Genomic DNA, 53,013 nt, shown 5'->3' with positions numbered 1-53,013 from the left:
AGAAAAAACCCCAGAGGTGTGTGATGTTGAAGTGTCTCTATCACCCTGATCTGTACGGGATGCATAACTAGTTGCCCATGATAGAGCAGTAGTCAGCATCACATTCCCCACTAACTCACTCAAAACACCAAACATCAAAAGACCTTTTAATCCATTAATCTTATCCAGTATATTAGATCACGCACCTTCCTCCCCTTTTAAACTCTCTCGAAACTCAATGTATTTCAGTTACAGCAAAACCTTTCAGTTACATAATAAATTCAGGTGTCTACAACCACCTGCATATACCTTTACTTCATTAGACTCAGTAAAAAATCTATTCCTCTCTCCCAGGATGAATACTTTCAAAACAGCTGGGTATCTCAAAACAAAGGCATAACCTTTTTTCCATAATACATCTTTAACCGGATTAAACTCCTTTCTCTTTTTCAACAAATTAAAACTTGTGTCTGGATAAAAGAAAATTTTATTTTCATTATAAATCAAAGGTGATTGTCTTTCTTTAGCTTGTTTCGCTGCGACCTCTAATATCTTCTCTCTTTCTTCAAATCAAAGGAATCTGACAAATATTGGATGGGACCTTTGGTCAGGCTGAGGTTTAGGTCTCAATGCCCTATGGGCTCGTTCTATCTCCAAATCCCCTTGAAATGCAGCCTGATCCAAAGATTCTGGTATCCACCATTGCAGATTTTGAAAAAAAAATCTCATCCCCTTTAAGTCCAACAATCTTGATATTATTCCATCTACTGAAATTTTCCAAATTGTCTATTTTTTGCATGAACTGATCATGCTTTACAGCTGCTTCTGCTTGTATTTTCTTCATTTGATCTTTCAGATTTTGAATCTCCAGTTCATTCCCTTTAATTTTTCCATCCACTATTTCAAATCTAGTGTCCACCTGTTGCATTAATCTTTCCATCTTATCGCCATTCTTCCTTACTTCATCAGTTAACACTTCCATGGATTGTCAAAAAAAAATCTAACATTTGCTTTAATTCACCAGATAAAGAAGCTTCTGCACCTTTTTTCTTGATTGTAAGTCATTCTTGTTCTTTGCTTTTCTAGGCCTTCTTGATCACTGGAGCTGTGAATGTCTGGAATTTTTTAAAAATTTCCTCCATTTTTTTGTGTTCTGCGCATGTGCAGAGTTACTTCTTCACCCGCTATTGGAGACGATTGTCAGGGGAGACCTCGTGCAGCAGTATCCAAGGTCTCCTCAGCTTCTGGCCTCTCTCCTTTGGATACTATCTTACAGACAGCTCCAGGATCCTTTCTTAACTTAGGCCACTCTTCCTTTTGGTAACTCAGTTTCTTGTACAACAGAAAGGCCTTTATCCTTTGGTGGCATTGTTGATGTCTTCTATGTATCTTTCTTATTTTTCCTGTAACTCTTATAACCTTTGTCACTTTTTCGAGGAGAGCAGGGATTATCAGTCCAACCCCACATATTAGTTATGCATCATAAGTCTCAAACAACTGGGAAAACTCGCTTATCCGTCATCTACCCATCCCCATGGGTGCCGGACACCAGGGGTTTGACTGTATCGTTGTTCGGATGGTGGGCTGCAATGTTTTCTTCTAATAATGGACTTGAATTGTTCTAGTGATTTGAAAGCAACTATAAAAAGGTTGATTTGTTGTGAATTTTTAAGTATTACTTTATAATGCACTCCCTTTTTAAATATGTTTGGTACAAAGAGACTTTATTCCTTTATTTGCCCCTGTGATCACAGTTTTCAATTTGTAATCAAACAATTCACATGTAATTAAAGTGCACATTCCAGATTTTATTCTAGGTTATTTGTATACAAAACAAGCAGGATCTGAAGAGAGGCCTGGCAGAGCATCAACAGAGAAAATACTCAGCACCTGGTTTATGAATCACAGACTTCAAGCAGTCTTTGCAACAAAGTACTAAACATGACGAATTGCTATGGACTCAAATATTATGATGCCCTGAACTAAGGGGATTATGTATAAAGAGTGCTGCATTTCTGCACTCTGCTTCCTCCATGATTTATTTTTTTGATGGTCCTAAAATTAAAAAAAAGGTAAAGCTATTACAATGATTGAGGATGTCGTGAAATCAGCACAGGAACAAATGCAAACAGGATGACTGAAGACTTCAGGAGGATATCAAAAGCCAACTAGCTGATAAGTGCTCAAGCCCGAAATGTTGGATTTGGAGCTCTATCTTTGCTGCATAAAGGACACTGTTTGACCTGCTGAGTGTCTCCAGCGTTGTATTTTTACAGCAATCGACCGTTGCCTTTTGGGAATGAGGAATGCCCAGAGGCTGATCCTGAATCTGATCATATTAGTGACCCCAAATCTTCCTCGGGGTGGCAGCATGTGAATCTACCCCCATCTCTGCTGACGCCAATCACGTCGGGACCGGGCCCCGCCTCTATCCGACCTGAACTCTGCCCGGCCCGGTCTGGGTCCCGCCTTGGTGACCGGGCAACGACCACTGCCCCGCCCCTGGTCCCAACTTCCGCTGCGGCCCCGGGGTAGCCGGACTCTTGGACCCCAGCAGCTACCAATCGCAGGCCAGCGGAGGTTCCACCCCGGCCCGCCGGAAGTGACGACGCCTCTCCGTCTGGTCAGAAAGACTCATTCTGCTGTCGGTAGAGCGGTGATTCGGATTGAGGTAAATGTCATGGGAGCGGGCTGTGTACCAGGCATGGTGTGGGAGGGGGGGCAGGCAGAGAGTCGAGCAGTGGTAGGGGAGGGGGCGGAGGGGGGAGTGGAGTGGAGGGAGGGGGGCAACGGCGACCGTTACTGGGGAGGGGGTATTCTCGTAGGCCCGGGTCCGTGCGCGCGGCCGCCCCTCCGACTCCCCCTCCCACGCCCGGGAGTGCGCGGCCGCCCCCCCTCCCCCCCACCGGTTCCTCTTTCCCCCACCCCCCGTGCCCGGGAGCGCGCGGAGTTCCTTCATATTCCGAGTCAGGAAAGGAGCATTGAATTTCCCTGTAGTTCACGTAGATGGGAATTTGGATTTGTCTGGCGCCTGGAGGATTGGCAGATGGATAATGAACCTTTATAATTGGGTTGATTTAATCTGGATTCTACTGATTCACTTTCTGCTTTGCAATTTTGGGGAAAAAAAATCTAATGTGTAATCACCGCGGCAAGGTGAGGCTCCGTTAATCACTCGGAGCTGCACAAATCCTCCGAGGATCGTCGCCTGAGCTTTGATTAAACATGATTCAGTTAGCGATGACAAATTAGGAACACGCGTGCATTTAATTAATGGGTTTTTTTTGTCACCTAAACGTGCAAGTGGCTTGATGGCCCCATTTCCTGTGCCCGTTTCTGGTTCTTTCTTTGGGTGGGGCGGTGTCTTGGCGCCCGTTCCTCAACACTGCAGCCTTTGCAGCCACCAGGAAGTGCGATTTTCATTTGATAATGCTGCACTCCCCGTTTAGATCTTTGCAAAAAATCGCGACTGGGGTTTCCTTTGCATAAGCTTCATGATCAATATGCCAAGAACAAAAAGAGATAAATGATCTTCTACGGATGGATATGCAAGCTTCACTCCACGTAAAAATTACGTTGGGTATCAGGGTCCCATTGCTTATTATTTTCTTTTGGCTGCTAAAAAAGCAACAAGAATAAAAATAGCAGATTGCGGCATATTAAGTAGACGGCCATGTTGATCGGGCATATATTTTAAAGTAATTACTCGTAAAGTTAAAAATGTCACATTTTAATAGTTCACTTTTTTTAAAACTTCTCCCCCCCCCCCATCTTGGTGACAATGATGGTTTTTGATGGGGGATTCTAGCAAGCAATCTAATCCTAATTTGTCTCAGTGTATTAACAAAACAAAAACAGGATATAGGATGTTATAGTAATTTGAACAAGAAGCCATTCAGCTCATTTGCCCTCCTTGGTGTTTGTTTTCAAATCAATACCGTTACTCATGGGCTAAGGTAATCCATGTTAAATGTTGCCCTGAAGCAACCATTAATATTTGTCATACGCTCTTTCCCTCTTTGGAAGGCGTCTGATACAGATGCAGTTACAAAGGTTGTGTGCTGCATTAACGCAATAAAGGAGGAGGAGGAAGTAATAAATAGGAAGTAAGTGGAGTATGTAAAATAGTACGCTTCTGGCTTGCAAATGGACCATGAAAAACATTGGTCTTCATGAATATGGTGCCAAGTGTGCCAGTCATTTTTAACTGGCAAAATGTGAACTTTTTCTTTCTGCTGATTTTAAATTGTGTAACAGTAATCAAGAAATGATCCAAGTAATTTTTAAAATTCTCCAGTAATTAAAAGTTGAGGGAATAATAGTTTTTTTGGATTAACATTTGACTTAATAAAGAATGTATTTGAACAGAGACAGTAAATCTAGTTGAAATAGCTTGGCAAATTTTAAAACTTTTGGAAATTTTTACTATGAAATCTGAATACATTCTGATTTTGCCTTTAATATGAGTTACTTTTATTACATCAAATGTTTCCCTTGTTAAAATTAAGGTTGTGTTCAAGGCAAATAATGTAATCAATGGTGAAAATGCAGTGGCACCAGTGGAAGAGATGCTGTCCCACTGCCTCAGTACTTTGGTTTAATTATATCCTCTCCTCCCTGTGGGTTTCTTCTGGGTGTCACAGTTTTCTCACCCATGCTGAAGGTGTGTGGGTGATGGGTTAATATGCTATTGTAAATCACCCCTATTGTGTGGGTGGTGGTGTGGATGAATGCTGAAATCTGGTGCGAGACGAGAGTATGGGTAGAATTAAATGAAATTGGTGTGAATTAATATTTAATGGGGGCAGAGACTTGGCTGTCTCTGCCTTCAGCATAGAAAATGTGATGTTAAATTAGTCCTTCAAGGATTCTTGTTTTATTAAAATGTTAGTTGGCATGGTTTGTCACTGCCCTACCAAGAAAAAGGAAGTAGGTTGTCTGTCTTGTATTTAATTTTAAAGAGTAATCAGTTAATAATATTTCTTTTTAATTTATCTGTGATCTGCATTGTTACCAATGATTTCATTTTATTTTAATGGAGAATAAGCAGGTAACCTGCTTCTAGCCTTGATCTGAGAACAAGAGTGCTTTCCATTCTGCCATATGATTGACCTTAAAAATTATAGCAGTCAATTGAAATGTCTTGGAAGTTAAGCAGTCAATGAAGACTAAATCTAGTTTGTAATTAAATCCTCATTAAATCGCTGAAATCAAATTGCACCCAATGTATACTTGTCTACAGTATTTGAGACCCATTCATAGCCTGTACATATCTTTCGAATTTTTGTTTTACACTTGTCAATGTTACAAAAATTAGAGTTTCAAACAGATCTCAATATAATATGAATCTTCACTTTTTGTTCGTAATGCTTGTTTTGTTGTCCTCTTCAAAAGGCAAGGTTCTAATTTTAAATTTGTTTTCAATAAAGTGGCAGGTTAATGAACAGGTGGAGTGATAATGAAACAGTGCATGAAATGTGCTTTAGGTGCGGTGTGGAGGTATGAACCTTTGTCCACTTCACCTGGCTGTGTACAGGGTGAGATCCTTGTGGGAAGACCTGGAGGACACTGAAAAAAATTACAAAGATGGATTTTCCATAAGATCCAGATTTGTACCTTCTAACATTGGGGAAGTTCAGTTGAGACCAGTGGTACTCAACCTTTTTCTTCCCATTCACATACCACTTTAAGTTATCCCTATGCCATCGGTGGTATGTATGTGAGTGGGAAGGGACTGTTGAGAATCACTGATGTAGATCCAATTGTTACTGAAAATATTTTACGAGAAAAATTCTCATTGGCCTATTTCCTTTGACGTTATGAAACTGTGCACATAACAAGTCAATTGGGTACAATTAAAACAGTGGTTTTCTAACTTTTTCTTTCCACCCACATACCACTTTAAGCAATCCCTTACTAATCACAGAGCATCTATGGCATGGGGAATACTTAAAAGTGGTATGTGAGTGGAAAGGAAAAGGTTGAGAATCACTGATTTAGACTATCCAAACACCAAATTCACTTTGTGGAGGTCGTCTTGTCAGTAGCCAGGACATTTATAGCAGTTACTTGGCAATCCTTCTTCCAGCTAAATATCGCACGATGGAATATGGAAATACAGAGTTGCATTCCCTGGACAAAATCACCTATAGTTTGCAGAAGAGATATGACACATTTGTTGAAGTGTGGCAACTGTATCTGAGGCACATAGGTGCACAGATATAATTCACACCCCCCCCCCGAATATGAGATGAGAAATGATCTTACCCAGCGGGTAAAGGATTAAGAGTATGAAATGGGGAATATGGCACAAGCTACATGTGTTCTTGCCCCTACCTGTTTTTATTTAACATCCAAGGTCCTGTAACCTCAAGGAGGATCGTTGTCTTTCTCAGTATTTAGGTGGTTTTATATTTCTGTGTTTTTATATTTTGGTATTTGCATAATTTAAGGTATAGCTAGGGGAGGGTGTAAGGAGGGGGAATAAGGACTCTAAATCACATTACATGGAAAGAGAATGTCATATTTTGTTTATTGGATTTTCATGAGTCTTTGGAAAATCAAAAATTAAATATTCATAAAAAACAATGCAGGTTCTCGGATGTGACAAGCTGGGTGCCACTTTAAGTTGGTATGAACTTCAAGCACAATTTTGGAAATGTCAAGATGTCTGTGGTACTCTGTTACTACTTAGCACAGTGGGAGTTACTTGACATTGTGCTTTTACGGTGACAATTTGTTATCCTGAAAACATACCAGCAGTATTAATTGGAGCACTATTAAAATGGCAGACAAAAGAATATTGTTTTGAACTGGAGCAAAAAGATCTGCTGGGAAGTAAAGCAATGCTGGAGAAACTTTATACTTTATATAGCAAAGTTAAAGATACAAAACAAACGTTTCAGGCTTGAGCCCTTCATCAAGGTATGAACAAAATGTAGGTAAGTGCCCAATGTTCCGATACCCTCTTCATTCTTCATGCCCATTGTGCTTTCAGCAATGTATGTTAATCTTTTTCTCAGTGTGGAAGAAAGGTATTCAAAATTTAATTAATAAAAAATGGTAGGTGCAATATTCTTTTTTTACTTGCGTTGGGTTTGCTGGAACGTAACCCCATCGTAAGTTGAGGAGTACCTGTTCAAGCCCGAAATGTTGGCATTGTTTTTCTTTCAACCACATTGTCTGCAGACATCCATGTTTGCATGGATATTGGAAAAATGAAATCCTTTTTTCATGAAGAGAATAGAGAGAGAAACTGAGGTGTTTCAGTTTTAGGAACCTTTGAAAGGAAAAATTGCAGAGTGCAAGAAAATGTTATATGGTGTAGAGTAAAATTTATAACATTTGCCATAAAGACAGGCATTTGGAGGTCAAAAGGAGCAAATTGAAACATAATATATTGGTGGAGGGAGTGTTTATTATCTGACTCTACGTGTACAACCAGAAAATGCAGCATGGACCACAGTCCACACACACAACATATTTCTTACACAGCAATGCATCCATACATATACATATTTATTTTACATTTCTAATGGTTATGGAATAATTTACTCAATTTTGCTAATAAGAGACACGAGGTTACAAAAATGACCTGCAATCTTCAAGATGACAGAAATTTTCATTGGTGATCAAGAGTGGGGTGTGGGAGTTTAAGATGGGTCAGAGTGGGAATGCAGCAAAGAATTAGAGTAACAGGAAGTATGTGATTGCCTATCTGAACTCGATTGGAGGTGTTCTGCAAAGCTATCAACCTTTCTGCACTTGGATTCTTCAATCTGAGGAAGGCTACATTGTGAACAATAAAAACAGTATCTAACTTGTCAGAAGTGTAAATGAATTGTTTTATCTGGTAATTTCACACTCCAGTTTGGGTCACTGGATGGTGGAAAGGGAAGAGATAAAAAGGACTGGTGTTCAAGCTGTGGATGCTTTAAGGAAATTCTGAGCAGAAGAGTGATTGAATGAGTGAACAGGAAGCTCTGGAGGGAACTGTTTGCCTGTAATGCTGAAAAAAGAAAGGTAATTCCATTGAAAGTGGTAGAAATTGTGAAGCATGATCCATGAATGTAAGGGATTCTGGCATGGAGCTGGAGTGAGATCAGATTGCTGGGCATGAAAGAGACATTGTTATATGGTAGAGGGGAAGATATTGTTAAGAGAAAGGAAAACATCTTAAAGGCACTGGCCTACTAAGGTTCTGATGGAGCAGATATTTAATGTTAATATTGATAGCTGCTTCATCAATATCTGGGCCTGAAACAATTTAGCAAGACTCACTATCCATTTTTAATCTGTTCTTTTTTGATCTTGGGGAGTGATAAATGCCCTTGCCGGTGTGTTATCTGTTTATGAAAAGCATATATCAAAAGGATGATCAAAATGTTTCTTGTAGCACTTCTGTTGTCTATGCCTTTTGCTGCTAAGGTCCATGAATCAGAAATTTCCTTGCTAAATCTTTGCATCTTTATTTTCTCTTTAAAATCTCTGTCCTTGCGGATCCTCTTGCGATTCAGTAGTGGATTTGTTTGACTGTTTTCTTAAATTGTAGATGCAATATAATGTTTTTTTTTATTGAAAGCTGCTTTATCTCTCTGGCAAATAAATCTTAGGGGAAAAAAAACCTGGGTAGTTTATCAGTGGAAGAAATTATGAAACATAGTATCTTGTAGAGGTATAATTCACCATTAAGTATTGCCATTTGTTGATACATTTGGATGAACCCCCAGAGAATTGGAATATATCTCTATCTGTAGATACAAAGACCATATTTGAACTGGAGCCAGGTGTAATTACATCAATGTTTTAAATTGTGTACATTGTCAAAGTTGATGACTACAGAGTCCATATTGAAGTGAAGGGTTAGGGTTATTGTAGCAAATCTAACCTGGGACTGTTACAGGAAGATAGTTCGATCAAAATGTTTTGAAAATTAAGATTGATGTACCCTATTCCATAATTATGACAAAGCCCACAAAGCTAGCAGTAAATGCAAGGAACATTTGGTCCAGTGGAACAAGGCTAGTAATTTTTGAATAAAGTGCAAGCTCCTTGTGTTTTATGAGCTCTTTTCAAAAATGTTTAAATATCTCCATGGTATGCAGTGCTTGCTTAGATCCATCTGTCATCTCACACTTGTGTCAGCATTTTAAAACTTGAAAAATGTTGACACTTGTGTGACAATTTTTGTAACTGTCTCATTATTCAGTTTAGTCTTTTGAAAGAAGTTGAGAATGGAGTGGTGGGTGTTTTGCAGTCTTAAATGGAAAAAAAATTGTAGCTGTATCGAGAATCCAAGGTGTTCCTTCAAGTCTATACTTGTAACTAACTGAGGTGCTGAATAAAATTAACGCTGCCTGATTCTCAGTGATTGTCAAAACCCATTGAATACAATAATACAAATCTTGGTAGAGTAGTGAATAAGGTCAGTCAAGAATTGAAGTTTTTTTATTTTAATGAGTTATTTAAGCTCACATTTGTACATTTTTTGTAATATTTTGTGATGCGCAGAATTGCATTAGAAATGCTTAAATTGGCTTTATTGTAGTTGCGAGCCACCGTTATCATTCAAAGTTGAAGTCATCAACAGAAGTTCTATTCATGTTTAGTAGTTGAAACAATTTGAAGCTATTTGCATCAATTACATCAACTCTTCCCCCCCCCCCCCCCCCCCCCCATTGGTCAAATGGTATACTCTACTTTTATATAGCAAAGATAAATGTACATAACCAATGTTTTGGGCTTGAGCCCTTTATCAAGGTATGAACAAATGTCGGTAGGCACCCGAACAAAAATTGGCTGAGGTTTTTATTGTGATAGACTGCCAATCTTTTTCTTCTCCCAGCTTCTTCCAGGGTAAGAGCTCTTCAAATTTTTCACCCAGATTGAGAGGTAACTAATTGTAGCTATGGGGGGGGGGGGGAAAAACTAGATTTGTGTAACACCTTTAACATATCAAAACATTTTGAGGTGCTTTGAGTATCAGTGAAGAAAATTTGACACCAGACCACAAAGATGTTGGGCTGATGAGCCAAGGCGGGTTAATGAGGAAGAGCTTGGAATTTAATGATGGAAAAGTGTTGAAGGGTTTAGAAAGAGAATCCAGAACTTGAGCCTAAGTAGCTAGAGATGCATTCACCAATAAAAATATGATTAAATTTAGAGACTTGTGTGTGAGCCCAGAATTCATGCTTAAATATCTAGGTGGTTTAAATTTGGAAGAGAAAGACTTAAAAGAAAAAGTCATAGGAGGAATCCATTCAGCCCTTTGGGCCTGTTCTACCATTCAACCAGATCATGTCTGGAGTGTGGCAGATTTACAGTATATATCAACTTTGTGGAAGCATTGGCTTTTCCATGGATTCTGTTGTGGATATGATCATTAATACCTCATTAATTACAACTAATTTTGGATAACAAAGTTCATTTTCATATTATAGATGTCCTTCTAAATTCTAAAATAAATTGAAATAGTCATTTTCCTAAACTGGAAATTGGTAAACTGTTGATTTGTTACCTGTAGCTTGTTGCATGAACAGTTGCTCAAATTGGAATTAAATATAGCTAAATTAATTCTCTAGTGATTAGACATGCTGAGCAAGATCTTGATGCCCTTTGGAAATGGGGAAATCAAACCCTTATGGGAAAGTAATCAACAGTTATCTCCACTTCTCTGCAAAAAAAAAACGCATTAATTTTAAGAACAGTTATTTTGAGCATCCACTAGTTGCCTTGCAGACTTAAAATAGAAAAAAAAAATCATATTAGCTGGTTTGCTATGCTGTAAAACATATTTAAACTTTTTTCATTTATAGGGATTCATTACTCAAGTTTTATGCATTTGGAAATGTGAAAATCTGCAGTCGATGTGATTGTAGTAAAAACACAATGCTGAATAACCTGAAGATCAAACAGCATTCTTCATATAGTAAATCAGCGAGGGGAGGAGAAGTGGGAAGAAAAGAGGAGCTCAAAGGAGTAGATGGGTGGTGAGCAGGGAGAGGGGTGAGGGTCTTGGAGGAGGGTGGGTGATGGGTCTGTGGGATCAAGCAGCTGAAGTATCCAAGGTATCAGCCTTGCAGAGATTGTGATTGGCGTGGAAAATGGTGAATGAGTCGCGTGGATGCCAGAATGGGGGTGGTCGGGACTGGGCCTGGCATCTGCGTTAACGGAGACAAAAGGAGCAACAGCCTGTGGGCGGCCTGAGCTTGGATGGAAATCCACATCTGCGATGTCAGGGCCAACAGTATCTTTCTACATTTTGATCATACCTTGAAGGGCTCAGGCCAGAAACATTTTTTTTTACATCAGGCCTGGAATTTGAGTAAATCTGCAGAGACTAACTTTCCCATGAGCCTTGGAGTACTGAAAGTTGTGCCACGTATGCTTAGCTTACATTCTTTGTTGCATTGCAGATTCTAACTTTTGGTCAATGGAAAATTGTTTTTGTAATTAAGAAGTGCTAGGAAAGTTCAGAACATCCAGAATTCTGTTCTCTTTTGAAGTCTACATGAAAAGCAATAACCTGGTCCTGAGTGGGGATGCTTCTGTGTTAAGAAATAGCTATTCAAATGTTTCATTTTAATGGGTTGCACAATGATTAGCATTGTAAAATTACTTGCAGTTTACAAACCTGAAGGATTGGTACTGGAAGTGTTTCTACGTTTCCCTTTGATAGAATACTTTGAGCTGATTAGGAAATTTGGGACATTTCATAGTGGTGAGTGGTAAAATGTTTTGACACCATTTTCAATTCCATTTCTTTTAGAATTGTATTAGCAGTTTTTTTTCCTGAGGCAAACATTCTTGATTACTTATTGATTTACAGTTTTCCCATAAAGGTTCAATATCTATTATTTATAATAATTTTCTGTATTTAGGAATAGCCTTGCTAGGATGGATTTGGCCATAACAATTGATGAATGTTGATGGGAAGATTTGTGTTTGAATAGCCTGATGGGAATTGTTAATGCCAGACACATGCTGATACAATATAATTTCTTGCATCAGTTCCCCTCATACCGTTAAAATTACACAAGTCAAAGCCAGAAATTTCAGAAATGTGCTTCAGGTGCGGTGTGGAGGTAGGAACCTTTGTCCACTCCACCTGGCTATATACAAGACCTGAAAAAAATTACAAAGGTGGATTTTCCATAGGATCTGGATTTTTACCTTCTAAGCGACATTGGGGAAGTACAGTTTAAACTGTACAAACACCATATTCAGTTTGTGAAAGTCGTCAGTAGCCAGTAAGTTTATAGCGGTTACATGGAAATCTGACTCCCAGCTAAATATTGCATGATGGAATATGAAAATACAGAGTTGCATTCCCTTGGAGAAAGTCACCTGCAGTTTACAGAACAGATATGACACATTTGTTGAAGTGTGGCAACCGTATCTGAGGCACATAGGTGCCCAGATATAATTCACACTCCCTCCCTAAATAAGAGAAAAGAAACAATCTTTCCCAGTAGGTAAAGGATTAAGAGTATAAAATGGGGAATGTAGCACAGACGACATATGTTCTTGCCCCTACCTGTTTTTATTTAATGTCGGAGGTCCTCTAGCCTAAAGGAGGATCGTTGTCTGTCAGTATTTAGGTGTTTTTTTGTATGTTTTTATTTTTATATTTGTATAATTTAAAGGGATTGGGAGGAGAGGTGTAAGGAGGGGGAAATAAGGACTCTTAAGCCGTTATGTGGAAAGAGAATGTAATATTTTGCTTATTGGATTTGCATGAGTCTTTGGAAAAATCAAAAATAAAATATTCAAAAAAAAAGAATAGCCTCACTAGTTAAATTCAAATCCTGTTCGCAATCATTCTTGATCTTATAATTTTTGGATGTTGTTTTGGACTCTATATATAATTTGATTAATACTACCTCCTTTTGTGCACAACCCTGTTGCAATTTAAACCACATCTTCTGTGCTTAAACACAGAAGTATCTGTGCTTAAGATGCTTCATCTTAATATCCTAAAGATGGAGGATTACTTCTGTTCTCCCCAGTTTCTGCTTAATCCCATCATAGTTAGCCATCCCCCATTAAAAACTTCATCATTTTGTCAACTTCTATCCTTGTCCATATCTATGGTAAAGGTCAAGGAATTGTAGTCACTTTCCAAATAAAAATATTAGTGCAAATCTAGTAGTTGAAAGAGACATTCCACAGGAAGCAGTGGTACCTGTTTGTGTTTGATACCAGCTTTGCTTTTTGTACTACTATCCATTCTGTAAGATGCTGCTTTTGAAGGGATGAGTTGCTACTGGTGGACAAGTGCATTGTTAATCCCATTTAGCCTTTCAACAGGTCAGAGAAGTAGCATCCTTGCCTGTTACTAAGGATCACACACTTCTCCCACAGAGTAATTGGCTTTCTAATCTTTACCTAGTCAATCACTTATTAGGTAGAAGTTGATGGTCACCCGTTATTATCAAAATGCTTTACTTTCACAGTCCTTCATCTTGTCGAATAAAATTAATGATTATAACTGAGCATATTGGGCAGCGTGGTTTGTAGCATGACACTGTGACAACACCAGTAACCTGGGTTCAAACCAGCACTCAGAGGTCTGTATGTTCTTCCCATGTCTGCATCTGTTTTCCCCGGGACCTCTGGTTTCCTCCCACCCTCCAATATGTATGGGGTTGTAGCTTAATTTGGGTGTAATTAGGCAGAACAGGTTTATGTGGCAGGAATCAGGTTCTACCAGGTAAATAAAATAAATTTTAAAAAGAGGATGTGCAGAATTGGGGTTATCTTTTTGGTCAGTTCATCTATTAGATAAGAAACTTCACTACATTGCTTTGTAAGAAATCACAGCTTTCATTTGATGTTTCTCCTTAAATGTCAAATGGAGGCTTCGTAGATTTGTATACTAGAGTATGCTAATTAAAATCTCTCTTCCACCCTCACATCTCAAAGCATCTCTCCATTTCTACACCAAGCTAAGAGCATTAGCCAGTTGGAGCTGTTTAATCCATTAAATCCAATTACCAGTTGTCATTTTTAATAGTTTGAAAAATCCAGTGGCTCAGGGCCAGGCAAAGCCTTTTTGAGCAACTTTTCATTGCATTGTTGTATTGTGGAAAATGTAGTTTCCTCACCAATCTCCTTGTTCAAAATGCTTTAACTGGAATTTGCATGTTTTTAGTCATCAGATGAAATAATGACACGATCCTTTATCCCAACATCTAAAATCCAGAAAGCTCCAAAATCCGGTAAGTGGGAGAGAGGTGGCTGGCGCTTGGGGGAGACAGCCAGACTAGCGCTTGGGGGAGACGGCCGGGCGACTGGAAGGGGGTGGATACAGCAGCACAATTCGGGTGGGCTTTCAAAAATCCAAAAATCAACACACTGTCCCCAAGGGTTCCGGATAAAGGATCATGTACCTGTACTTTAGAATCTGAGCATTAATTGGACTTGCATGCTACACTAGGATTCAGTTATAACTACATTTAAATGAGTTACCAATGTGGATTGAGAACTAACATTTTGACATCCGGGATAAAATTTTACATCATCTGATTTTGTCATATTTCATTTTATCATTAATGTGACTGCTAAATATTGCAGTGGTTTAAGGCAGGTAAAATTGTTTATTATTTGGATATTTTTACAGGCATGGAAAACTTCCTTATGGCACAAGCCTAAAATTTTGGAGGAAAAAATCAAATGAAATACTAAAAATCTGTTGAAATGAACATGATCAAAATCTGCTACAGTATTTTAATTTTTTTTAATTAAACGGTGGGAGGAAATTGGAGCCCCCTGGAAAAACCCACTCAGACATAGGGAGAGTGTACAAACTCCTTACATACATCGTGGGATCACTCAGACACAGGGAGAGTGTACAAACTCCTTACATACATCGTGGGATCACTCAGACACAGGGAGAGTGTACAAACTCCTTACATACATCGTGGGATCACTCAGACACGGAGAGTGTACAAACTCCTTACATACATCGTGGGATCACTCGTGACACAGGGAGAGTGTATAAACTCCTTACGTACATCGTGGGATCACTCAGACACAGGAGGAGTGTACAAACTCCTTACATACATCATGGGATCACTCAGACACAGGGAGAGTGTACAAACTCCTTACATACATTGTGGGATCACTCAGACACAGGGAGAGTGTACAAACTCCTTACATACATCGTGGGATCACTCAGACACAGGGAGAGTGTACAAACTCCTTACATACATCGTGGGATCACTCAGACACAGGGAGAGTGTACAAACTCCTTACATACATCGTGGGATCACTCAGACACGGAGAGTGTACAAACTCCTTACATACATCGTGGGATCACTCGTGACACAGGGAGAGTGTATAAACTCCTTACGTACATCGTGGGATCACTCAGACACAGGAGGAGTGTACAAACTCCTTACATACATCATGGGATCACTCAGACACAGGGAGAGTGTACAAACTCCTTACATACATCGTGGGATCACTCAGACATAGGGAGAGTGTACAAACTCCTTACATACATCGTGGGATCACTCAGACACAGGGAGAGTGTACAAACTCCTTACATACATTGTGGGATCACTCAGACACAGGGAGAGTGTACAAACTCCTTACATACATTGTGGGATCACTCAGACACAGGGAGAGTGTACAAACTCCTTACATACATCGTGGGATCACTCAGACACAGGGAGAGTGTACAAACTCCTTACATACATCGTGGGATCACTGCTATTGACACTATGTAGCTACAAGATGGTCACCGGTCTAAATGGATAAATAACAAGTTTTACCTCTGTGTTTTGTACCTTAAAAAATCTTGGGTTATCTGCTCCTTTAAAAAAAATATGGTCAAATAATTGATATGGAAATATGATAGCATGTGGTAGTTATGAGTTTCATTTAGGAGACTGATAGTCGAGGGGAAGAAACTAGCTTTAAGCCTGCTGGTGAGTGCTTTCACATTCTTCAGTCTTCTCCCTGAAGGGGAATCGGTATCTGAGGATCTTTCAGTACGTTGGCTGGAGGAGATGTGGAGCGGGACATTTGTATTTATTAACCATCGGAGTTATTTTTGTTGATCTTTGAAATCAAATTATTTTCATTTACGAAATAAAACTTGCACCCCTGTTGTGCCTAGCTGCAGTAATAAGTCTGTTAGCAATTAATGGGTAATGGAGTAGACTAATCTACCTGGCTAGTTTACATTAAGCTTCCTTAAATTTATTTTGGACTCCACTAAAGTTTGCAAAACAATTGTTTTAGTAAATTAAAATCCTTTTCTAATGGAGATAGCTATCTATTTGTACAGCAATTTGCAGCTATTGTCGTTTTCTCTCTCTCTCTCTCTCTCTCTCTGCTCTCTCTCTCTCTCTCTCTCTCTCTCTCTCTCTCTCTCTCTCTCTCTCTCTCTCTCTCTCTCTCTCTCTCTCTCTCTCTCTCTCTCTCTCTCTCTCCCCTGAAATGTTCTGGAGAACTTCAGTGTGGATTGATTGTTAGTGCATCTTACATGAGTGAATGGAAATGTTTTAATTTGAACCAACCAGGAATTTGCTTATTTCATCTACCAGTTATGTAATAGTGAGCCTGTCCACTATTAAAGAGAAGGGAGGGGTGGGGGGGTGAATAACAAGCTGGTGTTGCTGAATGCACTTTTATTATTAATTGCTGCTTTTTATTTTCCTATTTGCTGTGCTGTTTCCAAATTCCTACATTGTTATCTACTGAGGGGAACAAGCTGCAAGCATGAAGTATGACTACAATGACTTGTAAGAATAGAGAAAAATGTTTTTAATGTTGAGAATTGTGTAATTATTAATGCTTCTGTGCTATTTCATGAGGCACAAAATGGATGTATACCAAGCAGTTTGGAAGACCAATAGCAGATTTGCTTTTTTTCGCAAGAGGGTTGTCGTAGTCTTGCTATGTGTGTATAGAGCTTTGGGACCTATTTCTACTTTGTGATTCTTTTAACAATATAGTGCAGTATGCATTCATTAGATCTTTTCCTAGTAAGAGGATAGTTATCCTTTGAAGAAAAAATAGGCAGCGTTGACGATCATTCACTGAAGTTTTAAAAGTGAGTGGAATGTTCACTGCAATGTTCTAAAAAGATCGTCGCTGGAGAGTCCTAGACTTGGGGCAAGGGACATTTAGGAGTGCCACGGAGGGGTCAGAATGATTGGAATTCTCTCCCTCAGCAAAACTGCTAGTAAAAGTTAATGCTTTGGGTGGCTGTATCTTGTCTTGTTGACCATTTCCAGCTTTGTTTTGCAGCCATGATGTAGGTTCAGAATCTTGTGACCTACTTCTGCTTCTGTTTTTCAGTGCCTTCCCTGACAAAGTTAAAAATGCATTGCAGCGAATTGTAGGTCAATAAAAAGTTTCCCCTTTGGAATGCCTGATAAACAGAAAAGGTCTAAAAAGTTTTATTATCACATATCTGGCTTCCCTTCCATCGCATAATTCCCTTGACTATTTCACATTGGAGAACCAAGAGGCAAATAAGCAAAATTAGTTTGACTAAATTTAAACCACTTCCACAGATTTTGCTAATCACAAAAAATTGTGCTGGAAGTAGTTTGATTTTTTTTTGTTACTGACAGAGAGTTCTGTGATTGTTTTCATTATGCCTGAGTATTGTCCACTGATCACAAGTCAGGAGAATCTGAGTTGTGGTCAGTGATCTGCAAACTAGAATCATGCTTATTAAACTTGTGCTATCCTGACTTTTTTTGCCATTGTTCCCCAATCAATAAAATAATCTTGTTGCATAGATAATTCCTGCTTTGTTCTGGCAGCCCTTTTTCTCCATAATAATTACTATGCACAAAGAAACTCTTGGGGTTTAAGAAAATAAAACAAGTTGACAATTAAGTAACAGATTTTTGATTATGAACAAATAATTTTTTGTCCCTCTGCCAAGAAAGATTTTGTGCCCAATTTTTAGCTTGGTGTCAAGGATTGTGGTGTAATTACAATTTACCCTTTTTAAAAAAAGTTTAGATATACAGCACAGTGACAGGTCATTTCAGCCCATGAGCCATGCTGTCCAATTTACATCCAATTGACCTACACCCCTGGTATGCTTTGAATGGTGGAAGGAAACCAGAGCCCCTGGGGAAAAGGTACAGACTCCTTGCAGACCCCAGTCTGATTGCTGGTGCTGTAAAGGCTTTGCGCTAACCTCTATGCCAACCCTGTTTGATTGTTCATTGGCTTCTGGATCTGTTGGTGGATAGGATCATGAAAACCTACAGCACTGGATGGAAGTTATTCACTCCATTGTGTCTACACTGGCTGTGAGAGCTGTTGAGATCAATTCCATTTTCACAGTTCTGTGGGCTATTGCACTTCAAAAATGTATCCAATGCCATTTTAAAGCAATAAGAATTCTACCTCACTCTTTTGGTGAGAAAGCAGTTGACAAATTCTTCAATTGATAGCAAAAGAAAGCACTTCTATCCAGGGCTGTTTTGATCAATTGAAATCAATATCCTCTCAGTTTCTTGGATCGAGAGAAAACTTCCTATTTTTAGTAAATCATTGCTAAAATTTTTGAGTCCTGGTCCGTTTCCTCTGCATCATCTCTAGTGGTATCACATCCTTCCTTTGATGTAATGGTACTGCTGTATAACTACTATTAGACTAGTCTTTCTGGACTGAAGGCTCTGTGCTTTCAACCAACTTTCCTGCCAGTCTTGCTGCCTTTTATGAATTTGTGGACATGAACTTCAGAATTTATTCGTTCCTCATGTTTCACATTCCTAGATGTTTACCAACACTATCTTCTGCTAAGTAACCTCATCTGGAGCTTTATTTTTCAATAAATGTTGTTGATATTTTTGCAGAATGATGTGATGCAGAGGAGCATCCAAGTGCTGAACTATTTATTACATTAATAAAAGTCCTAATAAACTATGAAATGCAAGTTACTGTTTGATATGAGCACCATACTTAAAAAAGGAAGGCATTTAATATTTGTTTTGATTTTGAAAGCAGTTGTTGGAGGTTTCAGATCAACTGCAAGAATCTTTAAGCATGAATGGCTGTTTTGAGCTTATATTTTAATAGTTGTAAATATTTGAATTGTAAGCTTTACTGTCAATCACTGGGTCTGTGATATACCATAATGACTTGATATTCAAAGTATTAGATTTTTAGATTGTGAAAATCTTTTGGTGCTTCTTGCACACTGTCAATATTAACTCATTGTTGATTTGCTTGTGATGAGTTCTGGAGGTTGAGGTGATGGTGTAATCTGGGAAACCAACAAAAATGATGTCCACCTAAGAAGAGCTTAACGTTCATGACTTGAGAAATATTCCTTCTGTTCATTACATTTTGCCACTGGTATCTTGTTGGATGTAGGAGCTGAGCAGGGGCTATTCAGTTCAACAAGTCTCAATTGTTTGTCTGTGAATCATCTGATGAAATTCTATTTACCAGTTTACTCTCTGTATCCTTTGATTTCTTTTTCTGATAGCAAGTTCCATTGGAAATTTTCCTTTTAATATTGTTTCAATCGGTGCTTTCCATGAAGATTGAAAGCTACTAAATAATAAGGATTCAATGAGTCTTAGAGAATTAAAAGAAGCTATAGAGAAGGATTTTTTTTCTGCAGACTAGAGTGGTGTAATTGGGCGGCACGGGCCAGAAGGGCCTGTTATCACCCTGTTCCTCCCCCATTTAGGAAAGGAGGATGAGAGAAAATGAGGAAATGGCTGATGGCTTAACATCAGTAGTAGGGGAAAGTAAAGTAAATTTACTAATTTGATTTAGAAACAAGCTATGCTGCGTGTGCAGCACAGATTTCTGAAGGAGAACTAATGGTTGACTAATCCTTCGCCGTTCTGAGGATGTAATTAGTTGAATGGATAAAGGGGAACTAATGGATGTTATTGAAAGCCACAAAATCTAAACAAACAAGGTTCCATAAAATTGATAACATCTGGGCTTATAGATTTTGAGGGGTTTGAGGTGAGTGCAGCAAAGTGGAGCTGAGGTTAGATATAAAAAATCTTGATTTGTAGCAGGCTTAAAGGTAATGTAGTATTTTCCTGCCCTGAATTTCTGTTTCACCACTCCCATTATTGGAAACTTGTTTCTTTTACTCTATGGTAAAATTTTTGAGACTGTTGGATTAATCAACGTCTCAGTTCTTGCCAAAATTCTTGTTTTTAAAGAAATACAGTGTCAGTGCTGGGCTGCATTGCCGTCCCCTGGTTGAATGTATCACCTGCTATTGTTGACTTAATCTAGAGTTGTTGAAGGATTTGGGTGAAATAATATTGGAATATCATTGTCTTCATTGTGATTAGTTTCTGTGCTTGTCAACAATTGGTGATTAATGGAAGCTTGTGAATGTTAAATTGATTCCCTTAAAATAAGATTGAAACCCTTCAATTTAACCTTGTCTCAATTATGTGGTTGTTTATTGAGCTTTCATTTGCTTTTCATTGTATGCATATTACAGTTCCATTATCCGTGTGACTTGGATTGATTTACAATGAGCAAGTTTAAAAGTATCTGTAATTTGAATTGGATTTGTTGGGCACCTGCCGATTATGTATTTTTTTTTGTGTCTGAGACTATAGTTTGAACCCAGGATGGAAATTTGCTTTAAGTTTCAAAGACTCGGGTGGGGGGGGGGGGGGGTGTCACGTGATGGAGTACTGGCCAGTCGGGAAAACCAGCCCTCTCCAGGAAAATAGGAAAAAAAGTTAGGAAAAAGAAAAGCAGAATAAAAATAAAATGAAAGAAATAGAAGATAAAGATACAGAGAAGAGAAAGAAGATGGCTTCCAAGAAGGAGAAAGTAAAAACAACTGGAAAAAAAAGTAGAAAAGTCGCCGGAGAAGAAAGAAGAAGGCCTTACCTGCACAAAGGAACAGGACGCTGTGGTGGTGAGGAGCACCCGACCCACGAGGTCAGTGCCTGCCCTGCGGATCTACCAGCCGGTGCACTACAAAAATGGCTCTCGGAGCCAAACAAAAGTGCACAATCAAAGGAGAAAGAGGACACCGGCAGGAGGTGGGGCTCAGCAGAGGAGCAGGCTGTTACAGAGTGAACAGCTGAGGGACGCCCGACACCAGGGCGCTTAGCTGGAGGACGAGGAAGGCATCAGAAGAGGGAGCGATGAAGCAGATGTGGGAGATAGACGGAGGGATGACCCACAAGAAGACCAATGTCAGGAAGCACCACAGACGAGCAGCCCAGGAGGGGAGGACCAGCAACAAGAGGCCCGACCAAGAGATACAAGCAGCTCATCAGGAAAAACAGAAGAGACACAGACACAAAGAAGAGAAGAAGAAGACAACACAAACACAGATACAGACACAGAAGAAGAGGAAGAAGACCAAGATCTTCACAGAGAAATAGAAGGTAAAACTGATGGACAAAGAGAAGTAGAAGTAAAACTGATGGACAAAGAGAAATAGAAGGTAAGACTGATGGACAAAGAGAAATAGAAGGTAAGACTGATGGACAAAGAGAAATAGAAGGTAAGACTGATGGACAAAGAGAAATAGAAGGTAAGACTGGTGGACAAAGAGAAATAGAAGGTAAGACTGATGGACAGAGAAATAGAAGGTAAGACTGATGGACAGAGAAATAGAAGGTAAGATTGATGGACAGAGAAATAGAAGGTAAGACTGATGGACAAAGAGAAATAGAAGGTAAGATTGATGGACAGAGAAATAGAAGGTAAGACTGATGGACAAAGAGAAATAGAAGGTAAGACTGATGAACAGAATATAGATCAAGTTTTTTTTGAAGAACAAATGAGATCACTAAAAGAATGGTTATCGTTAGAGTTTAATGCAATTAAAAGGAAAATGAACAGAACAGAAGATAAAATGCAAAGGTTAGAACTGGTAATAACAGAAATAGGGAAAAGAGTAGAAAATGTGGAAGAGTGGGAAACGGCTGTAGAAATGGAAGTAAATTACTTAAGATAAAAATTGGAAGAAAGTGACAAAAAAATTAAAGAGACACAAGAGTTGTTATCTCAAAAAATTGATATGGTGGAAAATTATAGTAGACGAAACTATAGTGGGCCTGAAGGAGGGTGAAGAAGGCACAAATGTGAAGGAATTTATAAAAGGAACGACAAATGCAGGAAGAAATGGAATTAGAAAGGGCACACAGAGCATTAGCTCCGAAACCACAGGCACATCATAAACCAAGATCCATCTTAGTAAAATTTTTGAGATACACGACAAGAGAAAATATACTGGAACGGGCAAGGAATAAAGTTAGAGAAGATAATAAACCATTGGAATACAAGGGTCAAGAAATATTTTTTTACCCAGACATAAGTTTTGAACTCTTAAAGAGGAGGAAGGAATTTAATACAGCAAAATCGATTTTATGGAAAAAGTTATAAATTCATGTTAAGACATCCAGCCGTGCTTAAAATATTTATACCTGGGGAGCAAAACAGACTGTTCTCAGATCCAGAGAAAGCGCAAGAATTTGCAGAATGTTTGCAGGACAGGAGAAGAGATGTAACAAGAATGAAGAACGGGGATAAAGTAGAGATAAAGATGTAAAAACAATGTATATGTAAAGAACTAAAGAGGGAAAAGAGAAGGGAAGAAAGGGAGTTGAGGGGAAAAAAAGAAGAGAAAGAGCTTTGTTATATGTGATTTTTTTTTAAGTGTTTTCTGGAGAGGCCTGGGTAGAGGGGGAATAACCGTCACTGCAAAATCAGTTGATGCTGCAAACAAGATCGCAATCCAAATGAAAAGGGGAGTTGTGGTTGCCCAGTTCAGGGGGGGGGGGGAATTTTGGGGTTAAGGTATTAGTGGATGTGGGAACTGCAGGGGTACTTTGTCTTAAATGTGTTGTCGTACATTAAGTGTAATAAGAGAAAACTTAAGAGATGAAAATGGGGAAAAGGGGGATGGAGGTGGAAAAGAGGTGTATGCAAGATATAAGATGGCCATGTTGAACTATATTACTATAAACATTAATGGAATACATAACCAAATTAAAAGGAAGAGGCTACTAAATTTATTGAAGAAGGAAAAAATAGATATAGCATTTGTGCAGGAAATGCATCTAACTGAAGCGGAACAAAACAAACTAAAGAGAGACTTGGTAGGACACATAACGGCAGCATCCTATAATTCAAAAGCTAGAGGTATAGCCATACTAGTTAACAAAAATGTACCAATCAAAATAGAGGAGGAAATAATAGATCCGGCAGGGAGGTATGCAATGATAAAGTGTCAGATATACTCAGAATTTTGGAATTTGCACAATATATATGCGCCTAACGAGGAGGATCAAAAGTTTATGCAGGATATTTTTTTTGAAGATTGCAGACACATAAGGAAATCAATTGATAGGAGGGGATTTTAACCTTAATTTCGACCCAATGTTGGATAAAACTGGACAAAAGACAAGTAAAAAGAATAAAGTAGCCAAATTTATGGTTAAATCAATGCAGGAAATGAAACTTATGGATATATGGAGGAGGCAACACCCAAGAGAGAAGGAATATTCATATTATTCGAATAGGAACAAAACTTACTCAAGGATTGATATGTTTTTGTAGTCAGCCCATATACAAGGGAGAGTTATGAAAACTGAGTATAAAGCTAGACTACTATCAGATCATTCACCCCTATTATTAGCAATAGAACTGGAGAACATCCCACCAAGAATATATAGATGGAGGTTAAACTCCATGCTATTTAAAAGACAGGAACTTGGGGAGTTTATTGAACTCCAAATTAAAACATATTTTGAAATAAACATAGGATCAGTGAAAGACAAATTTATATTATGGGACACAATGAAAGCCTTCATTAGAGGGCAGATAGTAAGTTATGTGACTAAGGTGAAAAAGGATTACAATCGGGAAATAGAGCAGTTGGAAAGGGAGATGGTAAGTACAGAAAAGGAATTAGTAAAAAGGGATGATATAATGAAAAGGAGAAAATTGGCGGACAAAAAAAATTAAATACTAAACGTTACAAACGTACAAGTTGGAGAAGAACATAATGAAAACAAAGCAAAAGTATTACGAACTGGGAGAAAAAACACATAAAATATTAGCCTGGCAACTTAAATAAAACAGGACAAGCTAAAAGAATGGTACTGGCATCAAGGAAAAGGGATAAACAAATTACATATAATCCAACAGAGATTAATGAAAATTTTAAGGAATTTTATGAACAATTGTATCAAACTGAGAATGAGGGGAAGATGATAAAATAGAAGGAACTTTTAGCTAAAATTGAACTGCCGAAATTGCAAGAAGAGTAACAAAACAAACTAATAAAACCATTTGAAATAGAGGAAGTACAGGATATATTAAAAAAGCTGCCGAACAATAAAACACTAGGAGAGGATGGATTTCCAATAGAATTTTATAAAACATTTAAAGAGTTATTAATTCCTCCTCTCCTGGAAGTAATGAACCTGATATTAGAAACACAAAACTTGCCAGATTCATGTAAGACAGCAATAATTACAGTAATACCAAAGATGGGGAAGGATCCATTATCACCACCATCATATAGACCAATATCTCTACTTAACTCAGACAATAAGATGATAGCGAAATTATTAGCAAACAGATTGGCCGATTGTATACCTAAAATAGTAAAACAAGATCAAACTGGATTTATTAAGAAAAGACGAACAGCGGACAATGTCTGCAAACTTATTAATCTAATCCACGCAGTTCAAGGAAATAAGAAACCAACAGTGGCTGTTGCTCTCGACGCAGAACAAGCCTTTGACAGAGTAGAGTGGAATTACTTATTTAAAGTATTACAGAAGTTCAATCAACCAGAAAAATATATAAATTGGATTAAAGCATTGTATAATGGACCATTGGCGAAGGTAAATTAAGTAGGTCAACTAGACAGGGATGTCCACTATTCCCCTCATTGTTCACCTTAGCAATAGAACCTTTGGCAGAACTGATAAGAATAGAAATTAAAATAAAAGGGATAAAAATAAAGGAGAAGGAGTATAAAATCAGCTTATTTGCAGATGACATCATAGTATACCTAAAAGAGCCAGAGGTATCAGTAAAAGAATTACATAAGAAATTGAAGGAATATGGAGAAATATCGGGGTACAAGATCAACACAAATAAAAGTGAAGTGATGCCAATGAGTTACGCAGACTATACAGAATTTAAAAAAGAATCACCATTTAAATGGCAAGCACGAGGAATCCGATACTTTGGGATCAGGTTAGATAATAACTTAAGCCACTTGTACAAACTAAATTATCAGCCACTAATAAAGAAATAGCAGGAATACTTAGAACATTGGAAAGAATTACCACTAACCTTGATAGGGAGGGTAAACTGCATTAAAATGAACGTGTTCCCAAGGATACAATACTTATTTCAAACGTTACTAATTCCTTTAACAGAAAATTTTTTAAGGAACTAAAGAGAATAATAAGGAAATTCTTGTAGAAAGGGAGGAATCCAAGGGTAGCATTAGATAAATTAACAGAGGTATAATCAAGGTGGTTTACAGTTACCAAATTTTAAAAATTATTATAGAGCTGCACAATTAAGGTTATTTATCAGATTTTTACCAGACAAGGGAAAAACCAGACTGGAGTAAGAAAGAACTAGATAAAATAGGGGAAAAGGTACCGGAACATATACTTTATAAGTGGGATGAAAAGTTGGTGCAATATAAAAACTCACCAGTACTGTATCATTTACTTAATACATGGAAGAAGATCCACTTAGAAATGAAAAAAATGAATTGTCAAATACCAAAATTACTATTGACGCAAAATCCGCTAATCCCTTTTACAATAGACAACCTTTCCTTTAGAGAATGGGAGAGAAAAGGAATCAAAAGAATAGAAAATTGTTTTTTGGGAAATAATTTATAAACATTTGAACAGATGAAGTACAAATATGGAATAACTCGTGGTACAATGTTTGCATATCATCAATTGAAAGGTTATTTAAAGGATAAATTTGGAAACAGCTTGAGATTACCTGAAGGAAGCAGCTTTGAATACGTGATTACAGACACAATGATAATTAAAAGATTTATAACTAACATGTACATTAAGCTGCAAGATAAGGAAAATGAAATGAACTATAAACCTAAGCAGAAGTGGGAAAACATGAAGTATGGGAAAAGTTATGTTCTGGAACTATGAAGAATACAATAAACACAAGGTTACACATGATACAATATAATTGGTTACACAGGGTATATATCACTCCTCAAAAATTAAAAAAATGGGATTCAACATTATCGGATAGATGTTTTCACTGTAAGAAGGAAATAGGAACAACATTACATGCAACTTGGGCATGTACGAAAGTAAATACGTTTTGGGAAGAATTAAATCAGATACTAAATAAAATTACAAAAAAATAACATACCAAAAAAAACAGAGATATTTCTTTTAAGTAACATAAAAAGTAGAGAATTTGTCCTTAAATTGGGTAAATGCAAAAAAAATTCATTATGATAGCCTTAGCGATAGCAAAAAAATGTATAATGTCAACTTGGAAAATGGAAGAGAGCATGAGTATACAGCAATGGTACATGGAAATGAATAAATGTATTCCATTGGAAAAAAAATAACATATAATTTAAAAAATAAAGTCACAATGTTTGAACAAATTTGGAACCATACATGGAGCATATCAGAGAGAGTTTGCCTACGACCTCCATCCCCTAAAATGAGAATGAAAATGATAAGACAAAATGACTAGATTCAGTGTGTAATAAATAGATGATGCATTTTTCTTGTTTATTTTCTTTTGTGTGAAGATATGGTTTTATGGTATTGTATATGTTGAATATTTATGGGTTTTGGAGGGGGGAAAGGGGGGAGAAAAGACCACTGTGTAAATTTAATGAGAAACATTTGTACATATTTTGGTTGATATGGTTCATAGTGTGAAAAATAAAAAAAATATTTTTAAAAAAGTTTCAAAGTCTCAGATTGGATAGTTTGTCCAAGGATAGAATCTGTCTGGCTTGGTCATTTTCTTGCCTCTGATCAGTATGATTACATTTAAGTGTGGTTATACATTTCCCACTAATTATGGGACTCCGTGCTCCCTCTGTAAGTAAAAACACAGTATTACATAGTTTAGCAGCCCTGGAAAATGGACCATTTAGTGTTTGTTCCACATGAGCTTCTTCCCTTTATCAAATTTCATCAGGGTCCCACTCCATGGGGACATGATAATCTATAAATAAACCCTCCCCTGAACAGACCCCAGCCTCTTTCCCACTCCTGGGGAATTGCATATTCTATAAATAAACCCCCCCCCCCAGCTGGATGAGATCCCAGCCCATGTCCCAATCCCGGAATTGTTCTATATATTAACTCCTCTGCCCCGGATCAGATCCCAGCCTGTGTCCAATTCCTGGGGACCTTTTATTTGATTAATAAACGCCCCAGACAAGGCCCCAGATTGGGTAATACTCCCCGGGGATGTGATATTCTTGATATAACCCCTCACTCCAGATCAGATCCCAGCCTCTGTCCCACACTCAGGGAATCAGATATTTTATATATAAAACACACACCCCGCCCCCCCCTAGAATCAGTCCCCAGCCTGTGCCAGACTCCCCGGGCACATATTATTCTCTATATAAACACCCCCACACCCCCCCACTGGATCAGATCCCAGCCTGTGACCCACTACTGGCGACCTGTTATTCTATAATATAAAATCCCCCCGGATCAGATTCTAGCTTGTCACCCACTACTGGGGACCTACCTGTTCTATATATAAAGACCCCCACAGATTAGATCCAAGTCTGTCTCCCACTACGGGGGACATTTTATTCAATATATAACCTCCCCCCCCCCGCACCCCGATCATAAGAGGGAGGAGTTGGTCAAATTCATCTGTGTTCTTGAAACTCATGAAACTGTTAATTCTGCTTTCATTTATGGAAGAATTAAAGCTGAGGCTTCCTGCATTTGTTAATATGTTCTACTGTAAATGTCTGAATCTTAAGTTTCTTGCAAAACGTAATGCAGTAAAATATATTTCAATTTTGGTGGGGGGAGTGGTTTTATCCTGAATCTGAATTTTTGCATTGATTAATTGCAACATTAAGATGCCTTGGCTGAATCACTACAGGTATTAATGTTTCATTGTGTCTCAGGCACATGTGTTAATATTGTCCTTTTTAAAATCCCATGCTATTTTTGCTGCCTTTTTAAAATAAATGTTGTCTTTTGATATTTAAGGTAGAATTTAAAAACTCGTATTTTTAATTAAAATTTTTGAAGTAAAATTCAGTTTGACTTTATGAAGGGCTGTATGGATTTAGAACTAAAGTTATTGATAAAGAATATCAAGTTCTCTGGAGCAGTAATGTCATATAATGTTTTAATATTTAGTTGTTTAGATCCTGCAACGATGCATTCATAATGGGGTTGATGACTGCTGAATCTTAAAGTCCAGTGCTTAATTTCTCTGTGTAAATGTTTTAAGTGATCTTGAGAATAATGGGAGCTAATTTTGCTGTTTTATAGTCCTGTGAAAGGAGAAATGGCAGAGCAGGAGCCAACTGCAGAACAACTGGCAGCCATTGCTGCTGAGAATCAAGAAGAAGAAACTACACTGTGTTACAAACCACCAGCACAGAAAACTCTTCAGGAGATCGAAGAACTGGATAAAGATGATGAAAGCCTCAAGAAGTACAAAGAGGCGCTGCTGGGAAACCGAAATAAAGTTGATGGTAGGTCAGTTTTTCTACAAGCTGCATTTGTTTAAAAATTATGGTTAGTATCAGATAGCAGCATACCATCCTTCCAATCTCTATGACTCCATTTTCTGTGTTCTTATGGAAGGGTAATGGATTTGCCCTCTGAATAAACCTCTGGATGTTCAGTGAATAAAGAGGTTGAAGCATTCAGGAAGAGGCTCCTTAATTTAATCTCTTGTCTGTTCTTTACCCATCATTACTTTCCAACTCTACTACTTTGGATTCACAGCACAGGCTATTTGCCCCAACAGGTCAAGCTTCCTACATATCTTTGCGTCTATCTTAGTGTAATCCTTTGTTCCCTTTTCTTCACCTATATGACCAGCATCCCATTCAACACGTGCGTATCTTCACTTCAAGCCCTTCAACCAGAAGCAGGTTCTCATTCTTACCAGAAAAACACGAAAGTCTGCCGATACTGTGGTTGAAGTAACAACTCAGTGCTGAACATTGGGCACCTGCCTACATTTTGCTCATAACTTGAAGGGCTCAAGCTCTGCATGTCAAACTGCATGAGTTTTTCAAGCTGTGTTGGGACCGAGGAAAACTGCCTCAGGACCTTCGTGATGCCACCATCATCACCCTGTACAAAAACAAAGGCGAGAAATCAGACTGCTCAAACTACAGGGGAATCACGCTGCTCTCCATTGCAGGCAAAATCTTCGCTAGGATTAGAATAATACCTAGTGTCGCCGAGAATATTCTCCCAGAATCACAGTGCGGCTTTCGCGCAAACAGAGGAACTACTGACATGGTCTTTGACCTCAGACAGCTCCAAGAAAAGTGCAGAGAACAAAACAAAGGACTCTACATCACCTTTGTTGACCTCACCAAAGCCTTCGACACCTTGACCAGGAAAGGGCTTTGGCAAATACTAGAGCGCATCAGATGCTCCCCAAAGTTCCTCAACATGGTTATCCAACTGCACGAAAACCAACAAGGTCGGGTCAGACACGGCAATGAGCTCTCTGAACCCTTATCCATTAACAATGGCGTGAAGCAAGGCTGTGTTCTCGCACCAACCCTCTTTTCAATCTTCTTCAGCATGATGCTGAACCAAGCCATGAAAGACCTCAACAATGAAGACGCTGTTTACATCCGGTACCGCATGGATGGCAGTCTCTTCAATCTGAGGCGCCTGCAAGCTCACACCAAGACACAAGAGAAACTTGTCCGCGAACTACTCTTTGCAGACGATGCTGCTTTAGTTGCCCATTCAGAGCCAGCTCTTCAGCGCTTGATGTACTGTTTTGCGGAAACTGCCAAAATGTTTGGCCTGGAAGTCAGCCTGAAGAAAACTGAGGTCCTCCATCAGCCAGCTCCCCACCATGACTACTAGCCCCCCCACATCTCCATCGGGCACACAAAACTCAAAACGGTCAACCAGTTTACCTATCTCGGCTGCGCCATTTCATCAGATGCAAGGATCGACAACGAGATAGACAACAGACTCGCCAAGGCAAATAGTGCCTTTGGAAGACGACACAAAAGAGTTTGGAAAAACAACCAACTGAAAAACCTCACAAAGATAAGCGTATACAGAGCCGTTGTCATACCCACACTCCTGTTCGTCTCCGAATCATGGGTCCTCTACCGGCATCACCTACAGCTCCTAGAACGCTTCCACCAGCATTGTCTCCGCTCCATCCTCAACATTCATTGGAGCGCTTTCATCCCTAACGTCGAAGTACTCGAGATGGCAGAGGTCGACAGCATCGAGTCCACGCTGCTGAAGATCCAGCTGCGTCTCCAGAATGGAGGACCATCGCCTTCCCAAGATCGTGTTATATGGCGAGCTCTCCACTGGCCACCGTGACAGAGGTGCACCAAAGAAGAGGTACAAGGACTGCCTAAAGAAATCTCTTGGTTCCTGCCCCATTGACCACTGCCAATGGGCTGATATCGCCTCAAACCGTGCATCTTGGCGCCTCACAGTTCGGCGGGCAACAACCTCCTTTGAAGAAGACCGCAGAGCCCACCTCACTGACAAAAGGCAAAGGAGGAAAAACCCAACACCCAACCCCAACCAACCAATTTTCCCCTGCAACCGCTGCAACCGTGTCTGCCTGTCCCGCATCGGATTTGTCAGCCACAAACGAGCGCCCCCTCCATAAATCTTCGTCCGCGAAGCCAAGCCAAAGAAAAGATAAAGCACACTGTCTGATTTGCTGAATTTCTCCAGCATTGTGTTTTTATCTCATTTTTGCCATTTATTGTGCATTTTTGGGTTAGCTTTTGTTGTGCCAATCGTGTGTTAACAGTTTCTGGTTATCCTCTTTTTCTAATGAAAATGTTCTCTATTGATCCTGTTGAATTCATCATTTTGAAGACCTCTGTTAGGTACTTCACTGACTTGGTGTATCTATCCTTTGGTGATGTGCATACCATCACTTCGATTTCATCCTTGGAAAAAAGCACTGAAATCTTCATTTTTAAAATATTTTTTCCTAGGTATGCCTAGATTGTTTTCATGCTAGGCCATAAAATGTCTCATGCTTTTTTATCAAAAACCACTCAACTTCAGTTTGCCACTGTTGATTTTCATTTAGGTTAATATTTTCCATATTTGTAAGTATGTTTCCAAACATGGTGGTATTAAGAAAATCTTATGCATGGTACAACTTTGAGTTCAGCCTGTGCTGTGAAATCGAATGTAATGCACGGGTTACTCTTAGTGTAGCGGTTAGGGCAACGCTATTTCAGCGCCAGCAATTGGGACCAAGGTGCAAATCCAGACTGTCAGTAGGGAGTTTGTACCATTCTCCCATGTCTGTATGGGTTTCCCCGGGGGCTCCAGTTTTTTACCATCCTTCCAAACGGGTGTAATTTGGTGGCACAGGCTTGTGGGTTGAAAGGGCCTGTTACTGTGCTGTATGTCTAAATCTTAATATTTTTTAAAGCGTATTTTGGCAAAGATTGGCATCCATCTTTAAAATTCTCAATTGTAGACGCATTTCTCTACCTTTTAAAGAGGTTAATTAAAAATACACCTGTTTATTCCAGTAAATGGTACATACCAAAAGGAATAGAATTTGGCACAATTATGGCTGATGAAAAAAGTTAAAGCTGAAGTAAAAGCAAAAGAGAAGGGCATACAAGGAAGCAAAAATTAGTGGGAAGATGGAAGCAAAAATTAGTGGGAAGATGGAAGCAAAAATTAGTGGGAAGATGGAAGCAAAAATTAGTGGGAAGATGGAAGCAAAAATTAGTGGGAAGATGGAAGCAAAAATTAGTGGGAAGATGGAAGCAAAAATTAGTGGGAAGATGGAAGCAAAAATTAGTGGGAAGATGGAGGACTGCAAAACTTCATACAAACAGAAGGCAACTAAGAATGTGATCAGAAATGAAAGGTTAGCAAATAATATCAGAGGATTCTAAAAGTTTTTAATATATAAAAACAAAAGAGACAAGAGTAGACATAGGACCATTAGACAATGACGCTGGAGAGATTGTAATGGGGGACAAGGAAATGGCAGAGGAACTGAATGAATATTTTGGATCAGTCTTCATGGTAGAAGACATTATAACATACTGGACTCTCAAGGGTCTCTGGGAAGTGAAGTGAGTGCTGTCAAGATCACGAGAGAGAAGGTACTTGGGAAGCTAAATAGTCTAAGGGTAGATAAGTCTCCCAGACCTTGAGGACTGAAGGAGGTTGTTACAGGGATTGTGGAGGCAATGATAATGATCTTTCAGGAATCGGTGGATTCTAGCATGGTTTAGGTAGACTGGAGGATCACGAATGTCACTCTGCTGTTTAAGAAGAGAAGGAGGCAGCGGAAAGGAAACTATAGACCTATCAGTCTAACGTCGATGGTTGGGAAAATGTTGGAATCAATTGTCAAAGATGAGGTTACAGAATACTTGGAGCAGGTGTGGGCAGCCTTTGTTAAAACTGGCATTCCACCCAAGTATTCCCTATGCCATAAGTGCTCTGTTTTTGGTAAGGGATTGCTTTAGGTGGTATGTGAGTGGGAAGGAAAGGTTGAGAACCCTGCTCTGGACGCAATTGTTACTGAAAATATTTTGCTTGAGAAAAATGGTCATTGGCCCATTTCCTTTGGAGTTAAGAAACCTTGCATGTAACAAGTCAATTAGGTACGATTAAAACAATGGTTTTCAAACTTTTTCTTTCCACCCACATACCACCTTAAGCAATCCCTTACCAAACACAGAGCATCTGTGGCATAGGGAATACTTAAGGTGTAATGTGAGTTTTAAAAAAAGGTTGCCCACCTCTGCCCTAGAGGATCATTAAGATAGGTCCAAGTCAGAATAGTTTCCTTAAAGAAAAATCATGCCTGACAAACCTCCTACAATTTTTTGAGGCGATAACAAATAGGATTGACAGGTGAGAAGCAGTGGATGTTGTGTCCTTGGAGTTTCAAAAGACCTTCAACAAAGTGTCACATAAGAGGCTGATAAGCAAGATGAGAGCTCATGGAATTACAGGAAGGATACTAGCTTGGGTAGAGCGTTGGGTAATAGACAGGAAACAGTGGGAATAAGGTAACCCTATTTGGGTTGGTTGCCTGTTATTAGGGGTGTTCCACAGGGACCACTTATTTTTGCATCGTATATAATGGAATAGGTAGCTTGTGGCTAAATTTACGGATGACACCAAAATAGGTGGTAGTGTTGGTGGTGCTGAGGACATGAAAAGGCCACAGAGAGACTTGGATAGATTAGGAGAATGGGCAGAGAAATGGCCAGTTGAAATACAATGTTGGGAAATGTGCCCTCATACACTTTGGTAGAAGAAATAGATGAGCAGATTATTATTTAGATGGGGAGAAAATTCAAAATTTAGAGATGCAAGGAGTCCTCGTACACAATACCCTAAAGGTTAACCTCCAGATTGAGTCAGCAGGTGAAGAAAGCAAATGCATTGTTGGCATTCATTTCTAGAGGTATAGCATACAAAGAGGAGGAATGTAATCTTGAGACTATAGGGCGCTGGAGACACCTCACTTGGAGAACTGTGTACAGTTTTGGGTGACTTAGTTGAGAAAGGATGTCCTAGCATTGGAGAGGTTTCAAAGAAGATTTACTAGAATTATTCCAGGAATGAAAGGGTTAGCATATGAGGAGCATTTGTCAGCTCTTGGACTGTACTCGTTGGAGTACAGCAGGATGAGGGAGGACCTCGTAGAGACAATTTGAATGCTGAAAGGCCTAGACAGAGTAGGTGTGACAAAGTTGTTTCCCATGGTGGTGGGGGGGGTGGGGGGGTGTCTAGGAAAAGAGGCCACAATTTCAGGATCAAAAGGCATCAATTTAAAACAGAAATGCAGAGAAATTCCTTTAGCTGGAGGATTGTGAGACTGTGGAATTTGTTGCCACAGGCGGATGTGGAAACGAGGTCGTTGGATGTATTTAAGACAGAAATTGCGGGTTACAGGGAGAAGGCCAGGGAGCGGGGCCGAGTGATGAGTAACGCTCATGATTAAACAGCAGAGCGGACACGATGGGCTGATTGGCCTACTCTATCTTATGAAATGGGAAGCGATTAATACAGTCATTTTGGTTCAGGAGCATGAAAATGAGTGAAAAGAATAGATATTTCTTGCGTCCCATCCAATTCTAACAAAAAGCATGCTGAGGAAGAGTGCTCTCTCTCTCTCTCTCTCTCTCTCTCTCTCTCTCTCTCTCTCTCTCTCTCTCTCTCTCTCTCTCTCTCTCTTTCTCTCTCGAGAAAAATCTGGTTGCTCTGAATGTGCAGATCCCCCAGCTGCCAAATAGCTCAAATATGTGCCAAATTAACAAGGCCTGTCTCAGCTGGCCAACTGGCTCCAGCTCCTGTGAATGGAATGAAGTTCAGTGATTACTTGAGGGCACTGACACTGCCAATGTCTGGATTGGAAGTGCGTCAGTGCAAATGTTGGGAAGCTCTTGAGGCGAACTTGGGTTCTCATTTGGTCTCCACTTCCTACTCCTTCCCCCATATGATTGTATATCCTTTTAAGGTTGAGAATGTGTTTAGGAGCAGAAGGAAATTGACCTGATTATGACTGAATATAAGAATAAATTAAAAGTTTCCAGCTAATGAAATCTGCCTTCCCAAGTTCCATTGTAATAGTAGGTTACCAAACATCCAAACATCAACGTGGTTCAGGAATTCATTGTTATAACATAAAATCCTTTTGTCATTTGATATATTCAGAAAATAGCATTGTTTTCATTAAACATCTTAGGACATCCAATAGAGGTGGAATTTGCAATTTAATTTTAATAGGGCTCTTCAGGGATGTTCTGGCAACATACATTTATGAATACGAGCAGAAGTTTCAGGTTTAATGTAGTTGGTAGATAAGGCATATATCAATTTCTAATGAAGTATGGTTTTAGTTTTATGGATCGTGGGTATACCAAAGGCCAGCCTTTATTACCTACCTTTAACTGATTTTAAGGCAGTAACTGCCTTAGATGCTGACAGGCTTTGCGGAATGACAACTCTCCTTTTTCACACTGCTGCCTGTCCCACTGAGGCCCTCCGGCAACTTTTTTTTTTGCCTTGGACTTTTGCAGTTTGTAAAATGAAATTCTTCATGCGGTGCTCTTTGTTCCAATATTTGAAGTCTTTTATCCAAGACAGGATAATATGAGATGAGGCAGGAACTGGTGATGGCATTCTAGTGCCTCTGAATTAATGTCAGAAAAGTGGAGTAGAATCCACAATCGTGCTTTAAAAGAGAAATGTAAAGGATGGAATGATTTGGATTAGATCTGCACAGTTGATTCTTAGTTTTGTTTTTAATCATTCTTTCATAATACCATCAATATTTTTGTTGAGAGTTTGTGTGAAGATTGGCCTTTGTGGACAAAAATATCCCCGAATATTGAATCTTATGACAGCATTAAATGACCCATCTCTGGAAGCTGGCTTGCTGGTTCACATAGAACCGAGAAAAGCTGGCTCCGTGAGTCCATACGCTCTACTGCTGACACTACCTACCTTGGCAGATCGAAGCCGGGTAAGTCTAGACCACCCCCCCACCCCCAGTCTACCTTCGATGCTTTCACACAATGCTCGAAAGGCAGATAAAACCCAGCTTTCAAGCATTGTGTGCAAGAGGCTAGTGTGACCCCAGCTGCTGTTTTATTTCGCTGAGTACATCTAATGTCGTTTTCTGGTGTCACTTTCCATTCAGTGAACTTGCAAAGGAATCGAGCATAATGTATGCTTGTTTGGGGGACATCTTTTCTAAGGTTATGTTGATTGGTATTCAGTTGAAATGTGATTTGAGTTGATATCATTTACAGTATTACATACAAAATTACTTCAATTTTCCGGAAAGGAATTGCCTTTTAACGTTGAAGACAGGTTTTCTAGTTAGTGTGACAAATGTGTTTATGCATTATTTTTAATACAGGATTGAGTGTGATGAGATATGCCATAAACCATTTAAAAACTGATCTTCAGATAGTCTGTCCAATAAAGACTGAATAATTATTTGGTTTTAAAGAAGTCTCTGGTCTGTTAAGAGAATAGTTGGAATGTGATACACTTTGAAATATGATCGAACTTGTGTGCATACTTTATCTAGAATTCTGCCCATATCTGAACACCTCCCATTACCACTGCTCCTGTTGAACTACATTGACAATATCGCTCAATAGATTTTAAATTCTCATACAATCTTTCCTATTCCCTTTTATGGTCTTGTCCATCCTTATTTATAACCTTGCTTTATGTTTCTGGGGAGCATACCCAGCCCTATATGTCCACCATATCTGATCTCCTACAATAAATATGGACATTTCTGTTCTTTGGCTACCTAGCCCCAGGATCGAGCATTCTCAATTTAAACTTTCATCTGCCCCATTTTAAAATTGTCAGTTAAATTCTCCCTCTTTGACCAAGCTTTTGGTCATTGTGGTAAAACCAAAGATGGAAACAGATTTGTAAAGTATACAGTCAATTTACTCAGTTGAAAGAACAGAAATGTGTGAAAGACTCAGCAAGTCTGACAGCATCTGTGAAAGAGAGTCAGTGTTTCAAGAAAAGATCCTTTGTTAGAACTTGGGGGTGGGAGGGTTAGGGTGAGGGAAGGAAGAGAATCAAGATTGTTTGAAGTTGCAGCATAGTTGGGAGACGATGAATAAATCGAAGGGAATACAGTAAAACTCCAAAAATCCAGATGTCATAAATCTAGACTTTCAAACTTTAAATTGGCAGACTTCTGTGTATGTGCATGCATGCATAAGCGCCACAGATGCACAGAGGTACCAAGTGACCATTTTAGCAAAAGTAATCATATAACAAAGAAATTCATGTTTATACTATATTTTTCTTTTACTGTCCATTTTTAAACATAATTTCAAGCATTACACATTTTTTGGAAGTGAAAAAATTTGTTTACATTTTTGATAACCACACATTTTGATAAATGAGGCATACTGTATTTGCTGATGAATAAACTATCAATATTGACCTGTTTGTCTCTTTATTCGTCTTTAAATTTGCATTTTAAAAGTACTGGCCGAGAATCTGGAAAATCTGGATTGACCCAATCCCCGAGCAGACTGGACTTTAGGACTTTTACTGTTTCTGTAGCAGGATCAGGTTGATCAGAGTTGATTGCAGCAGTTATCATACAGTCAAAGGTGTGTGTAATACAGGGCTGCCCAACAGTATTGCAGTAATTCACCATGTCAATATTCCCACTTGGAGGGGGAAAGGTCAGTTCTGATGCAGAAAACAAATTAATTAAATTTGGAAGGCTACTAGCTGGAATGTGCTGCGCTGATCTTCGAACTTTCCTTGATTTCTGTGTAACAATGCAGGAGACTATAGACTTGACAGCATATAATGTAGAATTAATGTGGGCTCTATCAGATTCTTCATCTTTGATAACTCGATTTCTTGGTCTACATCAGAAGTGGCACTTTTTTTCTTTGACTGAAATATTTGTGACACTGGTTCATTTTTTCCTGCTTGCATTAGGATGGCCTTAATTTGCTGACCATATCGCTTGAGTTTGCATTTTGCAAAGTTTATGACTGTATTATTGCTTACTAACTACCACCATCAGTCTATTATTCACATCTTGTTGCCAGAACCTATGATCCTTTGTCCTATCTATCCTGCCTTGTGCCCATATAACCATATAACCATTTACGGAGCGGATCGTTGCCACTTGTATCTAATGTGGTTTTATCTCTTTCAAGTTTAATGATGCAGCTTCACGCTGAAACTTTAACTTTTCTCGTTCCACAGATACTTCTTGGCCTGAGTTTTTTTCATATTTTCTAGGTTTTTTTTTCTTATTTCTGGTATCTGCAGTATTTTAATTTCCATTAATTTACAAACTTGTTTCTCTGGAACAGTGGAAACGAAAGTTACAGCACCTTTTACTGGAAGTAAGCAATTTTTTCAGGAAAATTTCAACATGTGGCAGCTGCTTTTAATGTGCATAAATCAACCTATCTGTCTGATCACCAAGCAGGGCTGACAGAAGGATTACTTACCAATCTCTCCTCTGCCTGGCCAGATAATTGTCAGTACGTGGAGCTTTTATTTAAAGTGCCTATGCACTGCCTGGGAGACTTTACTCCTCCGTTAAAGGTGATAATAAAGCTACAAGTTACTTTAAACTCTTTGCTTGTATTTTTCAATGGCTTAACTTCAAATGAGTGTGGAGATCGATATAAAATTTGAAGTTCATTTACTGGGTGATACCATGGCCCATTCTGTGTAGCAAATGCAATGTACAGCAAGGTTAAAAGAGAGTGTGATCTCTCTTTGATTTACTTTTTTTTTGTAGGTGTAAAGGGAGAACACTGACTTTTGACTGGTAAATTGTGCAAATTTGTTAACAAAATGCCTATGCAAGAGGGAGATGTGATTTTCTTGATTTGTGTTTGCTTATTGGACCTAAAACGCCATTATCAAGATTTGAAACACTGACAATAGGTATGGAATAATTTCTACTGAGGCTATTGCAGTCACTCAGGATGCAGAAGCAAAAGGGCAGTTGGAATAGTGAGGGAGCTTGGGGTTGTGTTACCTCTGACATTACTAATTTGGAGAAATGCCCAAAGTTGTACATCTGGGTGATGTGCATACCAAGCATGATGTTATTCTTGGAACTGTGCTCCATTGGCCTTGGCCCTTCCAACAGTTGTTTTGAGCAAGGAATCATAAAAATGTGAATATCTGGATTTTATATAGTGCTTTCAATATTGTGAAAAATCCTGTTGGATGTAGATTGCAAACATGAGCATGATGTTGACCCTCCCCCCAAACAATGTTGTTCTGATTTACGATTCTCATTTGATTATTTTGGAATTCAATGCAAAATTAAATCGCGGTTCGTGGTGTAGGTAAGACATAGAGTTAATAAGAATCTACTCTGTGATAATGGCCAATATAACCTGTCTTTCATTTTTAATAAAGCGTATTTATTTCCAACTGCATTGACAGTCATTTCAAAATGGCTCCTAGTTGTGAGCTTTGTAGAAAGTCATTAAAGTTCTGTGCAAGGTTAAAAAAAAAATGACAAATTTAAAACCCAAGTTGCATATTTTAGAAATTATTCATCAGCTGGAAAATTTTCTTTTGAATAAATAAATTAAGAATACAAATTCACAAACTATATATTTTGGATCATTGAAATTCCAACATATAGCTAAGATGTGATTTTTTTTTTTTAAAGGCATTGATAAACATCATTCAGATGCTCCATTCAGCATCATATCATTAATTTGTATTTCTTCAGTCATTTTAAAATTACAAATTATCCACAGTATACTATTTTTTTTCAACCTGATGGCTTCAGAGCAGAGTTGGGAGGTGAACAAAGATGTACCAGGTTTCTTAACTAATTCACAAAATATTCAACTCTTAACAATCATGTATTTAAAGGTTTTAATGGAGATGCAAGTTAAGCATTAAAGGTTTTAATGGAGATGCAAGTTAAGCATTCTTGTAGTACAATTGTGGGCAAATTTGATGGCTCTATTCTCATAGCAGTAATCCATGCCCATTCTTTGTTGATCTTTTTGATAATGTTTAAGTAATTGTTTTTCTGCCTACTCTTTTTTGAAATATTATGCCGGTCTGATATTTGATTTGGGTGAATTAGAATCTTGCACATTACAGGACAGGCAGATCCCAAGGTTGAAATGCTTTTGAATGTTGTTGAATGTGAAACAACAAAGTACAAATTCCAATTCCATTGAGAATGCACCCCTTTAGAGTGAAACAAATGCACAGAGATAATAGTATTTAAATCTCAATTAGTCTTTACTTGATGTTTTCAATTTACTATTGCATTGAGGCACCACACTGGGAAAGCAGTGTTCTTATAGCATGTGTTCTCTTTCCTTACAGACCCTAATATTCCAAATGTTCAGGTGACCAGTTTAACACTGTGTGCAGCTGCACCAGATCCCTTAGTCCTGGATTTAACAGGTGAGTAAAACTCCTCACCTTCATAGCGTCTAAATGTAATGTTTATGCAGTTTTATTTGAAATAGTTGTTCAGACCATTTGTTTTTATCCCGCCAGTTTCTGGTTTTTGAAGTTCAAGTTTCTCGCATCAACCTTGATAATCTTTTAACATTAGGATTGCTTGCTTCTTGGACTTGAGTATCTTCCTTGTGCTTTGACCTGGAAATGTTGGGAAATTGGTATAACATGATTTTCTCTGAATCTTGCCTACACGGGAATGCATTATCACTGTTAGCTTGTTTACAGGTTCCAAGTTGGCCTGTTGAATGTGCAGCCCAGCAAAACTTCTGAATCTTCTTCATCTGATTACATTAGCCCATTTTTCCTTTCAATTATGCAATTTCCTAATATTTCCTTTAAATGTCCCTATTTATTAATCTACCAGTTTTCTTCATTGATGCTTGATCTAAATTGTCTTGCATTCTTGAGTTGCCTCAGCAAAATTAATTGCCCTTCAAAATTGATGCCTCGGGCAGTGAATGTTTGATGCCACGAATACAAAGTCAAAAGCAGAAGGTTGCTTCTTGTCACAGTTCACTTTAGCTGGTTCTGGCAGCCTGCATAGCAATAAAAGGAACAACTTCTTACTAAATTCCATGCGAGTCTCAAACTCCAAGTTCGAAGTTTGGTTCAATGTATGCTTAAGCTCAATAAGTTTAAGTACCGTAGATTGTCATTTCCTCATTCACCAACGGTGTATTGATGGTGTAATCATACAACAAAGCATCAGAGGAACTAGGGAGCCCATGATGTCTATGCTGAACACAATCCCAAAGTAAACTCTTGATCTGTATTCTTTCATCCCTGCATATTAATAAATTTATCTAAAACCCTCTTATATATTTCTGTTGTATCTTCTCCCACCTCTACCCCAGGTAATCTGTTCTAGAAATCTCCCATTCTATCTTTTTAAAAGCACATTTCCTTTAAAATTTCCCCCCGCCTTAAGTGTATTTTCTTTAGCATTTGACTTTTTTTACCCCTATGTCCTACCTATGTCTCAAATAATTTTATGATTCCATCAGCTCTTGGCATCCCACAGTCAAGAAGAAACAGCCAAAGTTTGTCCATACTCTCCTTATGGCTAATGCCCTCTAATCCAGGCAGCACCCAGGTCAATTTTCTGTTCCCTACCATCAAAGACCTTATACAGAATCCATGTAGGTCTTGTCCACCTTTGGAAATTAATCCAAGTCCTCTTCCAGTGCACATCACGTTCCACTTTAAAGATCAGCATGGCAATGGAAGCATCTTCCTGTCGTGCCATCAGTGGTACCTTCCTCCCTGGATCTCAGAGGGAGTTGGGCTCCTAGTGGAAAGTTCCCTTCTGTGTCACGCTGGGACACGTGCGGTATGAGGAGGTTTTTTTGGGCTGCAGCAGACCTGCCTCTATTTTCCAATTGGACTTACAGTGAATTTGAACTATTTCCAAAAGTACTGCTTGGTGTCTGTTATTGGATAGCTTTTGAATTTTTCAGTGCATCTAAAATCACTGAGTTCAACATGTTTATATGATTGTTCAAACTAATGTAGAACACAGGTATAGTGGAGTTCCAAAATTCTATTTGGTTTGTATTTGACCAATTGTCTTTATTTTCAGGTAACCTTGATAACTTGAAAAGTAATCCTTTTACACTGAAAGAGGGTGTTGAATACAGGATTAAAATTTGCTTCAAGGTTTGTTTCTGAACTTAGAACTATGTTACTGAAATCTTTGTAGTTTAAAATTTTCTATCCAAGACTGTTTCCCCATTGCCTCCTGTTAGTTCACTCCTCTGAATGGTACGGGAAAACCACAACGGTACATGCCTTTACACAAATACCTCTTTGGTTCAGCTGGATGCTGTAAACCACTTTGACACATTGTCACATTTGTGGTACTACTTCCCCTTCTGGCCCATTAACCTACAACCCCCGTGCATTTTGAAGGGTGGGAGGAAACCAGAGCCCCCAGTGGAAACCCACTCGGACATAGAGAGAATGTACAAACTCCTCATAGGCAGCGTGCGGATTCAAACTCACGTGGCTGGTGCTGGTAATAGTGTTGTGCACACCTCGAAGCTAACAGTATTGCCCTATTCTAATTGTAGGCATTCTATTAGTATCCCTTTTGTGTATGGGGGGGTGGGGGGTGGGGAAGAATCAGACGAGTTGCAAAAAATTATAGTAATCCACAGGGGAAAATTAGGAAGTTAGCAGAAATAAATTTAATCTAACTGCTAGATTGATATCTTAATATCTACCAGTCACACCCATGTAAACTAAGGTAGAACAAAAGTGTACATTATGTGGACCTGGTAGCAGCAGCCATGGATACCTGTTCCATTAAAGTAAAATCAAAATGCTGGAGGAACTCCACTGGTTAAACAGTGTACTTTATGTAGCAGAGAGAAAGATGCACAACCAATGTTTTGGGGATGAGCCCTTCATCAAGGTATGAACAAAATCTAGGCAGGCGCCTGGGTACAGAAAACGGGCCCTTCGGCCCTTCTCGTCAGTGTAAAACTATTATTCTGCCTAGTTCTGAACCCACTCCATAGCCTTCCACACCCCTCCCTTCCATGTACCTATCCAAATGTGTCTTAAGTGTGCAAATTGAGCCTGCAGTCCCCACTTCAGCTGGCAGCTCATTCCACGCTCCCACTACTTTCTGTATGAAGAAGTTGCCCCTAAACCTTTCCCCTATCACCCTTAACCCATGGAAAACCCTCTGGTTTATATTTCACCTAACCTCCATGGAAAATAAATCTGCTTGCATTTACTCTATCTCTACCCCTTATAATAAGTTATAGCTATATCAAATCTCTCATTTTTCTACACTCCAGGGAATGAAGTCCTAATCTGTTTAACCTTTCCCTGTAACACAATTCCTCAAGTTCAGATTCATTGTCAGAGAACAGGCATGTCATCACATACAACACAGAGATTCTTTTTCCTGCGGGCACGGCAGAATTACCACTCATTGGTTATGTAAAAATAAAACTACACAGCGAATACATGTAAAGAAATAAAAAACTGTAAACAAAATGAATATAAACAAACTGCAATACTGGAGAATAAAAAAGAAAATCATTAAAGTGCACAAGTAAGATTCCTTAAATGAGCAACATCCTTGGAAATCTCTTTTCTCCTTATTGATAATTTTCCTGTACATAACTCAGTGCCTCCCTACATTTTGCTCATACCTTGATGAAGGGCTCAAGTCCAAAATGTCAATTAGTTATCTTTGCTACATAAAGTACATTGTTTGACCTGCTAAGTTTCTTATTGTGTTTTTGCTTCAACCACAGTGTCTGCAGACTTTGGTATTTTACTTTTGATACCTATTCTGTGCGGTTTCATTTATTGCTGCCAACTGTTGTAGTAAGCTCAGGCCTGACTTGCTTGCTGGATATCAATACCTTAATGAGTCTGCAGCTAAAACAGCAGGTTCTAAAAGGTGAACACTTTGAAGAGGGGCAGATTTGAGACTGAGATGACACCTGTCCCCTGACGGTGAGTCAATGGGTATAATGTGATCATAAAAATTATAAAGCCTTTGGTGCCGGAGATGAGAAAATGCAAGCAAAAAATGGTGGAGACACACATGGAAAGAGAAAAGGTTAACATTTCGTATTGAAGACTTTTCATCAGAACTGTTCTGGTGAAGGGTCTTCAATCTGAAACATACTCTTTCTCTTTCCACAGATGCTGCCTGGCCTGCTGAGTGTTTCTAACATTTTGCCTTTATTACAGGATAATAACACTGCAACCAATCACATTGTGCTGTATCTGACCAAATCCATTTACTTCCTCTGCCATAACATTGCCCCTTTTTACCTCTACTCATCAACTGAAGACCTAATCTATGCTGCTGTGACCTCCAGGTTTAACTTATCTAGTGATGTCGTTTAGCCTTCCACCTCCCACTCTCACTAAATGAATCAAATTCAGAACAAATTTCACAAGGCACGTTCATGACAATTAACATGTTTCTGATTCTAAACTCTTAATTTCCACCAGGTGGGGTTGCTCATCACTGCGGTGCTTACTTCACCATGACAGGCCCTGGTTTGAGACACCTTTTTAAAAAAAAAAATTAAATAACTAACTAGTGCGGGAGAAGAAGCGAAGTTATTGTCTGTTCAGAAATCTCATGGCAGAGTGGAAGAAGCTGCTTTTGTAACATTGAGTGTGTCTTCAGGCTCCTGTACCTCCTTCCTTATGGTAGCAGTGAGAAAAGGGCAGGCCTGGGTAGTGAGGGTCCTTGAGGCATCGGCTCTTAAAGATGACCTTAATGGAAAGAACACTAATGACCATGATGGCGCTGGCCATGCTTATAACTCTGTAGCCTGATCCTGTGCATTGGTACCTCCATACCAGACAGTGATGCAACCCAACAGAATGCTCTCTACACCTGTAGCAATTTTCAAGTGTCTTTTTAGATTCTTTGGTGAATTTCCTCAAACTCCTAATGAAATATAGCTGCCTGTGTGCCTTTATAGTTGCATTGATATGACCTTCAGAGATGTTGCCACACAGGAATTTGAGGTTTCCTACCCTCTTCTCTCCTGACCCCTTGATGAGGACTGGTTTGTGTTCTCCTGGTTTCCCCTTCCTGAAGTCCCCAGTCAGTTCTTTAGTTTCCTAGCCCTTTATGTTTTCCTGATTAATCATCTTACAGTAATTACTGTAGGTTGTACCAACCTAGCTAGGCCTACCCAAAGAAAATCTGAACCCTCCCTCCTTCATAACCCTCCATTTTTCATTCATCCATATGCCTGTCTCTTAAATGCCCCTATTGTTCCAATTTCCACCAGCAGCCCAGCAGTGCATTCCAGGCACTCGGTGGGGGGGCAACCGACAACAACTTGCCCCTTAAACCTTTCTCCCTTTGCTTTGTACAGATGTCCTCTAGTGCTTGCTATTCCCACATTTGGGGGGAGGGGGGGGAAGGTGGTGGCCTCTCATAATCCTGTAGACCTCTATTAAGTTACCGCCCAACTCTGGATCCTGTCGTAACCTTAGTATCCTCTGCAAACCTATTGACCCATCCCTCTACATCTTTGTCGAGGTTATTTATAAAAATCAAAAAGAGCAGGGGTCCCAGAACAGATCCATGTGGAACTCCACCAATCACTGACTTCCAGGAAGCATACTTTCCATCCACTTCTGCTCTGTTTTCTAAAGGCAAGCCATTTCTAAATCCACACAGCCAAAGTTCCTCAAGGACGATCAATTCGGTACAAACTAGGAATGGCAGGATCACCCATAATCAAAAGACATTATGAGACCTTCAGGGAATTCTAAGGATTTATATAAATCAGAATTGACAGGGAGGTCCAATAAAGCCAGTGAGTTCCTGTCTAAATTAGAGTTACCAAATTTAGACCCAGAAGAACAGGAAAGCCTAGATCTTCCTGTTACAGAAGAAGAGATAGGGAAAGCATTGAATTCACTTCAGACTAATAAGTCTCCAGGGGAGGATGGGTTTCCACCTGAGTTTTATAAGGATTTATTGATGCCTCTCTATATGGAGGTGATAGACCAGGCAATAGAGACCCATACCCTCCCGGAATCTTTCTCGACAGCAATCAATACAACAATCCTTAAAAAAGGCAAAGATCCAATAACTTCTTATAAACATAGACTATAAGATACAGGCCAAAGTCCTGGTAAATAGATTGGTGAAATATTTGCTGAAACTAATAAATAAAGACCAAGTGGGCTTTGTGCAAAAAAGACAGGCAGCAGATAACATTGGCAGACTGTTGAGTATAATGCATCTGGTGCAAACCTGAAATGAGAGAGGTTTGGCTGCAGAAAAGGCATTTGACAAATTGGAGTAGGATTTCTTATTCAAAGTGCTGGAAATGTTAGGGTTAGAGCCAACTTTTATAAATTGGATAAGGCTGCTGTACCATGCACCCAAGGCTAAAGTTGTGATAAACAGACAAATTCCTCCTGCTTTCCCACTGATGAGATCAAGTTGGTGACACGGGTGCCAGCTATCTCTAGCCCTGTTCGTATTAGCCATAGAGCCACTGGCCAAACCCATTCACCAGGATCCAGACATCAAGGATTTTAGAGTAGGTCAGGAAGAACATAAAAATCAATTTATTTGCCGATGATGTACTGATATATCTGACAGATCCAGCAAACTCTTTGTCTGAGCTGCGCTCTACCTTGGAGGACTATAGGGATATTTCTTGACTACAAGGTTAATTTGGACAAGAGCGAAATTATGCCACTTACTAAGGGGATAGTCAATACTAAGAAAACAGTTATTTAAAGTGGTCACAAAATGGGATTAAATATCTAGGAGTCAGAATAGACAATAACTATAAATTATATCCCCTTGGGAGAATTGGGGAGGTCTTAAATAGATGGACGTCCCTGCTCAAACTTTAGTGGGCAGGGTCAACTGTGTTAAAATGAATGTGTTGCCGAGACTTCAGTACCTCTTCCAGACACTGCCCGTGGCATTTCCCCAGGCATTCTTCCAAAATTTGCTCTAACAAATAAGAACATTTTTATGGAATGGAAAAATAGCCAGAGTCTTTATGGAAAAATTGACCTGGGATTACGGTCTGTGCGGATTACGAATGCCAGACTTAAGAACTACTATTGGGCAGTCCAGTCGAGATACACCACCTCACTCTTTGAAGGGGTAAGTGTACCATCCTGGGCACAAATTGATCTGCACGGACTAGGCGACAAGGTAGCAGACGACTTTATTTATAAATGGAATGCTAAATTGTTATCTGGAAAACAGACAGCCTTGTACTAAAACAAACTATCTTGGAATAAAATTAACCAATATCTAGGGATTAAAACACCCCTGACTCCAAATAGATTAATAACATTGACGGTGAGTAACAAGATCTTAGACACCTGGTCTCATAATGGCATCAAGTGCATAGAGGACTGTTATAAGCGGGCAACTAATGTCGTTTGAACAACATAAGTATGATTTATTAAATAAGATGTTTTATTGCTACCTTCAGATAAGATCTTTCCTGCAGGACAAATTAGGTCTAACTATCGCCCTACCAACATACAGTGACATAGAGGCCATAATTCGAAGGGAGAACACATGGAAGTTCACCTTGGCAATATATTTCTTGCTCTAAGCAGAAGACCTAAACCAGGCCTTCATAAATCAAGGCAGAGGTAGAAATCGGATCTTGGAATAACAATTGATGAGTACTGATGGTCCGACGTGTCTGACCAGCAAGACTACAATCATTAATGCAAGCTACAGGCTGATACAATACAACTTTCTACACCAGCTGGTACCTGATGCTGTAAAAATTGAACAGATCTAAACCAGAATTGTCAGACCAATGCTTTCGATGTTGGATTGAGACAGGAACCTTTGTGCATGCAACCTGGACATGCACCAAAGTGAGACCCTTCTGGGTGGAACTAGGCCAAGTCCTAAAAAAAATTATAGGTAAAGAATTCCTGTTAGGAAACATAATGGATATAAGACTTGCAATGAACCTGTCTAAATTTCAAATCCAAATCGTAATGATTGCATTGGCTGTAGCTAGGAAGTGAATAGCAGCTACCTGGAAATCCAACTCCTGCCTGAGCATTACTCACTGGAACGCAAAAATGCAAGGCTGTGTTCCCCTGGAGAAAATTACTTGCAACATAAGAAAAAAGTATAACACATTTTTGAAAATTTAACAACCATACTTAAATTCCATTGAGCATGATGATAGTGTGGACCATCGTGCCTCATCACCCTACCTTCCCCGTCTTTCCCTCAATTGGTGGGGGGCGGGTAGTTTCCATCCCAACTAGGAAAAGTCAAGAGAAGAAAACAGCCTGAGCACTGGCTACCGTGTCGTGACAAACCCATAAAACCCTGATATATGTCTTGTACCTTTGTTGTGAGTGTCTTGAATGTTGTGTGTTACTGTGGTTGGTTAAGTGTTAAATGTGGGAGCTGGGGAGGGAGGGTGATGAAAAGAGCTTGAACTCCGCAGAAAACTGTATAAAATTGATAATTGTAAATTGGAGTCAATGACACTGATAATGTCGATAACGGTTTAAGTTTGGAAAATCATAAATAAAATATTCCAAAAAATTCAAAGGTTTATTCTGAGAACTTTGTGATTTTATGCAAGTGTATCACTAATTAAGGCCACTCAACTATATTTCTCTAGGTTAACAAAGAAATAGTTTCTGGGCTGAAATATGTTCAGACAACATCAAGAAAAGGTATAAAAAGTAAGTATAACTGAGCACAAATTGTGTACAGTCTTAATTTATATTTAAAATCTCAACTTGTATTATGTGGTGCAAACTTTGAAGTTTCACATTTTGTTTCCAGATGGAAACCTTTTCCTCCTCTTGATTCTGCTGATTGGATCAGATGGTTCCTGTTTTTATTTCAGATTTTGTATGATGGTTCAGATAAAATGATCATTGATGATTTTAAAGTTTGTTAATATTGCTCCGACTTGAATTGTGGTCACAGTTAATTAGATTATAAGTGGGTAATGAAATTTGTGTCAAGCCTCTTGAGGGATAAATTTTGAAATATTTGGCACAAATGTAAGCACTGAATCTGAAATGTATATTAATTCTGCAAATACCACTGAGCACTTATGGGGGAACAACATTCTCGGTATATTTTATTTTAATAAGGATTTTGCATGAGGTAAACCCTGTTTAGTCAGTGCACAGTGGGAAGTTGTGCATAATTGGAATATTCTGGACTGGTGCCAACCCTCCCAAACACAGATGCAAGTTAGCTTTTGTCCCTATCACTAGAGCTGTAATGTTTACATAGGGGTCCCCTAAGGGATCAATTTCTGTTTTCCGGCATTTTCTGTGATCTAGCAATGGCCAGGTCCCAATATCACTGGATTAAATATGTACAACCTGATTTAACCTTGGCTTCCAGAAAGGAATTAAGTGTCTGAAATGGAGAGGGGTAGAGGAGGTAGAATTAGAGTAAACCAGCAATAAATATATTTTATTAAAACTGCAAAAGCTTTAATAAAGAGGAAGGGATCATCAGAAGTAATTCTCTCAAACAAAACCGAGAGAAATCGGGAAGGTGCGAGGAGCTGACCAAGATAGAAAAGGAGTGTTTTCTTCATGATGCTCTGAAACCATGAAGGCTGTATCATTGTCAACGGAAATACTTGCTTGTCCCTTGCTGGTTGTTGGATGAAATTCCAAAAGGATTAAGCACAGGTTCAGTTGAACCCTAAATTAACATGGTCTGACAGTTTCTCTGCAAAGTCTTCAATTAGCTGAACACCACAAAACAAAGTTCCAATTTGGCATAGTATAATTGGGTGAGTAGAGTATACCTCTGGACTAGGATGACTTTATTGGTAGGGTTGAAATATTCAAGGGCTAGGTGGCTAGAATGATTGTATGTGTAACCCTTGTTGCTGGCAAGATGATTAAAAAGTGCATTGTCACACACAAGGTTGTATGAATCTGGAATTTTTTTTGTCCCAAGAAGCAATGAAGTTGGGCGTGTTGAGAAAATCAATGTTTTCAGTGAGGATTAAGTTGGATTTCTGGATGCGATACAGGACAGCCAGAATCTAATGGGCAAGTAGTAGGGTATAATGTGTCAAATGTCCCACTCATGTTCCAGATGGTGGGGGAAGTGGAGCATGATGTTTGGCGTGTAGAAGGAATCATCGGTTTTAAATTTTTCTAGTGTTTGGATATTAGATGGTACTGATTGTTTGGTAGTTAGCACAGGGCTAAAACAGGGCTAGCGACCTGGGTTCTAATTCGCCGCTAGTTGAGCTGTGTGGGGGGGAGGGGGTTAATTGGTCATATTCAAGATTCCTTTATTGTCATGTAATAAAAACAGGTGTAATATTACACAAATTTGACTTCAGTCTGCCATAAGGCAGGCAAAGATTTGCAATCAGCAGAAATTGCCTGGTGCCCCTTACAGTCAGAGAAAGAAAAGCAAAAGAGAGTCCCCCCCCCCCCCCCCCCAGAGTCACTGAGTGACTGTGGGTTCACCTCCAGTGCTCCCCCTTTGTAGCTTTCAGTCCAAATTATCAGCATCCTGAGCTCCAGATCAAAAACTGCACCACGATCAGGAAGCCTTCAGCACCCTCTCACATCTTGGTTTCAATACGTGGTACTCCTTCAGCCAGTCTCCAGCAGTCTTCAGCCTGGTGTGAGTCCTTTGACTGCAGTCACCAGCAGTCCACAGCCTACTTGGGTTCCTCTGTTTGTCTTGCCATAGTTCCACAATTGCTCGTGTGCTCTTCTGCCTCTGAGCCCCTCGCTTGTCTGCCACCGTGGTCACCATCCCATGGGTTGGCTACTTCTCTTCCAATGGAGGGGTGGTCTCCCTGTTTTCTGTTGCCCTGCACCAGTCCTCTGTTTTCCCCAGAATCTGCAACCCCTCAAGGCTGCTGCTGAACACAGGCGCCACCATCTCGGGTGCAGACCCCATGATTGGAGGATTTTAAAATAAACCACCAATGGCTCCTTTAACAGGCCAATTAAAACTTGTACGGAGCTGTCAATAGATGGACTGGGCTGTACTGGGCTCATGGGCTGGATCTGTGTCAGTAAGTTAAAATAAATAAATTTGGAGTTGACTATCAGAAGTAAATTGTTTGTAGATCATGTGATCTGAAGTATAATGGAGAGATTACTAAAACATGGCTTTTTCTCCTGCATTTTGAACAGTTGATACATCTGAATACATGGTGGGGAGCTACGGGCCACGTGTCACTGAATACGAGTTCTTAACACCACAGGAGGAAGCACCCAAAGGCATGATTGCTCGGGGCAAATATTTGGTCAAATCCCTTTTCACTGATGATGACAAACACCACCACCTTCTCTGGGAATGGCAGCTCAACATCAAGAAGGAATGGAAAGATTAATCAATGCAAGGCCAGCGGTAATCCATCCAATAGAGAGGAAAAAATTTAAAAAAATACACTTCCTGTACCAAAGTTAGCTTTTTTGAAAAAAAAATTGTATTAGATTTATACTGCACAGTGAGATCATTGTCAAAATAAATCAACCCTCAACCCTTTTTTTTGGTAAGGCACAGGTCAGATGCATGGCTGCGTGTTTCATTCTCCAATCTCATTTTAATTCTTTCCCTTTTTGTTCCACCAACAGCTGCCTTTTGTGTTGGGGGTGGGTAAAGAGAGGGGGCTGCAATTTATTTTTCAAAAGAGAAAGTGACATGTAAATCGGGCCTGGCTTCATGACCACGTGTGTTTCATTGAGGCAGCACTAAATTTGGAAACCAGTGTGATCATAATGTTTAAATTAGGTGGAAGAATATAATATAAAGCTTTAGAGGCAGTGCTTTCTCAGATTTAATAAATCCTGTTATTTTTATTCTGTGTAACCATGTTGCCTTATGTACGCTAAAGTTGTTTATGGGAAAAATCAAAAAAAATCATGATCAAATTTCTAAGTTTTTTATACCAGCATTGATTTAGAACCCATTTTTTCTGTCTGGAGACTTGTGGGAGTATATCCATAATAAAGCTTGTCTAATCAGTGATGACATCTGTGAATGAATGTACTCCTGTTTTTAAAAAAAAAGTACTTGTACAAAATTGAGCATTGAAAGCGTACAATTGAGGAACTGTTTTGAGCTGTCGGTTGGCATGTTGTGGAATGAAATGGTGGGGATCCTGCACTGCATGTAGTTACTGCAAAATGGAGCTGCCTAAACATGTTTTCAACAGTAGATGGTGCTGGTTAAATGTGGTTTAAAATGCTTTTTTTTAAACTTGTCCCATGTTGGTGAGAGAGAGGGCCTGCATAATGTTATGCCTCTTTGTGTTTTGTGCCGCACATCAATCTGCCTCAGTATTTCACCCCTGGATTCTGTGCTCCATTGTCCAGCTCATTCCAATTTTTTGAACATGATATATTTAAGAAACAATGTTCTGAGCAGCCAGCATACATCATCGGTAGCCATCATGGTTAGAAATGGGACCAAAAGTGATTTTACCTGTTTGTCTTGCCATAGTTCTCCTTTTACAGCAATGGATTTGTTTTTAATATTCTTTTCTGACTCCTGTGTAGACTGGACATTAACAGGTGAAAGAACAATACCACCATTTTCACAGCAAGTACAATAAAATATTCAGACTAAAACACTTGTTTGTCTTTGTCAGCAAATATTTGCACTTGTATGGTGCCTTTTCTATTAAAAAAATAATAATTTATCAAATAAGATTTAACACTGTGATGGGAGGACTGCTTGGTATGGAGGCAGTAAGTGGAGTATTTTGGATGGAAGAGTGGCTCGAGGTTCGGACGATAATGCCATCCCTTCTGGAGCAGTAGACGAAGGAGTTTATAAAAAGACAAACTGAGAGCATGCAAAGATCCAAGAGTTGAGGCTCGAGGCTGCAAAATAATATGATGTTACAGGGTCTCTGTCAGTGGTTGCTCAGGCTTGTTGGTTATTGAATGGCATATTTAGACATTCGTACAGCACGGTAATGGGCCCTTTTTGCCCATGAGCCCGTGCCACCCAATTAGGTGACCTACAACCTCTTGAAGGGTAGGATGAAACTGGAGCACCCAGAGGAAACCCACACAGACACAGGGAGAATGTGTAAACTCCTTACAGAAAGTGCCAGGTCGCTGGCATTGCGTTATCCAACTACGCTGATCGTGCCACCCAGTATATGTCATTTGTTTCCACCAACTCTCTCTCTCTAACTACATGTATCTCAGTTTTAGTTCCCGGTTGCTCAAGGAATCTGACAAAGGAACATAACCTAACACAAAAGCAAAATAAATTTATAAATGACTTAAATGGGCCTTTAATATCAATGAGGTTTACCGTTTCATATTAATTGTCTGCCACTCAATGGAGTTCACATGATTT

General features: G+C 39.1%; 1 protein-coding gene across 1 annotated transcript; it reads left to right on the top strand.

Moving 5' to 3' along the window:
• Positions 1-2,491: 2,491 nt before the first annotated feature.
• Positions 2,492-52,271, top strand: arhgdia (Rho GDP dissociation inhibitor (GDI) alpha). Its single transcript, XM_069929712.1, has 6 exons — positions 2,492-2,650; positions 28,470-28,675; positions 40,038-40,118; positions 41,758-41,834; positions 48,314-48,377; positions 50,832-52,271. Exons 2-6 carry the CDS (start codon positions 28,486-28,488, stop codon positions 51,029-51,031), a joined length of 612 nt encoding a protein of 203 aa, XP_069785813.1. The 5' UTR covers positions 2,492-2,650; positions 28,470-28,485; the 3' UTR covers positions 51,032-52,271.
• Positions 52,272-53,013: the final 742 nt, after the last annotated feature.

This window comes from Narcine bancroftii, chromosome 3 (genome assembly GCF_036971445.1).
Source record: "Narcine bancroftii isolate sNarBan1 chromosome 3, sNarBan1.hap1, whole genome shotgun sequence".
In the NCBI taxonomy this organism is placed as follows: Eukaryota; Metazoa; Chordata; class Chondrichthyes; order Torpediniformes; family Narcinidae; genus Narcine; species Narcine bancroftii.
The sequence above is the reverse complement of the archived record's forward strand: the minus strand, read 5'-3'. Positions and strand labels throughout refer to the sequence as shown.

What these genes read in the sequence shown, in the direction of transcription:
- arhgdia (XM_069929712.1), top strand. Translation starts at nt 28,486, where the DNA reads ATGGCAGAGCAGGAGCCAACTGCAGAACAACTGGCAGCCATTGCTGCT. An exon ending in AAACCGAAATAAAGTTGATG is followed by an intron (nt 28,676 to 40,037) that starts GTAGGTCAGTTT and finishes CTTTCCTTACAG; the next exon opens with ACCCTAATATTCCAAATGTT. An exon ending in ATCAAGAAAAGGTATAAAAA is followed by an intron (nt 48,378 to 50,831) that starts GTAAGTATAACT and finishes CATTTTGAACAG; the next exon opens with TTGATACATCTGAATACATG.